This window comes from Hibiscus syriacus, unplaced genomic scaffold (genome assembly GCF_006381635.1).
Source record: "Hibiscus syriacus cultivar Baekdansim isolate YM2019G1 unplaced genomic scaffold, ASM638163v2 tig00110450_pilon, whole genome shotgun sequence".
Classification (NCBI taxonomy): Eukaryota; Viridiplantae; Streptophyta; class Magnoliopsida; order Malvales; family Malvaceae; genus Hibiscus; species Hibiscus syriacus.
Genome location: NW_024062743.1, coordinates 6,297,188 through 6,369,276, shown reverse-complemented (window position 1 = coordinate 6,369,276; position 72,089 = coordinate 6,297,188). Strand labels below are relative to the sequence as shown.

Here is a 72,089-nt window from a genome sequence, read left to right as displayed (position 1 = left end):
GTTACCGGATATATTAAAAGTGTCGATACTTTATATAAGGATCGACACTTTGTGAATTTAAAAGAGAAACAGTTTTAGCGCCTATAATGTGTCGATACTTTAAAAAAATATATCGATCCACAACGATATAACAGGTAAAAATATGATAAAACCAGTATCAAAATGATAAAACCGGTAAAATGATACCGGATATATTGAAAGTGTCGATACTTTCGTAAGTACGTGTAATAAATTATCGACACTTTCAAAGAAATAGGTAATTATCCTTTCGAAAGTATCGACACCTGACATAAAAGTATTGACACTTTTGTATATGTATCGATTAAAATATAAATAACATATCCGATGAAAATATAAGCTAAATATCCTCTGAAAATAGATAGAATGGACGAGTTTTTGAAATCGAAGCGTAATTGTTGCTGCATTTCAGAAGGCGTTTCTAAAGCGAAGTTTGTTTGTTTGTTGTTGCAGTCGAATCGAAAAGTATGTTGTCGAAACCCTAATTTTTTATTATTACAGTAATCGCGATAGGGTTTTTATGTGTGTTGTTTGGGGTATTGGAGTAAAGAAGCATTTGAGACCGATTGCAGGTAGAAAGTGTTATTCAAGGAAAAATATAAATGTCGATACTTTTATTAAATATTATAGGTAGAAAATGATATTATATGTTGTATAAATGTGCCGACACATTTTGGTGTGGCCATTCAAATTCTTTTGAAGAAAACCGTTTTACCACAAGAGTAGTTATCTATATTTGTATATTGAATAAAGTGTATGTAACAAAATAATTTGATTTGCGTAAACTGATATATGAAGGAAAAATGGAGTCAATGGGTTGGAAAATTGTTGGTGGAGCAGATGACTTTGAAATTGAGGCCGAGACTCGAAAGCAACCAAAGGGTGGATATATGTACTTCTAGTAAGTATCAATGTCTTTTTGTTATTATTGTTGAAATGGTAATTGGATTAAAGTATCGATAAACTTTAAATTGATTACAAATTTTAAATGTTGACAGTATGGCCGAATGCAAAAGGATGAAGGAAGATGGCACACAGAGCGGTTCGGTATGTAAAAATGAAATTGACATTGAGTAGTATTTAGTGTTAATGTATTGATTAAGAAACGTTTATGTTTTATATTAGGTGACAAAAGATGTGAGGTCCAAATGGAATTCAATAAGTGATGCTGAAAAGGAACCTTACATCACACAGTCAAGGAATGATAGTAAAGAATACAAAGAACGGAGGAAAGCACATGAAAATAAGGTATTCATTAAACTTGTAAATACGTTGATACAAAATATATAAGAACTATAACATTATATATTGTTAAAAAAATGTAGGAAGTGTCGACAAGATGCAGCATTAAAAGAGTGAATTTATTAATTAAACACCTTAAGGAGAAGGGTCAGTTGAATGTGCTGGGAGAAATAGGTTTTGGATCGTTGGTAGGAGTAAGGGATCGACCTATTCGGAGGGAATTGTGTCGATCCTTGATGGCGCAATTTGATGTCAGACAATGTATTGCTAAATATGGTGATTTTTCATTTCCTCTTAGGATCCCATGTGCTGCAGCCGTATTGGGGGTAGAAAATGAAGGCAAAAGTGTTGTAGAAGTCTGTAAGAGTAAGGAATGGAAAGCACTTGCCTCCAAATATGGTTTGAAGTATAAGGTGACATATGCTGAAATTGAAGAGGAAATAAAAAGTGGATCTTACGTTGGGGATGAGCTGAAGGCCAGAGTTCTATTATACCTTGTCGGTATCTTTCTTTGTCCAACGGGTAATACGTCAACGAACAAAGAACATATGAAGCTCATTTGTGATGAAGGCTTGAAGGGTGAATTCAATTGGGCTGAATATAACCATTCGAGATTGATTGAATCAATAATCACCTTTAAAAAGGGCAGCCAGAGATACCTCAAAGGGTGCATAGCAATCTTAGAGGTAAATGAGTTGAAGAACTTTTTTGTGTTTTTATATAAAAATATAAATTTTATTATAAATGCAGGTTGCACTGTTCAATTTTTGGTCGGGCTATGAGGCAGTGCCGGCTTATGAAAGAACTGGAGTGGCACGCATCCGTGCATGGGGGAAGGAAGAGGTGGTTAGAGTGATGGTGAAGCTGAAGTTGGATAGAGCGAAGAAGCAAGAAAGGGTAATAAATGTAATTAAATAATATTAAGAATATAATCAATGTCTTAGTATTGTAATTTAATTTTGAAGGTTATTGGCAAGGATGTAGAGGAGGCAGTGGAGGCAGAGGAGAAGAAAGGAGGGATGGTTGTATTGGGGGATGACGGTGAGTGGGACGACGGTGAGGGAAAACAGAGTAACTTCGACATTTTGATGTCTGAATTGGCTGATATCAAAAAAATCCAATTTGAAATCATGCAAAGACAATCAAGAGTCGAAGAGAAACTTGAGAGTCGAAGATACACTTGAGAGGCATAAGGGGGTAGTGGAAGGAAAAATAGATGGAGTGGTGAAAGAAGTAGAGGTGTTGAGGGGTGAAGTGGTGAAAGAAATTGGGGTGTTAAGGGGTGATATTAAGATGGTGATGGGTGAAAAATTTGAGGGAGTGGTGAAGGAGGTTGTGGAATTGAGGAGTGAACTTACGGGGGTGAAGGGGGTGGTTGATAAATACTTGGATGAAGGAGATCAATTGAAGGGTGAAATAAAAGAGATGAAGAGCTATGTAGAAAAAAAAATACGATGAACTGAAAAAATATGAAGAAGAAAAGAGGGAGGAGGAAGAAGAAGAGATGGAAGAAATGAGGAGGAAGGAAGTCGATGTCATTTATACACCGGAGAGTGTTATAGCAGCAGATTTGGATTCGGAATGTCCTGCACCCCAGAAGAAGAAGTAGAAGGTAAGTTGAATAAAAGAAAACTTAATTTGATTTTTATTATGTTGTTGTGACAAAAATTTGTATGCAAAATTGTAGGTTGAAAAAGCGGATATTCCAAGCGGAATTGATGACATCGAAGCTGTAATTTGTGATTATTTATGGAATAGCGAGTTAGAATCGGAGTAAGTGAAATATATTGCTTTGTGAGTTATATTTAAATATTTCATGACAACATATTAATCCTAATGATTCATACAGATATTCTGTAATATCAATTCGCTAGTGTATACGACGTTGCAACGTTGAAGCCTACGGAATGGGTTGGCGGTGTGGTAAGTAGAAAGTAGAAAATGTTAAAACTTATTGAATATATTATGATTGTGTAATTAATTTTGTTAGGTTATTGATTTGCTCGCATGGACAGTATGCTACGATTCTCAGAAGTCACTCCGGAGGATTGGCTACCTTCCATACCACTTAGCGGTGAGTTAAATTAATAAATGGAGATAAGTAGTGTTATAGACGGTAAATTAATAATGTTTATTGCGTAATTGCAGCAGCAGGCGTTGGATGCCAACAGCAAAGAAAGTGTTGAGGGTATTGCTAGCTTCTGGGGTCCCATACTGAATAACTATGTGAAATTCACCGACTGTGAGAAGGTAAGACACCATACCAATTGCAAATGATGTTTTCGGATATAGAATGTTGAATTTTGTCAAATTGGGTGTGAAATTTGTTGCAGATCATATGTCTAAATAATGTGTCGACACTTTTTAGCTTGTGTCGATACTAATTTAAATATCAAGTGTTTTTCCACCGTTCACTATATATAGTACTCTTAATCGAGAAACCCTAAACATAAAGGCAAGCAGGCAGAAAATAACTCTTCATCTTTCTTCTAGCGTTATCATAAGTGACGATCAGATATTCAGGTAAATTTATCGATATTTTATGGGTTTGATTGATTTCTATATTGGAGTTTTTTTCCTGAATGTGTTTGTGTTCCATTGTAATAGCATCCAACCAAAATGGCTCCAAAACGTCAGCGTCAGAAGCGAGGTCTTTCTCAAAGCTCTTCTCAACCCAATTCTTCTCAACCACAACCTCCTTCTGTAACAAACGATTCTTCTGAGGAAATCAGGTCCTTCGAAACTCTGAACTTTAGATCCGATATGGAGAAACAAAGATGGCAGACGAGTTTTAAAGTAAGGAAGATTTGTCCCGAACGTGTCATTGACCTGGGTTTCTTGTTTGATGATAAATATGCATTTAGTTTTAAATCCACATTTACATCTTGGGGTTGGCTTGAATTCCTTGGTGTAGAACCAAGATATTATCCCAACTTAGTTAGAGTCTTCTACAACAATGCTTCCTTACAGCACGAGCCTAATAAGACTAATATAATAGGAATTAATACACATGTCATGGGGAAGGATATATATATATCTCCAGAAACTATTGCGGAGGGTTTAGGTGTAGCGAATGCAGGGGATTCAGATGAAAATGGTGTAGATTGGTCTACAATTAAACGGGTTGCAAGAAATAGCCCAATTCACCTCGATGTAGAGTCGAGAGTGTTTCACAAAATGCTCACATGGTATATCCGGCCTAGTGGGGGGAAACATTCAACGCTTCGAGACAGCGATTATTGGTGGATAGCAAAGTATAAATCCAAAACGGCTCCAAACATTGCAAAACTCATATTTAATACAATTGTATATATGGTCACAAAGGGAGCAACAATTTCAACTACACTACCATATGGATGTGTCATCACCCATCTGTTGAAGAAGAAGGAAGTTGATTTTTCGCATGACGCCCCTGTTCGATTAACCCGCAAGATTGACATGGTATTTATTAAAAAAGCAGGATATGATTTTGTTGAAAACTCGGTTGGAAGCGTGTCAAGGAGGTCGGATTAGATCAAGAGAGGGAGGAAATGGACCCCGTTGGCCATGAAGAAGAGCAACCAAGTGGAGACGCAATGATGGAAGAAGCTCCAGTTGCAGAGGATGTCACAATTAAGACCGTGATGGAATACATGGTCAATTTTCGGGAGCATATTGATTCCCTTGTGAGTGGAATACGATCCGATATTTTCATCATTGCAACATGAAGTCTCCATGTTGCGTAACGAATTACGTCAACGACATCAAACGAGTTAGGTAATTCATTATCTATGTTTCTTAACATTTACACGTTCTGAACTTTATTTTATTTTCTTTTAACAGATGTGGACAACCAAGCGGTCAATGAAGATGAAGCTGACGATGAAGATGACGATGATGATGACGATGAAGCTGACGATGAAGATGATGACGATGATGATGATGATGATGATCCAAACAAGTATATCGTGTCTGCAACGCCGCCTTCAAGAAAACTTTTAATTTTTGATCTCAATGGTGTCCTTGCCTACATCCCAAGACTGCCTGCAGGTTTTAATTCTATTCTTTTGTATCCATTATTTTAACATATAAGCGTAGAACTTTAATCTCATTTTCTTCATGTTGTAGATGTTGTCCTCAGAAGAGGATTATTTGAATTTATGCAATTTTGTGTCGACAATTTTGTTGTTGCCATTTGGTCTTCAAAGATGAGGTTAGAACATGTTTGAAGCAATTGAATTACTGTAGTCAAAATTGTTAATATACATTTGAATGTTAACATTCAAACTTGATTACAATCTCAGGCATAACGTCGACCGTGTACTTGAGAAACTACCTATATTTTCCGAGCATTTTCTATTCGTGTGGGTAAGATGAATGTCATTACAGTTTGCTGACTTTTCGTTGTCTATGATTCCTACATATTTATGTTCGACTGTTTGTGAACAGGATCAAAAAAATACAAAACATACGATTCTGTTACCTACTATAAAGATCTCAATGATGTTTGGAACGCGTGTCCAGATTTTAACGAGCTAAATACACTTTTGGTCGATGATTCAGCGGAAAAAATGATTTATAATCCGGTAAGTTGCATTTATGCAATATGTTTTTCCAGTTGAACAGGTGTTCAGACATTGATTATTTTAACAACTTATGTGTTTATATAGAAATACAATTACATATGTCCACATACCTTTGACGCTGCTTCCCATTCGAACGACAATGCTCTAGGTATGACACAAATTTATTCATGCTTATGCGAATTTAGTTTATTGTTAGTAAAATTGCACATCATTAGTTTGATAATTGAAATTATTTATGTATGTCCTCAGAAAAAGGCGGAAACATACGAGAGTATTTGGAAAATTTGTTGAAGGCCTCTAATGTTCCGGACTTTGTTAGAAATAACCCTTTTTCATCGGATTAATTTTGTTTGTCGGTACATTATTTGAACATACTTGTGTATTTATATTTTGGTGTGATTATATTGTGTGTATATTTTCATTAATTATTCCATATTTGCTTCTATGTGTACATATACATTTGAGGATTGTTGAAATATCAATACTAATGTATATTACATCTACTTGCAAATGTATCGAAACACATGACTATAGCATTGTTTTCGATGATATCCACAACAAAGTGTCCATTTAAAAAAGTGTCGATTGAAAAATGTAATAGATAATTTTGTAATATAACCGGTATAAATATACCGGTTTACTTATAAAATAGGTAAATATAAGCGCTACCTATTACATAACTTACATATTATTAAATTAAAAACAATAAACATATATATTACATATTTATTATTATCTTTGGTTAATGTTGTTAAATTTAAATTCTAAATATTATTTTATAAAATATCAAAACAATCAAATAATTTTTTGTGTAAATGAAATTATTAAATTAATATTGTAGGTGGAAAACATGAAACACTATTAAAAAAATTGAAACATAAATTACATAACTTTAAACAAAGTATCAATCCTTTTTATAAAAAGTATGGACACTTTCAATATAATAGGTAAAAATATGATGTAATAGGTAGCGCTTATATAATGTAATAGGTATCGTTTATATAATGTAATAGGTAGTGGTTATATTGTAAAGTATCTATCCTTTTTATAAAAGTGTCTATACTTTTTTCACTGTGGAAAACATTAATTTAAGGTTATCTTTTGAGTGAGTTTTAAGATATTAATTTAGTAATTATAGGCGTCTAATGATTTCTTTTTTACGTTACGATATATATTATTATTAAATTAAAAATTATAAATATTATTTTATAAAATATCAAAACAATCAAATAATTTTTTGTGCAAATGAAATTATTAAATTAATATTGTAGGTGGAAAACATGAAACATACTTAAAAAAAATTGAAACATAAATTACATAACTTTAAAAGAAGTATCGATCCTTTTTATAAAAAGTATGGACACTTTCAACATATTATAATGTAATAGATAATTTTGTAATATAACCGGTATAAATATACCGGTTTTATGAGCGAATAGGTCTACAACCTATATCGACACTTTCTAATATTGTGTCGGTACTTTATGTCCAGATTGGAAGAAAAATGTGTCGATACCATTTAAAAAAGTATCGGTAATTTTAAGTAACACGGTTTTTCTTCCTTCATTCAAAATATTTATATGTACATACAATAGGAGTCATGTTGATACTTACGATATATGGAGATCGTTGTCATTCCATTCCGTCTTCGAAAAAATCAGTTGATGTAGGCTGTGTGCTTGTACTCAAACTGAGCTTGACTTGAGGACATGTTAGTTTGTTATGTCCCTCACCGTTGCAGTACCCACATCGCCTAATTTTCTTCTCGACCTTGTTCTTCGTCACTTCTTTTCGCTTGCGTTGTTTTCGTTGAGGGTCACGAACATTGTTTACTACAATGCTCTGGTTGACTGAATGATTCAAACCAAACGAGTTTTCTAATTCTTCTATTAGTTTTTTCATCTCATCTCTTGCGGTTTTGAAAGACTCGTCTGTCTTTGATGCAATGTAGCATAACCTACTTGACGTTGAACGTAGAGCAGCGAACCTTGCCATTTGCATCATTTCTGGAGACACATTCAAATCAACATAGCTGGGTGCAGAAGCCTTCACATAATTAGTCCACCTACTTTGAATCAAAGTTCCGGGAAAATATGTGTAGTCCAATTGCTTCAAAATGTGAAGTTGATGGTGACACGGAAGTCCAACGGTCTCGAATTTTTTGCAGGAGCAAATTAGAGTTTTCGTACGAGAATCAAAACTAATTTCAAATTTCCTATTTTTTCTGCGTACTTTGACAAAATATAATGTTGACATTCATCTGAAAAGGACTTAATCTCTGCCTCAATCCGGTACAATGTCTCCCGTATAAGTTCATCTTGGAACACACGAAAAGATTCGCGGGTAAAAATCGCAGCGGCATGGCTTTCAAGGTCGACCAGTTTTGTGATCTGGAAGGGCTTCGTATGGGAACTTAAGTAATCCGCTTTCAACTCGTTCATACGCATTCTACTAATTCCATCTTCAATTGCACGAACAACATCTAAATATGTCTTCTTGTGTTTCAGTGCAATAGCTAGTGAAGCATTCATAGACTCGCACCTTTGTGTTGAGCGAATATTGGCAAAGAAATGACCGGTTAGATATCTTGTGCCCATAAGTGTCGTGTATTTCCCTTCTCAATCACCCATGGATGCTTTTGGACGTTGAATTCTGAAACAACCGAACGCCATTGAATATCAAATTCCTTGGTTGTCCACCAGGATGCCATGCATTTTGAGAATGCTGCTGTAAACTTTGGGTCACCAATGTTAGCTTGTGCATTGCGAGAAAAATGCCAAGAACATAATCTGTGCTTAGCATAAGGGATAACAGATTTGATAGCCCTCTGCATTGCCCTATCCCCATCAGTTACAACGGAAATAGGTGATTTATTCATCATGGCTTCTAAAAATTTCTGTAGCACCCACTCGAAAGATTGAGACGTCTCGTCAGTGATTATGGCAGTGGCAAACACAATTGTGTTATGGTGATGATTGACACCAACAATAGGCATAATTGGTCGACCATACAAATTATCTTTGTACGTTTTGTCGAACGCAATTACATCACCGAAGCATGTGTAATCCGATCTCGATGTAGAATCCGACCAAATAAGATTATACAATGCCCCCGATTCGTCTACCGAGTATGTCATAAAAAACCCGGGATCATCATGTTTCTTATAATCAAAGTAGGCAATAAGCGCATTCACATCCCCATCGACGATTTCCTTTGCTTTACCTCTTTGAAGTGCATTGTAGAGGTCTTTATGTGTAAATCCAACATTATGATAGCCCCCTGCCTGCTGCGTTAAATAGTTCATTACTTGTGACGTGCCAATACCGACCTCTTTCAATGTTGTTGCCTCATCGATATCAGCCTTACTTACAGCTCTATTAGAACGCATAAATGGTGTCATAGCAGGTGTGCACAATGCATGATTATGTTTCTGATCAGACTTACTTATAACCCACTGATCGTTTGTATTTGTTGCTGTAACTACGACTCTAGCCTTACATCCTGTTCTTGTGACTGGCGTATGAGCACGTTGACGATCAACAGTATTGACTTTTGATACTCGAAACCCTTCTTTGGAACAACAAAATTCTTGTGTCTTCACATTCCCTTCCACGTCAAGCCATGTTGTTCCCTTATGTGCACTAAACCCATGTTCCCGTGCGAATCCCTTGTAAAAGTACCAAACTTGATCACGTGAACAGAAGAGCTGACCAACCAATCTGTCAGATTCATCAACATTATGTACTTCATGGCATTCCTCGGTTGGCTTAACATTGTCTACATCAGTATTATCCATGGCAAAAATTTTGTTGTGCAAGTTCAGTGCTCCAGGAGTTGATGGAGATGTAAGCAAAGGTTCATTTTGAACATGTTTCAGTCGTACTGCTTTCAATAGGATGTGGCATTGGTAGTGGTAGTTAAAGGGTGGGTACAACATTAAATTCGCAGTACATATTTAGGTATGTACAATAACTACAAGTATATATTATCATTAAATTTAGGTATGTACAATAACTACATATTTAGGTATATACATCTTTTGAGTGAGTTTTAAGATATTAATTTAGTAATTATAGGCGTCTAATGATTTATTTTTACGTTACGGTATATATTATTATTAAAAAAAAATAAACATATATTACATATTATTATTATCTTTGGTTAATGTTGTTAAATTTAAATTCTAAATATTATTTTATAAAATATCAAAACAATCAAATAATTTTTTGTGTAAATGAAATTATTAAATTAATATTGTAGGTGGAAAACATGAAACACTATTAAAAAAAATTGAAACATAAATTACATAACTTTAAACAAAGTATCGATCCTTTTTATAAAAAGTATGGACACTTTCAATATAATAGGTAAAAATATGATGTAATAGGTAGCGCTTATATAATGTAATAGGTATCGTTTATATAATGTAATAGGTAGTGGTTATATTGTAAAGTATCTATCCTTTTTATAAAAGTGTCTATACTTTTTTCACTGTGGAAAACATTAATTTAAGGTTATCTTTTGAGTGAGTTTTAAGATATTAATTTAGTAATTATAGGCGTCTAATGATTTCTTTTTTACGTTATGATATATATTATTATTAAATTAAAAATTCTAAATATTATTTTATCAAATATCAAAACAATCAAATAATTTTTTGTGTAAATGAAATTATTAAATTAATATTGTAGGTGGAAAACATGAAACACTATTAAAAAAATTGAAACATAAATTACATAACTTTAAAAGAAGTATCGATCCTTTTTATAAAAAGTATGGACACTTTCAATATAATAGGTAAAAATATGATGTAATAGGTAGCGTTTATATAATGTAATAGGTATCATTTATATAATGTAATAGGTAGTGGTTATATTGTAAAGTATCTATCCTTTTTATAAAAGTGTCTATATTTTTTTCACTGTGGAAAATATTAATTTAAGGTTATCTTTTGAGTGAGTTTTAAGATATTAATTTAGTAATTATAGGCGTCTAATGATTTATTTTTTACGTTACGATATATATTATTAAATTAAAAATTCTAAATATTTTATAAAATATCAAAACAATCAAATAAGTTTTTGTGCAAATGAAATTATTAAATTAATATTGTAGGTGGAAAACATGAAACACTATTAAAAAAAATTGAAACATAAATTACATAACTTTAAACAAAGTATCGATCATTTTTATAAAAAGTATGGACACTTTCAATATAATAGGTAAAAATATGATGTAATAGGTAGCGCTTATATAATGTAATATGTATCATTTATATAATGTAATAGGTAGTGCTTATATTGTAAAGTATCTATCCTCTTTATAAAAGTGTCTATACTTTTTTCACTGTGGAAAACATTAATTTAAGGTTATCTTTTGAGTGAGTTTTAAGATATTAATTTAGTAATTATAGGCGTCTAATGATTTATTTTTTACGTTACGATATATATTATTATTAAATTAAAAATTCTAAATATTATTTTATAAAATATCAAAACAATCAAATAATTTTTTGTGCAAATGAAATTATTAAATTAATATTGTAGGTGGAAAACATGAAACACTATTAAAAAAATTGAAACATAAATTACATAATTTTAAAAGAAGTATCGATCCTTTTTATAAAAAGTATGGACACTTTCAATATAATAGGTAAAAATATGATGTAATAGATAGCGCTTATATAATGTAATAAGTAGCGTTTATATAATGTAATAGGTAGTGCTTATATTGTAAAGTATCTATCCTTTTTATAAAAGTGTCCATACTTTTTTCACTGTGGAAAACATTAATTTAAGGTTATCTTTTGAGTGAGTTTTAAGATATTAATTTAGTAATTATAGGAGTCTAATGATTTATTTTTTACGTTACGATATATATTATTATTAAATTAAAAACAATAAACATATATATTGCATATTTATTATTATCTTTGATTAATATTGTTAAATTTAAATTCTAAATAATATTTTATAAAATATCAAAACAATCAAATAATTTTTTGTACAAATGAAATTATTAAATTAATATTGTAGGTGGAAAACATGAAACAATATTAAAAAAAATTGAAACATAAATTACATAACTTTAATAAAAGTATCGATCCTTTTTATAAAAAGTATGGACACTTTCAACATATTATAATGTAATAGGTAAATTTACAATGCTATCGGTATAAATATACCGGTTTACTTATAAAATAAGTAAATATAAGCGCTACCTATTACATTATATAAGCGCTACCTAGTATGTTATTGTACTTTATAATATTTCCGGTTAAATAATATAACATAACCGGTGTAAATTTTAACCGGTCACTTGTTTAACCAATCACGCCGTATATTAACTGTTTTTTAGGCGCCGCACCGCATAACTACCCTGGCTTATCAGTATGGAATTGTAACAGCTATTGTGGGTGCTCAGCTTGGCTTGCAGGCTGTTATTCTCATGGGTTCTAAACTGCAATATTCCCTTTCCGGCTCACATGCTTCATCGATCACGTGACACTATTATTAGATTTGGTTGAAGCGAACAATAGTCATAATGCAATCGCTTTCGTTTCATATAATAGTCTAAACTAAGGTGGTGTTTGTTTTTGCAGAGATAAAAAGTTTGCAATCTGCGGATTACATCTGTAGGCATCTGCAGCAGAAGAGGTGAACCAAAAGTCTGCAGTCTGCAAGAAGAAGACTGTTTGTTTTTTAACGTCTGCAGACTGCTAAAATAAACTGAAATATAAATAAACTGATTTTTTAAACTTAAAAGAGTTTTGCAATACTGAGATTTAAATAATTTTAGTTTTACAATACTAAAATTTAAATAATTCATACAACTACAATAATAATTTTTTAAAAAAAAACAAACACCACCTTATTAATTCTATTATAAGTCTCACATAATCACATGTATTATTAGTTTTATAAGTTTTATAGAATAAAATTTATAAATGATCATTAAATTATATGATTTTTTTAAATATACAATTATGTAATATTTTTAATTTTTTAAATATATATTCATAGTTTATTTTTATAATTATATGATATTTTTAGAAAATATTTTTTAATTTATAAAATTATTTTATAATTATTTTTTATTTAATTGTGATTATATTTTAAAATTTTAAAAACATAATTTATAATTTTTTATATTTTAAAATCTTAATTATCAAACAATGAAATCATTTTTTATTAAGCAGTGTGGTTTAAATACTTACATTTTGTATAAAAAGTTTAAATATAATTTAAAAATAACAAATCAAAAAAAATATTATATTTAAACTTAAATCAAAATAATTAAAATAAATATAAAATTTTAATAATATATAAAATAATTTATATGCTATAAAATTAAATATCTATAATATAATATTAAAATTAATATCTATAATATAATATTAAAAAATTAATATTTAATTTATTTAAAAAAATTAATATTAAAATCAAAATCAAATATAATATAAAATTAAATATAAAACATCTTTGTAGAGATTAAAAGATGTTTGCAGACATAAGGTCACGTCTGCGCCGCGCAGACGTTAGAAGAGCTTCTGTCTTCTAAAAAACAAACGGTCTGCAAAGCCCAATGTCTGCGCGTGGTCTGCGCGGCGCAGACATAAGAACTTTGTAGATCTTACACAGTAAAAACAAACACCACCTAAGACACTAGAATTATTTTTCTAACATATTAAAATTCATGGAGCAAAAGATTAAATCAACAAAATGTTCAATGTTTATACCAGGTAGAGATGTCCTTTATAAAGTATCCATGTAATTTTTAGATTCTAGTATTGGTTGATTGTATTGTTATTGGATATGGCTTTTTTGTTTCTATACTTTCTCTTCGTAGTTGTCTATTGTGTTGCACTCCCACAATATTTCGATAAATTCAATTTTTTCCTAACAAGTTTTGCCTTCTTAGATGTTGGAATTATTTTTAGAAGTAGGGAAGGTAACGAATCCGGTTAGATCAATTTTTTTACTCACTCGAACTTGACTTGAAAATTGAAGTTGTCCATCTACACCCAATCTGACCCATGTTTAGGACAGTTCTCACTCAATCCAAAATTTAACACAATATTTTAGGTTTAAACCTCTGCCCGACCCAAATATATATATATATATATATATATATATATATATATATATATATATATATATATATTCAATTTTGTTAGGTAAAATAATGATCTAATTGAAAAAGAAAATAGAAAGCGTATTATTAAAATTATCCCTAAATATACAAGGCATAATTATAATATTATGTCGGGGTGGTCAAAATATTTTCACCCTAAACTTAACTCTAACCCAAATATGAACTAAATACTCCAACCCAACTCTACCCAAATCAACCTCATATTTTCTCCCATTTTCTAATTGATTCCTCTCATTTCTCATCGATTCCTTCATTTTCTCGCTAACCAAACCTAAGCAAAAGCTTAGGCTAAACCATGAAAAAAATTGAGATTTTTTTCAAAAAACAATCCCCAAAATTAAAAAAAAAAAAACAAACAAAAACTTCAAGATCCATAAAAGTTACACGCAATACTTGAATCTTCATTCGGATTTTGAAACCCTCACAAAATCCACAGAAAAATTGCTGTGAAAGAGGGATGGATAAAGAGAGAAAAATGGATAACAAAGGGGAAAAAAGAGAAAATGGATAACAAGAGAAATTGGAATAAAGCATGCAATACGGTTGAAAGATCAACTTCGGAAAAAAGAGGGGCAGACGAGCGCTGTGATCAAATACATGGTAGATATCGGAAAGCTGTCACAGAGAAAATTATGCACGTTGACATACCTTGCCAAGAACCTATCTTCATCACCAACGCCAGTGAAGAAAGGTAAGAACTCACTATATATCCTAGGGGCCAATGGACTTCAGTGTAGTGCTGTATGCTTTTCTTATAACCAACAAAAAAGGAGAATGAAAGCTTTGTTCTTCATCATATTTTGGCATTTTGAGAAGGTCCTCCTATCTGGTTCTCCCCCTTTTGATCCTTCCGGGGAGCATCAGAAACTGGTGACACTTTTTGCTTTGCCTGAATCGGCATTTGGTATTTGTTCGATAGGGTTTTGTTTAGTACCCTTATCTTGCATCACAGAACTGCTGGACTCTGGTTTACTTCTTTCTTCACCCGGTTCACTAGCATTCTGCTGAGCTTTAGTTATGTTGACTGCTGATTGTTTCTTTGATTCAACGGCGATTTCCTTTATTGCCTCCTCTAGTTTACCTAGTCTCACTTTTACCTCAGAAAGCTCTGGATCCGTCACGATTTTTCCCCCCTCTTTATCCCTCTCCTCTTCTTCTTGCATTCTTTTCGCTTCTTCCTGCTTCTTTTTCTCCTCTAGTTCCTGAGGTGAATGAAACAATCATCGGCGAAAGGAAATGAGTTCACAGGTAGAAAGACCCACAGCAAAATGTACAAGAGAAACAAGGAAAATTTTGTTACCGCTTCCATTTTCCTCACTTCATAGCGAGCATATTGAGCAACTAAGTACACAGCTGTTACAGAACAGATATAAGTTTCGATACCAGCAGTAAACCAAGAGATGTATTCCGATATAAAATTGGCAGATGTTAAGCTTGTTAGTTGAGATACCCAGTGAAGGCATGCAGGCAAAGAAGAGCTGCACCAAATGGAAATCTATCCTGAAATAAAATTAAGATATGGAAGAATAAGCCCACAACAACTGCCGAAAGATGCAGAGAAGTCATCTAGTAATGATGAGATAAGACAATACTTTCACTTTAAAGAAATCTTTTTATATATTTGCGCCTCTCACATTAAAGATATGCTTAGTTTGAGAACCTCATGAATAATGATGCAAGGATTGCAACTTGTTCAGAGTATTGAACTAAACATGAACATGAACAAGAACACGAACAGCTTCCACTTTCCAATAAATGAAACATCTAGTAAATTATAATAAAAGAAATCAAATGAAATCTCATTTGATTTTTACTAAGTGATTTTTTTGCATTAAATGTGGAATCGAGGAGAACTAAAAGGTAAAAATGCAAATTATATCACGTATATCTCATCCATAGTATTGAACAAGAACAAGAATGTCAGATATAGAAAGAGGCCAACAGATTAAAATTACAGGGGTGCTATATCACAGACCAAAGTTTGCACAAAGCGGAAGATACAATAATTTATGAAGCATACCAAATGAAACCCATCTAATTTTTTAATGATAAAAAGAAGAATATCTTATTTTAAATGTCATCTATATCTATCAACTTCTCATTGCATTCAATTGTATAATGAAATGATTCATGAAGAACTTAAAAACTATTCTACTTTAGCAGCATTCTGAATTTTTTTGTGTACCACTAAACTACTGAAGGAAATGCTAATACAGAAAGCAACCATTTAAGCATCAAAAACAGTAAAGAAGGAAACATGTTTGAAGAAATGCCGCAAACAATCAAACCAAGAAAAACCCAAGAAGAAAGGGAAAAAAACTCTCAAAACCAATTCCTAAAAGAAGTCAAACACGTAAAAAAATTAAAGAATAAAAAGTCAGAGAAAATAAAAGTAATACCCAAATTTCTTTTTCTTTGGAGGTTGAGTGAAAAGGATCTTAGCAGCAGTCATGAAGTTGAGATTGTCAAGCTGACGATATGACTCATTGAAAGTGCTCAAATTTGATTCAATCTTGCTATCAACAATGTCACTGTTGTTGTTCTTGTTGTTTCTGTTCTTGCTGTCTTTGATAGTGCTGCAAAAGGGTCTTGTCTTGAAATGGATTGAGAATCGAGCACAAGCACTTCTGGTTCGAAACATTGTCTTTTCTTTCTCTTTTTTCTGTTCTATTGTGGTTCCTACCGTATCATACTCATTTTTAACTTTAACAGCTAATAGCAAGTTTTCTAAAATTTTCGAGATTCACAGTCCATTATCTATAAAAGTGACTCTAAAAGGTAACTTCAAGACCTAAGGAAATATTCAAATGAAATGGAAAAACAAATCATCCTCATCTGATCATGGATTTTTACTAAGATGTAGAACTTTTTTTTTTTTTTGACAAAGACTAAGATATAGAACTTAGAAGTTAGAACAAGAAATAAGCAGCAGGAACAATGTTTGTTGCATAATCAGACTGTAAGAATTTTGTTGCATAACCAGACAAGTTTGTCGTGTCACAAGCATTGATCTCAAAGGGATAAATAAATAAATAAAATGAGTTATAAGCTTAATGAAAAATGCCGTGTAGAATACCGCATATTCAACTCTTAACACTCTGTCCACGCTACACAAACAATGCCGCCTATCTAAAGGCCAAACTCAAACCACCAAGCAATCAAAGAAGACACTTAGCAACTAGCCAACCCAAGGTGAAAAAGAAGGGAAAATATGAAAGGTAATTGAGAACAAAGATTCTAAATGTCCATCGCAAGTGATTCTTGTCAGAAAACTTATGAATAAATATATGAATGTGATCCAACAGCCATGAGCTGAAACTCAAGTAATGTTTTACACTGAAATTCCTTTCACAACTTCCGATCTCTTATGAATATAAAATAAGAGCATGGAGAGGGGGGAAAACAACTCTAAGACTCCTAAAACCATTTAATCTTGAAGCGGAGAGAAACAGGCCTCGTTCAAGCATTACATCAAACAGATGATTTGCAAACTCCCACTAAACTAACTAGAAACAACATGTGGTCTAAAGATGTACAAAAACAAGATCAACTGCAAATCATTATAAATATTTTAGACTATAAGGATATGGGTTATTACCAATGTTCAAGAAACACCTGTTTCAATGTCTTCAGATGAATAATAGTCGCGTATAGACGAGAAAGTTGGAGGGTGGTGACAAGATCGGGGAAAAGAACAAGTGAATGATGCCTTAGAACTTTAAGGTAAAATTGCACAAATCGTTATACCTTTGTTAATATTTTGTGTAGTATTTAATAATATAAAATAGTATCAAATTACATCCATTATTAGAAATTTGATAATATTTTATTATATTTGAATATTTGTATAATTAAATAAGAAAATATTTTATATAATTATACTGATTTTCAATTATATAAAATGTTATCAAAATTGTATAAAATCATATTGATAAAATTATAACAATTTGTGTAAATACCATTTCATGATTTTTCCTAAATTTACATTTTTAAGGTTCTTACCGTAGAACTACTCTTAATTTTATTACAAAACTTGAAACATTTTAGACTTAAATGTGTACTTTTACCCTTATTTATTCTTTGTTTTAACTTGATATTTATGATTTTTTTGTTAACTGAGTATTCCAACTTTTATACTATATTGATTTTTAATCGTATTATTTTTTATAATTTAATAATATAATATTATGATACAAAACAAATAGAATATAAATGTTATTGTACCTCCTGATTTCATCTACAAATAATTCCTCTAATGACAAACATCTAAGGAATAAAATACTTTCGAAAGATCCTTTCTTTGACTATAGTCTGCAGGGTTTCACATCCTTCAACCAGTTGTCTTCTCTTAACATAACTAATAACTAACTCATTGATTTGTCGAAGTCAAATCTACTGTCAGACAATCATATTCATTCAACCTGTCAACCTATGACTATCAATCATGACCCTAGGTCTAACACTAGTACTAAGTATAGTAAATATTAATTTAGGATTGTAGTAAAGATAATCTAATAATAGCAAGAATAATATCGTAGTAATAATAAAATTCTAGTTGTAACGTAATAAAACACACTGAAATAAATTAAAAAAGTAAAATTAGAATGAAATTGGTAATTAGATAGAATTAAATAAACATAATAAGACTTTTGTTGAGGTATGTATGAACAGTCTCCTTAAGATAAATTCGTCATCTCCTTGGTGCTTTGAGTAAAGTTGGACGTCAGTCTACCATAATATAACAACAATGATCACAACAATAAGTACAACTGTAATGGACAATAGAACATGTCTTTGTCCTTTTTTATCACCAAAATATTGAATTTTGAAAGAATTGTATGAATTGAAAGGAAATGAGTTAAAATGAAATTAGAAAAAATTCAAAGTTGTGTGGAAAATGTGTCACAACCTAGCCTTTATATACAGAGAGGAATTGTATTGAAAGGTTAAGACCTTTCAATGAATGGACTTAACCTTTTGATGAAGCTTAAACTTTTCATGAAAGGACATAATCATTTTTTTAAAGAGAACTGTTGAATATATATGATTGAATGATTGCAACTTTAAACAAAAATTAAGTCTATTAATGACAAGGATCGTAACTGTCAAATAAATAATCCTTAATCTCAAAAATAAATAAGTAAATATGCATAGTAAAGAGAAGAAGGGATCATATACATGGACTAATGAGTTTCTGATGTTGAGAGGTTTTGATTCTGACTTTGATGAAAAAGTAAAGAGAATGGGGGGTTTCAATTGAGATGGCGAAGTAGAAAATAAATGTAAATAGTAAAAGTAAATGATAATTTTTTTTTTGAAAAATTGTCGGTAGTAAATCTTGAGAAGAAAATCAATTAAATAAAATAGTCTCTAGCCTCGGTTTGTCTCAATTCATTTCAATCATTGAAAGTGATTTTACTTTGGGATTCATGCTGGTTATTGTCTACAAGGCCCAACTCTTGTAACTTACTTTTTCTTTCAGGTAAACCGATATTCTCAAGTCAATCTTTGAAATTCATTCCTTGTTTAGACTAACTACAATTATCGTCGTTAGCACCAAATTAACTTTAACTGGTGGAAAAGCCTGACTCAGATTATGTTGTCTCAATGATAATCGAATATGATCTCAATTTCCCTGAGCGAACCACCGCTAAGTTGTTCATAGGAAGTTAAACTTGCTACCAACCGATTCTTCCTCCCAACTTTAAATTAGAACAACATCCAGACCATCATCGACTTTTTGAAATGAAAGTGTTAAGATTTTTAAAGGAAACGTCGATTGCTAATCCAAGTTTGTAGAAAATTGAGAATGATATCCGAAGATATTAAGTGCTTTCCAATTCTCAGTAAATGAATTGAGTCATCGCTAAGCCATCGACTAATTGATAAAATTAGCTAAGAATGATAGAAGTCATACTTAGCATGTTTTTAAAGAAAAAAAAAGTAAAGACTTAAAGTAAAAAGGAAAGAGAAAATGAGAATTTTTTTTTATAAAATTAAAATAAAGAAAATGAATCGAAATCAAGTCTCTTTCAAGGTTTACCTTGAGGGGTATTTATAGCTTTCAAATAACCTAAGGATAATAACTAAGGATAATTCTAAAAACATTCAAATAAAATGATAATTACTAAAATTTTGAATTCAAATGCAAACTTAAATCCTAAGTAATTTTCGTACATCTCCCATCTAGATAATGCTGACTGGATCGCCTTCTCAAAATTGTTGCTGACTATATCTTCTAGAAACTATCACGTCAGACTGTATCATGCCCCAGGTCGTGCCCATGTCTCCATCCACGATCAGATAATAAAAAATGAAAAATGCACCCTTCTTACTGTTGGTTCTGAAAAATAGACTCATGCACATAAATAAGCAAAACATAACCAAATCAACAACAATAAATTGATAACACATAAGAATTAACAAGTAAATATATTTAATTTAAAACACTCATTAAATTCCCCATCACTTATTCATTGCTTGTCCTTAAGAATGCCTCAATCAAATATATCAAAATCTCAAGTTAACATCCTTCATCTCACAATATATCCAAGAAAAAACAAATGAGCTAATACTACAATAATTATCGAGTGATAATCAAGTTAAAGGCATACTAAGGAATAAGTTAAGCAAAACCATGATATCCCAATAATCTATATATTTCAATGTAACAAGAATAAATACCTCACAATGCTTCATTCATTGTCGCTCAAAGTGTTTCAGGCATAAGAAAATACTCAAGCCAGAACCAAAAATGTAATTACCATAAGCATGTAAGTAAATCAAGTCTCTACCCTAAAGTGAACAAGATGCATTAATCAAATGGTCTTTAAAAAGCGTGTTGTAACAACCCGGATATTTTCAAAATAATATTTAATTGAAATTAGAGGTTTTAATTATGAAAATCGGTAAATTGTGGGGACTAAATTGAAAGATTTTAAAACTTGGAGCTTGTTTTAGAGTTAAAGAAAATTCAGGGACCAAGCCCTGAATTTACCCAAGAAAGTTAGGTATGTTATGATATAAATGTAGTTTTCTATTTCAAAACAGAAAACCACACCTCAATTGCTCCCAAATTTCCTTCCCCTATGCCAGTTTCCGACTTAGATCACGACGCCGTCCGAATTCTGATCGTCATTTTGAAACCACTGTTGTGTTCATCATCGAGCGAGGAACAAACCCTTCAAATTAATTGAAGCGAAACGCTGCCAAACGTCGGGAATTTCCAGTCAAAGTCTCGACGTTTTTGTTAGCTCTATCGCCAGGAAAATCTTAAATTCACCGCCGATCGTTGCTCTGTTTACGACACCTCCTGCACCATCGTGTTCCTTGTGTCGTTTCGAGTCCGTTGATGTCAACCTTGTTTGCCGTTGACGGCGGCGCGTGAGGAGGTGGAGCAATCAAAGATTCGGCCGAGTTGAAATCGAGCTCTCTGCCGTTCAAAAATTTGAACCGATCTTTGTAAGTATCTCGAAATCGCTTAAAATAATTTTTAGAAATTTTTCCGAAATTTTTAGACCCCCAGAGGAGGCCTCACGCACCACACGCGCCGCCGCAGGGAGAGTGGAGGGCTGGAAACCTGTTCTGACCGGTTTGACCGGTCAGAACCGGTTTGACTGGTCTGAACCGGTTTGACCGGTCTGACCCGACCCGACCCGACTGACCCGACCCGACCGTTGACCCGACCCGACCCGACCGTTGACCGCGACCGTTGATCGTTGACTTCCTTTGACCAAAACTTAAAATGGCTTTGACCGACCCTTAAACGACCGTAAATCTTTTCCGAGTATACATATTCTGATAGTTTTTGACGTCCCGAATCCATTTACGAAGTCCGTTTCGTCAAATTCGAACCCGAAGTCCTCCAAATTGACGATCAAAATGGTTGACTTTGACTTTGACCAAGAATCTGAATTTTCAAAAAGTCATACTTTATGTTTTTCGACGTCCTGATTCCGATTCCACAATCTGTTTGGCCAAATTCAGACTCGAAATACCCCAAAATGATAGTCAAAACTGCAAAATACTTATATACTTAAGAATTCTAGCTTTGAACAATTAAGTAAGATTTGGGGCTGATTAATTATTATTGTTTGAAGGTACAAGAGACTCTCCGGATCGTTCGACAGCTCGACCCAACTCTTCTAGATCAGTTAAACCACGTATACCAGTATTCACCCGTTCAAAAAATGTAACAGAGCGTGGTGAAACCAGCAATCAGTAGATCTACTATCTGAACCCATTATCGAGGTGTGTTCTTATTTACTACATAATGGTTTTATATGTTTTGAAATATGGTACATTGAAATCTATGGTTTATTATTGTTGGTACACTGATTTATTGTTGATGATTTATGGACTTTGATGACTGGTATATGGATATTGATTTTGGGATGGATTGAACTACAATTGTATAGCTCTGATCAAGCTAAAAAACGGGCCTAATGTGACTCTTGAGGGCTCCAAGATGTTTCATTAGGTCGGTTTTCCTTTGCTGTGTGCTTAGGGTAAGCTATATGGACTTATTGACTTAGGCTTAAGGATACAAGCTTCATAGCCTATCCTTAAGTCGGCTTTCTTTTTGCTATGTGCATAAAATAAGCTATATGGAAAATAATTTTGGGAACTACTGATGGTGTACCAGAAAAGGGTTTAAATTATGATTTTCAAAAGTTAAACTCTTTTACGAATTTGTGAGATTTACTGGACTATGATTTGTTTAAGGTACCTATGGTGCTTTTATGGTAATGTTTGGACACACTAGCCTAGCTTACCTTTCGAAAATGTTTTTCCCCCTTTCAGATACTGTTGGTTAGATACATCGGTTTGAGCACTTGGAGGATCAACATATCTCTTGAAGTATATCTGATTGTAATGTTTTATCTTGCTAGTTGACATTATATTGGTGACATGGACCTTATTTTAAAGTATCTTATTTTAGGATGATGACACTTTTACTATTACTGTTCGGTTTATTGTGATTTTGATTTTGAAGACCTGTTTTAAATTAATTTATTACTTATTGGTATTATATTTACAAGTTGGGTTTTGATAGTATAATATCATGTCATTTATAATGTGATTTTACAATGATTGAATATCGGTTTCAGAAAATGTCTTTAAGAATCATGTATGTGATCCACTAGACTTAGTCGAAACACATAGGCCGGGTCTAGGGGGTTACATTTATTGGTATCAGAGCTTTTGGTTCTTAACCCTCGGACTGTGTATGAGTCCACATTGAAAATACGGTTTTGAAATATTTTACAAAACAAGTTACTAAGGCCATGTCACAAAATTATTAAGATTTTTAACTGTGTTCGAGACTCCAAGTGCTTATCTAACCCTAAGTTTCATCTTCTAGAGTAAACTTGAGATCCATCAAAATTAGTGCTAGACGTGGTCGTTAAACTAGCCGTGGACGAGGTCGAGTAGCTAGATTTACAGACCCGATCGATGGGATACGAGTAGATCCCCCACCTCCGTTAGGTGATCCTACTGCTACAACCCCAACGAATATGCCTTCTGCTGCAGGTATTGGCATGACTACATCGATCATAGGAGTGACTAATGTTGAGTCATCAGCACAGTCCGGGAAGAGGACTCATATTTTGGCCCCTCAGAGAAGCAATACACGTTTTAGGCCTGCAACATCCTCACCTTTAGTTGGCAGTCGAGACGGTTCCTCGTCGTATTATCATGGACTCCTTTGTGAGTATTGTGGTAAACATAACACAGGAGAGTGTCATAAGAAGATGAGTCTTTGCTATCAGTGTGGATCTAGTGGTCATTATCAAAGGGATTGTCCTCAGCTAGCTTCGTTTGAGTAGACCGCTACTCAGACTATTATGAGTTCTCAGATTACAGTACAGACCACAATTAGAGATCGTAGCCAAGTAAAGGCTCGTGGTTCAGTGTCCAGGACTGACAGTAGAGCCCGACCTCAGCAAAATAGAGGGACAACAGTTTCTGAGGCTAGACAGCCAGTTTTGGTTTATGCCACTAGACGTCGGGATGACAGAGATGAGCCTGAGGTTATTGCAGGTACATTTACTATTTATTCTATCCCATACTTTGCATTACTGGACAATGGCTCCACTCACTCCTATGTATCGAGCTCGGTATCTCGAAACCTTCAGATTCCGATCGAGAACACTGAAAATAATGTTATGGTTACGAGTCCAGTAGGACAAGCGGTATTAGTGAATAAAGTATTTCGGCGTTGTCCTCTTGAGGTTCAGGGAGAAATTTTTTCTCGCTGATCTTATGGAGCTTTCTTTAGAGGAGTTCGATCTAATTCTTGGGATGGATTGGTTGAATAAACACAAGGTAAATCAGGATTGCGAATACAAGCGGGCTACTCTAAAGACTTCAGATGGTCGGACTGTTATGTTAATTGGTGAACGGCGTGGCTATCTCTCCAATATAGTTTCAGCGATGGAAATTCATCGTATGATCCGAAAGGGATATGAGACTTTCATTGCTTGTATTTTGAACACTAAAAGTTCATTGTCCACGATCGAAGAGATCCGTACAGTTAGCGAGTTTCCTGATGTCTTTCCAGAGGAGTTGCCTGGTTTACCTCCTGATACAGAGGTAGAGTTCGAGATAGAGACTTATCCGGGATCTACACCTATTTTTATGGCACCTTATCGCATGGCTCCAAAAGAACTTAAGGAGTTGAAGGTCCAATTGCAAGTATTATTCTATCGAGGATTTATTCGGCATAGTACTTCACCATGGGGAGCTCCAGTTCTATTCGTGAAAAAGAAAGATGGGTTGCTAAGATTATGTATTGACTATCGGAAGTTGAACCAGATGACAGTCAAGAATAAATATCCACTACCCATGATTGATGACTTATTTGATCAGTTACGAGGAGCTATTGTATTCTCTAAGATTGATCTTCGTTCGGGGTATTATCAATTGAAAGTTAAAGGATCTGATGTTGCAAAGACGGCCATTCGCACTAGATATGGTCATTATGAATTCTTAGTGATGCCTTTTGGTTTGACGAATACTCCTGCAGCTTTAATGGATTTGATGAATCGGGTGTTCCGACCATATTTGGATCAATTTGTGGTGGTCTTTATTGATGATATTCTGATATATTCTCGTACTGAGGCAGAGCATGACGAGCATTTGAAGATCGTTCTGCAGACTTTGAGAGAGCATCGTCTATATGCCAATCTAAGCAAGTGTGAGTTTTGGCTTCAAGAAGTGTCGTTTTTGGGGCATATTATTTCTGCGCGAGGTATTTAGGTCGATCCAAGCAAGATCGAGGCTATTGTGAATTGGAAATGACCCAAGAATATCTCTGAGATTTGCAGTTTCTTGGGCTTGGCTGGTTATTATCGACGTTTTGTTGAGGGCTTCTCGATCATTGCTTCTCCTTTGACAAAGTTGTTAAGGAAGAATGTGCCGTTTGACTGGGGTGAGGCACAACAGGAGAACTTTGAGAAATTAAAGGCGGTATTGACTCAAGCACCAGTGTTGATTCAACCAGAGTCCGGGAGGATTTTATAGTGTATAGTGATGTGTCACACTCAGGACTCGGCTGTGTTCTAATGCAGGAAAGTAAGGTGGTGGCTTATGCATCCCGTCAGCTGCGACCGTATGAGTGTAACTATCCTACTCACGATTTGGAGTTGGCAGCAGTAATGTTTTCCTTGAAGATTTGGAGACACTATCTTTATGGAGAGAAGTGTTACATTTTCACAGATCATAAGAGCTTAAAGTATCTTCTGATCTAGAAGGAGTTTAATTTGAGACAACGTCGTTGGTTAGAGCTTCTAAAGGATTATGATTGCGTGATTGATTATCACCCTGGTAAAGCTAACATTGCAGCGGATGCTTTGAGTCGAAAGACGGTATCGGAGTTGAGGTCTTTAATGGCCAAGATTAATTTATATGATGATGGCACTTTGTTAGCAGAATTGCAAGTTAAGTCGACCTTGGTTGATGAGATCAAGGCTAAGCAGCCCCTTGATAGCTCTTTGCTTTCCATCTTTGAGCAAGTAGAGCAGGGCACAAACTCATATTACGTAATTGATCAGGATGAAGTTTTATGCTTTAAAGGTCGATATTATGTGCCTGATGATGCTGAGTTGAGGCATACTATCCTTACTGAGGCTCATAGTAGTCCATATGCTATGCACCTCGGAGGAGATAAGATGTACCGGAATTTGAGAGAGAGGTATCATTGGATTGGGATGAAGAAAGACATATCTGATTTTGTGGCTAGGTATTTGACTTGTCAGCAAGTTAAGGCAGAACATCAACATCCATCAGGTTTGTTACAGCCTATCAAGATTTCTGAGTGGAAATGGGAGCATATTACTATGGATTTTGTTACTGGCTTACCTATGACTCATTCGAAAAAAAATTCAGTTTGGGTGATTGTAGACAGACTTACAAAGTCAACTCACTTTATTCCTGTGCGGGTAAATTATACTTTGGACAAGTTAGCGCGATTGTATATTTCAGAGATTGTCAGGTTGCATGGTGTTCCATTATCTATTATTTCTGATCGAGATCCGAGATTTACTTCGAGATTCTGGAATGCGCTACATACGGCTTTGGGTACGAGATTGGATTATAGTACCTCCTTCCACCCACAAACTGATGGTCAATCTGAGAGAGTAATTCAGATTCTGGAGGATATGTTACGGGGTTGTGTAATTGATTTTCATGGTAGATGGGAGAACTTTTTGCCTTTGGCTGAATTCGCTTATAATAACAGTTACCAGACCAGCATACGTATGGCACCCTATGAAGCACTCTATGGGCGTAGGTGTCGCACCCCGATTTGTTGGACTGAGTTGCGTTATAGGAAGACTTTGGGACCTGAGTTAGTGCGGGAGACGGAAGACACAGTCAGATTGATCCGTGACCGTCTGAAAGAGGCATTTGATAGGCAGAAATCTTATGCAGATCAAAGGAGGAAGGATATACAGTTTGACGTTGAAGATCAGGTTTTTCTCAAGGTATCTCCATGGAAGAAAGTATTGAGATTTGGACGTAAGGGTAAACTGAGTCCGCAATTTATTGGGCCGTATCGTATTCTGAAGAAAGTTGGACCTGTTGCTTATCAGCTTGAGTTGCCTTCCCATCTTAGTCGTATTCATGATGTTTTTCATGTGTCTATGTTAAGGCAATACCGTCCAGATCCAGATCACATCATTCAAGTTGATGAGGTAGAGCTGAGACCTGATTTGTCATATGAGGAGGAGCCCATCCAGATCTTAGAAAGAGATGAGCGAGTTCTTCGGAATAGGCGTATTCCAATGGTCAAAGTTCAATGGAGTAATCGAGGCCCCTCAGAAGCTACTTGGGAGCATTGGAGTCAATGGAGGCTCAGTTTCCTCAACTATTCTCATAAGGTAAATTTCGAGGACGAAATTTCTTGTAGAGGGGGGGGAATTGTAACAACCCGGATATTTTCAAAATAATATTTATTTGAAATTGGAGGTTTTAATTGTGAAAATCGATAACTTGTGGGGACTAAATTGAAAGATTTTAAAACTTGGAGCTTGTTTTAGAGTTAAAGAAAATTCAGGGACCAAGCCCTGAATTTATCCAAGAAAGTTAGGTATGTTATGATATAAACGTAATTTTCTGTTTCAAAACAGAAAACCACACCTCAATTGCTCCCAAATTTCCTTCCCCCTACGCCGGTTTCCGACTTAGATCCCGACGCCGTCCGAATTCCGATCGTCATTTTGAAACCACCGTTGTGTTCATCATCGAGCGAGGAACAAACCCTTCAAATTAATTGAAGCGAAACGCTGCCAAACGTCGGGAATTTCCAGTCAAAGTCTCGATGTTTTTGTTAGCTCTATCACCGGGAAAATCTTAAATTCACCGTCGATCGTTGCTCCGTTTACGACACCTCCTGCACCATCGTGTTCCTTGTGTTGTTTCGAGTCCGTTGGTGTCAGCCTTGTTCGCCGTCGACGGCGGCGCGTGAGGAGGTGGAGCAGTCAAAGATTCGGCCGAGTTGAAATTAAGCTCTCCGCCGTTCAAAAATTTGAACCAATCTTTGTAAGTATCTCGAAATCGCTTAAAATAATTTTTAGAAATTTTTTCGGAATTTTTAAAACCCCGGAGGAGGCCTCACGGGCCACACGCGCCGCCGTAGGGAGAGTGAAGGGCTGGAAACCGGTTTGACCGGTTTCAACCGATTTTTACCGGTTTGACCGGTCTGACCCGACCCGACCCGACCGTTGACCTGACCCGACCGTTGTCCGTTGACCATTGACCGTTGACCGCGACCATTAACCGTTGACTTTCTTTTACCAAAACTTAAAATGGCTTTGACCGACCCTTAAACGACCGTAAATCTTTTCCGAGTATACCTATTCTGATAGTTTTCGGCGTCCCGAATCCTTTTACAAAGTTCGTTTTGTGAAATTCGAACCTGAAGGCCTCCAAATTGACGGTCAAAGTAGTTGACTTTGACTTTGACCAAGAATCTGAATTTTCAAAAAGTCATACTTTATGTTTTTCGACGTCCTGATACCGATTCCATAATCCGTTTGGCCAAATTCAGACTCGAAATACCCCAAAATGATAGTCAAACCCAAAAAATGCTTATATACTTAAGAATTCTAGCTTTGAATAATTAAGTAAGATTTGGGGCTGATTAATTATTATTGTTTGAAGGTACAAGAGACTCTCTGGATCGTTCAACAGCTAGACCCAGCTCTTCTAGATTAGTTAAACCACGTATACCAGTATTCACCCATTCAAAAAATGTAACAAAGCGTAGTTAAACCAGCAATCAGTAGATCTACTATCTGAACCCATTATCGAGGTGTGTTCCTGTTTACTACATAATGGTTTTATATTTTTTGAAATATGGTACATTGAAATCTATGGTTTATTATTGTTGGTACACCGATTTATTGTTGATGATTTATGGACTTTGATGATTGGTATATGGATATTGATTTTGAGATGGATTGAACTACAATTGTATAGCTCTGATCAAGCTAATAAACGTGCCTAATGTGACTCTTGAGGGCCCCAAGATGTTTCATTAGGTCGGCTTTCCTTTGTTGTGTGCTTAGTGTAAGCTATATGGACTTATTGACTTGGGCTTAAGGATACAAGCTTCATAGCTTATCCTTAAGTCGGCTTTCTTTTTGCTATGTGCATAAAGTAAGCTATATGGAAAATAATTTTGGGAACTACTGATGGTGTACCAGAAAAGGGTTTAAACTATGATTTTCAAAAGTTAAACTCTTTTACGAATTTGTGAGATTTACTGGACTATGATTTGTGTAAGGTACCTATGGTGATTTTATGGTAATGTTGGGACACACTGAGCCTAGCTCACCTTTCGAAAATGTTTTTCCCCCTTTCAGATACTGTTGGTTAGATACATCGGTTCGAGCACTTGGAGGATCAACATATCTCTTGAAGTATATCTGATTGTAATGTTTTATCTTGCTAGTTGACATTATTTTGGTGACATGGACCTTATTTTAAAGTATCGTATTTTAGGATGATGACACTTTTACTATTACTGTTCGGTTTATTGTGATTTTGATTTTGAAGACCTCTTTTAAATTAATTTATTACTTATTGGTATTTTATTTACAAGTTGGGTTTTGATAGTATAATATCATGTCATTTATAATGTGATTTTACAATGATTGAATATCGGTTTCAGAAAATGTCTTTAAGAATCATGTATGTGATCCACTAGACTTAGTCGAAACGCATAGGTCGGGTCTAGGGGGTTACACGTGTAACGAGGCTTAGGTTAAGGTATGGAAAAAGGTAAAAAATATGGTGAAATATCAAGACAATATATGCAAAACATACTAGTTCAAACCATAAATTAAGTAAAATAAAATGAAATAAGTAAAATGTAACAAAACTAAAACAACCGATTCTACTTATTCTTCTTTTTTCAAACCTTTATTGTTTTTCCGTTTTTTTAACCATGCTCAAAATTTTTCTATTTTTTTTATTCGTGGAACAATTCAATCTTTGTCTTGACAACGGTAACAAAGAGACCGTAAAACAAAATAAAAGGTTTCAGGTTATAAAATATTGTAAAAGAAAAAAGGCAAAGACACAAAAATGGTTCATAAATGGTTATAAATGGGTAGACAATTTGGGTAGAGATGTAACATCCGCAATACCGGGTTAGTGACCAAATTGTAAAATTTTAGAATTTGGTGACTAAAGTAGAAGAATGAAATAGTTCAATGATTATTGGATATATATGATGAAGGTTATTTAGTAATTATTAAAGGAAATAAAGGGCAAAAGGGTCAATTGACCAAGAAATGAATTAAAAATGGGATTGGTAAGGATAAATACACGTGGAAAGGGAGAGAATTCTTCAGAGTTTTCTTCTCTTTTCTTCTTCTTCTTTACGTGGAAGCCAAGAGCAAAGGTAAGTTTGATTTAGCTTTTGATTTCTTGAAAGTTTTAAGTTGGATTTGAGTCTTTCGGGGTTATATAAGCTTAAGGAAAGCTTATATAAGTTTAAAACACCAAAGAAAGAGAATTAGAAATGAATTTCTATTAAGGGTTTATAAATGAACTTTTGTTATAGAAAGGTTTTTAAAGTTCTAAAGTTGGATTTGACTTGTCAAGGGTCTAATTAAGAAGTTAGAAGCAATTGAATGGAATTTGGAACATGTTAGAAATTGAGTATGATTCTTGAATTTCATAAGGAAGATAGGATTTTGAGGTTAAAGATGATTAACATGGATATAAGTTGGTTTAAGTAATGGTAGTTGAGTTTAATGACATATTAGAGGCTTAAAATAGAAGAATTAAGGGAAGAGTTGATGATTTTCGTGCTAAAATACAAATTCTGGGCAAGGTGTATCGATGTATATTCAATGTGCATCGATGCACTCTTTAAAGAAGAAACATCACATGCAATTGATGCATCGATGCATAAGGAGTGCATCGATGCATCCCCTTAAAATGAAAACATCGAAGGTAATTTGTGTATCGATGCATGGATAGTGCATCGATGCACATGTTAAAGAATGCATCGATGCACTGTAGAATGCATCGATGCACTTTAAGAGGAAATTGAAATAGACATTTCTTTTAGTCTAAGAAATGATAGATTAGAGTATATCAATTGGATACTGATATGTATCAATATGTGATTATGTAGATATCGAACACGAACAAGTTTCGAAATGATCATCAAGTTAAGATTCGATCGAAAGAAAGGAAAAGAAATCACAAAAGTGGATTGGAACTTAGTGAGGCTCAGGTGAGTGCATATGCATTAGTATATGATGTGTGTGGAAAAGACTTGTGATGAGTCTACTTCCAATATTTGATTACATGATTTTATGAATATTAATATGGGTGATATGATTATTATTTATGCATGAATATAGTCATAGGTGTTATATGTGAAAATGTGAATTATATGAAAAGTGATATGAATTATATGAAAAGAAGCTATATGTCTACATGTATATGTGAAAGAAGCTATGAGCTTATATGAACAGATGATATGAAAATGTATATGTGAAATGATATAAGTGAAAATGCCCATGTTATGTGTAAAGAGAGCTAGAGGTATAGTTGGCATGCCAAGAGTCGAGGGTTCTACGTGGTCTTTCGGGACATATATGTATTCTTTGGAACATTTATAGGGTCTTGTAAGACACATATATGATCCATTGAAATATGTATATGGTTTTTAAGGAGTGGTCCTTTGGGACAAATACAGTACATAGGTCATTCGGGACAAAATCTCATAGCCCCTAGTGGGACCCCATACGAGCTGTGGTGACAGCATAGTGCACAACCTCAATAGACTCACATATCTACAGTTCTCACAAATGTACATGGGCTAACAAAGAGATAATAATAAATATATATTACATGTAAAGTATATGCTTTTGTGATATGAATTGTATTTTATGCTTGATATGATGATGTGTATATGTGTACATTTGATTACATGAAATGCTATATTGTTTTGTATGATAGCATGATATGATATGTTCATGCATGATTAAGTAGTTAAAGTTACTTTAATGTGTTTAATGCCTCAATAAGTCATAGACTTAGCGTGTGAGTGTTTCACACATAGGTTCTGGAAAGCAAGAAGATAAGTTTAGAGGAGCAAGACAGGTCAGCATTTTTCCTTACAACGTTTCAGATCAGAAAATAAATGATTAAAATGTGTTTGGTTAATCTGAACATAGTTGGCATGTACTAATTGATTGAGCTGAATATGCTCTGATCGATTTTAATTATTTTGGTCAATTTATGTAAATAAACAATTTTTATTTTAAATGAAATTTTTTAAATTTTCTTTGAATTTTGTCAAGAGTCAAAGTTTGAAAAGTTAATGTGACACCCCAGACTCGTATTCGGGTTGGATACGGGTTGAGGATGTTACATTTAATGGTATCAGAGCTACGGTTTAGCCGATTCTCGACATAAACTAAAGTCCAAAATGTCATAAAATGTGTACATGCCAACACAGAGTGAAAAAAAATATCTGATCTGATAGTGTAAGGAGTATGTTGTCTTGCTAATAGAATAAGATTAGTTTAATATAGTAGAAATCTGATTATGAGAATTTCAAAGAAAGCGAGGGGGTGAATCTGATGGTTGTAGCAATTCACCTGCCTTGGCCAGGCAGGAGGAAGAGCGGACATCTCAGGAAGTGCCTCATAAGATCAAAGGTTGATTTCAGAAAGTTGAAATCATATTAGAATAGTGAAAGAAGATCATTATTGTTTTGAATAGGAAAAGCGATAAGGATTAGTTTTGTTATTATGTGGATAAGATAGAATATGGTGAACAAGTGTCACCATAAAAACGTTAAAAGATCGAATGACGTGGTGAGTACTTATAGAAGAACTCCAGGATAAGTGCATTAGTGACAAGTGTATAAGATGTATAAAATCAGAGCTTATGAGTTGAAACGAAGTGATAGTATTGAGCATAAACAAGAGTATATTTATGATAAGAGTTTGCAGTTAAGATGGAAAGAGTTAGCGTTGGCTAACCAGAGTACGTGATAAAAATGTACTGGAATTATAAGATTATAAGATATTGTCAGGATATGATAACCAAATATGAAATGGATTTGGATACAGTTATATATTTGGAACATGGTAATGTGGTATAGTAAAGGAAATAAGGATTTGGATATTTGAGTAAAGCTGAGGATTGATAAGAAGAGTTTGAGAATGTGTATATCAATGATCAGATTATAAGACACATGAAGTCGAATGTGGAGTTTGAGCAAAAGAAATTTCAGGATGTATGAGAATAGAGGTGAAATTGATAAGTTGAGTAAGCAAATTTTGAGATAATTTCGATTGGAAAGGATGTATATGATTGGTAGAATAGGGCTTGTGCCCTAGATTGAACATAAGTTATTATCTAGCTGTCAGAGTAAAGGTTCTACAGTTATAAGATTGGAGGAAAGATAAAGTTGAGTTAATCAAATATGATATGAATCTGGATGTGGTTATGTATTTTGATCATACAGATATGATGTAAGCAAAGAGATAAGCATTGGTATGTTTTAAAAAGTGGCTTCAAAGAAGAAAATACAAATACAAGAGATGATAAAGAATAAAGTTCTGTATAAGAAATAGGGATATCAAAGTTATGAGGATGCAATGAAGATTGTTACACAGAGATGAGTATAGGTGAAAAGACAAGAGTATGTGAACATGAAAGGAAAGATATGATTTGTGTATAAGGAATAAATAAAGGAAGAATGGAATAAAGAAGTGAAATGGATTGAGTTAAAGGATCAGATACGATAAAGGTTATATGGAATGTAGATGATAATTTTGATATAGAAGTAAGAAAAGTGAGCAAGGTGATGTGAATAGATTCTTTAAAAGTGTATGTTGAATCATATTTAAAGAAGATTTAAGGTCGTGTTTTTGGTTAAATGATGATGGAAAACGAATTTGCTTATTATTATAAGGTAGTTAGAGATTGATTTAGGTTGTTGATTGATGAAAATGGATTGAAGTTACTGGTTGCTGTTTAAATGATAAGTGACATGATATGATATATATATATATATATATATATATATATATATATATATAAAGGAAAAAGTTAATTGAAAAGCTAAAGGATTGAAAAGTAAGTTTCTGATGATGATAAGAAAGATTAATTAAATGAAGCAACATGAGAACTTTAGAAGATATGTTTCTATCAAGATGTCCAGTGAAAATTCGAGGACGAATTTTCTTAAAAAGGAGGGGAGATTTGTAACATCCGCAATACCGGGTTAGTGACCAAATTGTAAAATTTCAGAATTTTGTGACTAAAGTAGAAGAATGAAATAGTTCAATGATTATTGGATATATATGATGAAGGTTATTTAGTAATTATTAAAAGAAATAAAGGGCAAAAGGGTCAATTGACCAAGAAATGAATTAAAAATGGGATTGGTAAGGATAAATACACGTGGAAAGGGAGAGAATTCTCTAGAGTTCTCTTCTCCTTTCTTCTTCTTCTTTACGTGGAAGCCAAGAGCAAAGGTAAGTTTGATTTAGCTTTTGATTTCTTGAAAGTTTTAAGTTGGATTTGAGTCTTTCGGGGTTATATAAGCTTAAGGAAAGCTTATATAAGTTTAAAACACCAAATAGAGAGAATTAAAAAGGAATTTCTATTAAGGGTTTATAAATTAACTTTTGTTATAGAAAGGTTTTTGAAGTTCTAAAGTTGGTTTTGACTTGTCAAGGATTTTGAGGTTAAAGATGATTTACATGGATATAAGTTGGTTTAAGTAATGGTAGTTGAGTTTAATGACATATTAGAGGATTAAAATAGAAGAATTAAGGGAAGAGTTGATGATTTTCGTGCTAAAATATAAATTCTGGGCAAGATGTATCGATGCATATTCAATGTGCATCGATGCACTCTTTAAAGAAGAAACATCGAATGCAATTGGTGCATCGATGCATAAGGAGTGCATCGATGCATCCCCTTAAAATGAAAACATCGAAGGTAATTTGTGTATCGATGCATGGGTAGTGCATCGATGCACATGTTAAAGAATGCATCGATGCACTGTAGAATGCATCAATGCACTTCAAGGGGAAATTGAAATAGACATTTCTTTTAGTCTAAGAAATGATAGATTAGAGTATACCAATTGGATACTGATATGTATCAATATGTGATTATGTAGATATTGAACACGAACAAGTTCCGGAACGATCATCAAGTTAAGATTCGATCGAAAGAAAGGAAAAAAAATCACAAAAGTGGATTGGAACTTAGTGAGGCTCAGGTGAGTGCATATGCATTAGTATATGGTGTGTGTGGAAAAGACTCGCGATGAGTCTACTTCCAACATTTGATTACATGATTTTATGAATATTAATATGGGTGATATGATTATTATTTATGCATGAATATAGTCATAGGTGTTATATGTGAACATGTGAATTATATGAAAAGTGATATGAATTATATGAAAAGAAGCTATATGTCTACATGTATATGTGAAAGAAGCTATGAGCTTATATGAACAGGTGATATGAAAATGTATATGTGAAATGATATAAGTGAAAATGCCCATGTTATGTGTAAAGAGAGCTAGAGGTATAGTTGGCATGCCAAGAGTCGAGGGTTCTACGTGGTCCTTCGGGACATATATGTATTCTTTGGAACATTTACAGGGTCTTGTGAGACACATATGTGATTCATTGAAATATGTATATGGTTCTTAAGGAGTGGTCTTTCGGGACAAATACAGTGCATAGGTCCTTCGGGACAAAATCTCATAGCCCCTAGTGGGACCCCAAACGAGCTGTGGTTACAGTATAGTGCACAACCTCAATAGACTGACATATCTACAGTTCTCACAGATGTACATGGGCTAACAAAGAGATAATAATAATATATATATATATATATATATATATATATATATATATATATATATATATATATATATATATATATATATATATATTACATGTAAAGTATATGCTTTTGTGATATGAATTATATTATATGATTGATATGATGATGTGTATATGTGTACATTTGATTACATGAAATGCTATATTGTTTTGTATGATAGCATGATATGATATGTTCATGCATGATTGAGTAGTTAAAGTTACTTTAATGTGTTTAATGCCTCACTAAGTCATAGACTTAGCGTGTGAGTGTTTCACACGTAGGTTCTGGAAAGCAAGAAGAGAAGTTTAGAGGAGCAAGATAGGTCAGCATTTTTCCTTACAACGTTTCAGATCAAAAAATAAATGATTTAAATGTGTTTGGTTAATCTGAACATAGTTGGCATGTACTAATTGATTGAGCTGAATATGCTCTGATCGATTTTGGTTATTTTGGTCAATTTATGTAAATAAACAGTTTTTATTTTAAATGAAAGTTTTTAAATTTTCTTTGAATTTTGTCAAGAGTCAAAGTTTGAAAAGTCAATGTGACACCCCAGACTCGTATTCGGGTCGGATATGGGTTGAGGGTGTTACAAGAGAAGTGGTTAAATCATAGATGCCCTTATCATATTAAACATCAAGTTCAACATGCAGTCTCGATATGTATTTAATCACAAGTTCTAAAACATCAATATTAGTCTGTCACACTCAATCAAACAAATGAGCAAGAAAGTCAAGAAATTTCTCATTTAAGCTCAATTCTCATGTAAAGTTTAATTGTACCGAGTCAAGAACATGACAACCAATAAACACATGGGATATCAATAAAGATTTGAAGAAAACACTAATCATGCTACTTTACTATCATGAATCCTAATTCAAATAAGAGTGTGATCAAGAACTTATATGACATTTAAGGAAACAAAGCAAGAATCATAATAGGCAATAGAAAATCTCAACATATCAACCAAGGCAACTCGAATCCAAACACATAAACAACTGAGAGAAAAGTGATACAACTATTATCTACCCCCTCACTTAAAGCATATTGTCCCAATAAGTAAAATTAAAGTACAAGAGAAGGAATAGAGATACTCTCTGTGTTTAGTGTCAATTGCGGCCACAGCCACAGTGAGAGGCGCTATGGTGGAGATAGGATATGATCTCAGCTATGTTGGTCTTGAGGGTGTGGAGGCGATCGTGTAATTCATCTATTTGTGTTTTCATATTCGGGCGAGGTGCTTTCGATGTCGGTGGTTGTACATTCCGATGGATGAAGACTTGTTCTCCTTAAGGAGTCATCACACCTAGGGGAACAAAAATTGTATAACATCAAAATTGGCTATATGAGAAGCTAGATGAATTATGTAAGGTATGAGGATAAGGGGGAAACTAGATAGAATAACGATCTTGAAAGCTTGGACAAACCAAAAGCACAAATTTACCTTCATATCGGTTAACATACACCATAGGAAGAAAAGTTCAACTTTACTTAGGGAAGAAGAAGAATCGTTTCTTCTCGAGTAGTTATAAGCCAATAAATGGTGTATGTAACGCAATGTTGGATCATGAATATAAAGGGCTTTAGTTGTGCAGACATTGAAGGGTTGATCGACCAAAGCGATAAGTTTCGCATAAGTAGAATCTGCATCAAAGTCCTGCGACATCTCAAGCAAAGCAGTCAGATAATCATGATTCATGACATCTATTAAGAGTCCATAGTAAGATTGAATTCAGAAATAGATGTTCAAAAATAATTTCCACATAATCAGAAGAAAACAACTTCGGGAGACTGAACATTTATAAGACGAAGATGTGAAAAAGTAAATGTAGCATAAAATTCAAAATCAAGTTCATAAAACGTGCCACATTTAATTTTATAGTATAGTGTCCAACTAACTGCTTCAAAATAAGCATGTACATCATCTCTCAAGTGTGAAGTTTCTAAAGTCTGACTCGGGATATAAGTATAAACGCGAAAGGTCGATGTGGGACCGACTAGAAGCGGATAAGTTCATCATTTTTGAACTGTAAAAAGCCCTACAAATTTTCTTCAGCTGGAACCACATATGATCATCCTCGACGATTCCTTTCGGGGTTTCTTGAAGTCAGCGGTGGTCTATTAAGGGTGCTAGAATTTCACTCGAACTTGATGCATGGGATAGAGAAGAGGGCTGCCCAACATGATAATGAGATGTTGAAGCATTGTCAGCCTGCCCCATTGGTGGAAATCTGACAATGAAGTCCTTTGTAAATCCAAAAATATGATGGTACATTAATAACGGTTGAATTGAAACATATTTGAAATTTACCTCGGGGTACTGTTTCGATGCTGCCGAGTGCATCGAATAGAAAGGCATGGTTGAATGCCTCAGATGGTAAGAGGAGAAATCGACCGTAGGCATCAAATGGAATAAGGGAGAAGGTGAGCGTGAATGAGGAGAATACCGCAGATTGCTTGACCCGGTAACATCATATCAACGTGAGCAATGATCGTTTGATGCAGAAGAGACGAACGATGTATAGGATGGTTTTGGTTTGACCGACGGATAACTCAAGGTGCGACCTCCACCACGTCCTCGACAGGGAGCAGGCGACGGTGCACTGGGTTCAAAATCATTAGGTACTTCAATGAACATCCGTGCAACAAACAAACGACAACCCCTAAGGATGACCAGTGGTAAAGGGGGATTATTTCCTTGGTTTCAGGTCCTAACCATGGTGAACGAAAGGTGAAAAGTAATACAGAGCAATCGACGTAAGATAGAATGAAGGTCAACGATGAGCAGTGCGTGGCGAGGTGATGGTGGAAGGGTGCGGCCTTGATGAGTGAAAAACAAAAGAAAAAGGGTGGAGAATGGTAACATCGAGTGACTGGAATAAAACAAAATAGGGTTTTGTTTAAAATTGATCATGTGGGGTAAAGATAAAAAGGGAAAAGTTGTATTGGTATTGGATTTGTGGGAAAAGAATAAAGTGATAAAGTGGGGCTCAAGGATTTTTAAGTGGCTAGTCAAATAGGTGTTGAAATGTGGGGGTGAATGTTTGAATTGGGGAAAAACTTGTCGGATTATGGATGATAAATCGCATGAAAAAGTAGGGCATTAGGGTTTGCTATCTTGCGCCAGGCTTTAAGGGGACTTGCTAACGCACACTATTTAATGAAAAGGCGTGCATGGGATTAGGGGGAATGTTTCCCTTAGCTGTTCGTGCGACTCCACTATTTTAGGGGTCCAAAAATTATTCGATCGATAATGCTGCACTTGACTTTGTTTAAGTTCGACTAAAAGCATCGGATACTTGAAAATTCAAAAATAAAAAATTAAAATATAATAAAATGCTTAATAAAAAAATATAACAAAGAAAAGAAAAAAAAATGAAATTAAAAATGGGTTGCCTCCCATTAAATTGTTTCGTTTAACTCGCTAGTTCAACGACATGATTCAGACTACAAGTTCTTCCAAAATAAGTTCTTCAATTACGCAAGCTCTATGATTCTCATAATACGAATTCAACCATTGACCATTCACTTTGAAACAAATCGTCTTGAACTTCGACTGCGCTATGGGGAAACATTTGGTCACCGTAAAAGATCCAAGCCACTTCGATCGAAGTTTTCCTGCAAAGAGTTTAAACTTTAAGTTAAAAAGTAGAACCTTTTGTTCTATAGAAAAAAATTAAAAGAAATTCTACGATCGTGGAATTCTTTTGTTTTATCCTGATATATCCGGGCACTATCGTAAGCATTTTTACGAATTTTCTCAAGTTCCTAAATGTGTAGTTTCCACTCTTCGTCGACTGCTTCAATCTCTATTCTATATTGTTTAACCACACAATAAGACTTATGCTCCAACTCAACCGACATATGGGACAGTTTACTAAAGACCAGACGATATGGAGACATGCCAATAGGGCCTTCATATGTGGTTTGATATGCCCATAAGGCATCGAACAACTTTAAACTCAAATTTTTGCGATACAGCTTGACTATTTTTTTTTTCAAGAATCGTCTTGATCTCTCAGTTTGATACTTCCACTTGCCCATTCATCTAAGGATGGTAAGTTGTGGCAATTCTTTGTGTCACCCTATATTTCTTCATAAGCGTTTCAATGATCCGACTGACAAAGTGTATCCTCTATAACTTATAATCACTCGTTGCGTGCAAAACCTGGAAAAAATAAATTTTTTTAGAAACTTAACGACAATTTTGGCATCATTGTTTCGGTAGCTTTAGCTTCTATCCATTTTGATACAAAATTCACAATAAGAATGATATAATAATTTCCAAAGGAAGAAACGAATGGCCCCATGTAATCGATTTCTCACACATTAAAGATTTCACAAATATGAACTGGATTAAGAGGAATTTCATTTCTACAACTTAAATTACTTACGCTCTGACATTTTCACACGATGTACAAAACATATATGTATCATGGAAAATGTTAGGCCAAAAGAATTCACGCTCAAGAATTTTATGTATAGTTTCCTTTGGTCCGAAGTGACCTCCATATTAATAAGAATGAAAAAAAAATTGAGTATAGATTTTAACTCGCTTTCAGCAAATCTGATGGTAACTTACCGGTGGCTAAATAATTAACCTTATCTACAAACCATGGGGTAGTTCCCTACGCCACATATACATGTTCCTCATGGAATTTTTCTTGAATTGGCGCATCAAGTTGAGAGATGAGGAGGTGACTTAAATGGTCAGTGAATAGATTTTCACATATTTTTTTATCTTTGATCTCAAGATTAAAATTTTGTAAAAGTAAAATCCATCAAACCAAGCGCGGCTTCCTTCTTGCTCAGTAAATATTTCAAGGCCGCATGATCAGAATAAGCAATTATATTAATACTGAGAATTAAGAACGAAATTTATCTAAGGCAATAATAGCAAAAAGCTCATTTTCAGTAGTAAAATAATGTCGTTGAGTCGTATTTAATATCTTAGACGTATAGGCTATAATGTAAGGCTCCTTGAAGATTTTTTGCCCAAGTACAACTTTCACAATTAAATCACATGCATCACACATGATCTTAAAGAGATAATCCCAATTAAGTGGCTGTATTATAGGTGCCAAAATGATTTCTTTCTTTAAGATATCGAGAGTGATTTTACACTCATCATCAAATTTGAAGGCTTTATCTTTTCAAAATAGATTACAAAGCAGTTGTGGCACCTTAGAAAAATTCTTTATAAACCTGCAGTAAAAAATTGCATGATCAAGAAATGAGCAAACTTTCCTCACAGATGTTGGGTATGGTAGTGAGTGTATCACGTCAGTTTTGGCCTTATCGACCTCTATTCCATAAAAAGAAACAATGTGATCCAAAGTCAATCGTTTGTAAACCATAAAATGACACTTTTTATAGTTGAGGACAAGATTAAGCACAAGGAAAATTTTCAAAACCACAGTCAAATTATATAAGCATTCACCAAAAGAGTTACAGTAAATCGTGAAGTTATCCATGTACACTTTAATTCCTTTCTTGATATAATTGGAGCAGATACTTATCATGCATCTCTAGAATGTGGCAGATTCTTTGCAAAGTCCAAAAACATTCGATGATAAGAAAAAATCCCTAAGGGAAAAGTAAAAGTTGTATTCTCCTGGTCTTTTTATGCCACTGGATCTGAAAGAAACCTGAAAAGCCATCAAGACAACAACAATGAGATTTACCAGCTTATTGTTCTATCATCTAATCAATAAAAGGAAAGGGAAAATGATCTTTTTGAGTTAAAGAGTTCAACTTCCTGTAGTCATTACATACTTTTCATTCGTTTTGAACTCTTTTAGGGATTAATTCACCTTCAAAATTTTCAATAACCATAACTATAACACCCTAAACTCGATTGAGCCTAAAGTGCCACATTGGGCTATTGAGGCAACTCCTGATTTTCATAACCTATTCATTTTCTTTTCAAATATGTTGAATGGTATTATAATTCAAAACATAAACAAATTTTATAAAACAAGTTATAAAACCAGAGCTCCATGACACATAATTTAAAATCAAAATAATACAAACTATGAGTTTAATAAACGAATACACAAGTAAGGTTTAATGAATACATATGCCTACTAGGCTATGGTACAACACTTTGAAGGAGAGCTCCGTGACACATAATTTAAAATCAAAATAATACAAACTTTGAGTTTAATAAACTTAATACACAAGTAAGGTTCCATGAACTGCTCATACTACTAACCTACCAAAGAAAAACTTCTGAAGGCCGAACTTACAAAGCCCAACAGTATAATCGCTAATCTAGAACAGCATGAGAATTTCATAAATGCAAGCATGCTGAAGATATGATACTAAGCAGTAGGTACATGCATGATCTAGATAAAGTGATATCTACTTAAGGCTTAGCTGTCATGTCTCTGAAGTAGAAGTCTCATGCTTCCCCTAAATTCTCTACTAAGTGCTTAGTCATGAGTACACCGCTAAAGGGTCTCCAACCTTAATGTCTATATCTGATGTGCATTATCTAAATGTGATACTGATGCTCATGTGTATTATCTGAATACAACATTAACTCTACTATGCATTATGTGAATGTAATGTTACTCGACTATGTATTATCTAAATGTTATACTGACTCTGTTGTGCCTTATCTGAATGCAAAATTGAAACTACTATGCAACACACAAGTTGTGGTTGGCATCATAGTGCGACTGAGGGTTCTGCATCTCAGAGCTCATACACCCCTCTATCTTATCAAAGTACCATTGGGTACCTATGTGAGATCCAGAACTGCTTGGACATGTACACTCGACCCATTAGGTATATAGGGTGAGATTTGGAGCTGCATTGAAAACGTACACCCCGCCAGCTTAGTCTGTCGAGTCTTGGGGCATATGCGCCCAGCTGGTAAAAGACGTGTCATGGCATTGACTGGTATATACCTATACATACTAACAAACAAGACAAACATCATACTACTAAAGTAACTCGGGTGTCTGGGTTGTCTACCGAGTGTCACACAAAGGCTAGTTTTATGACATCATAGCTATTATTGTATCTAGCTATTACTGTTTCTATTTCTAGTTGTTGTCTCGCTCGTTCTCTCATCTAGAACGTCATGAGAGGTTTAGTAAATCTATTACTATTAATAATATCTATTGATATGGTTATATGCTACTTAAGGGTATTTTAGTCATTCTCTAACTCTAGAAAATCTCTATGTGATTCAAGGCTTTAAGACGATTATTGTGTATACTATTTACCGGTCGAGGTTCTGGTTAGCCCGATATATGACTAGAGTTCAATTTTGGGTGGCGATACTTTATTCCCTATTACTACGTTTTCCCTCAATTCTCCATTGAATAAGAGAAGTATTTATACATCCAACACTCTTGGTCGTTCTTACGGTTTAAGACACTTTTGTTTCATAATTTGATTATTGTGTCATACCTCTTGTCGGTACACCTTGTGGACTAATCCTCCATTTATAAATATATGTTACATGCTCACTAAAAATTCTTGGACGTATTATGCCTGCTATGGTTACACTGGTTGTAACCCACTCCTACGAGTGCCATTGGACCCCTTTAGCCATTCTCGTCCTTCACAGACTAAGTCTTACCCTTACAGACCATCTTTAGCTCTTACAGACCTTAATCGGGTGTAGTATCGATACTCTAGTTGTAGTATCAATACCCTAGGGTCAAGTATCGATGCTCCTCTAAGTATCGGTACCAAAAGTATATTCTATTGTGAAAATGAGGCCTTAGTATCGATATTACTTCCCTGAGTATCGGTATTGCAAGGACAACATTGATACTCCCCTGGCAATATCGAACTCCCCTCTAAAACCCCTAATTTTAGCCCAAATTTAACCAATATCGATATTGTTCATCCCAATATTAATATTTGAACCCTAAAACTAATATTTTATGAAAAAAATACCTAAAAACATCCTAAATTACTTGGGTTAGTTCCTAAACTTATTATGAAGTTTTAATAAGTTACTTAGGCTCTTTAAGTGTCATAAAAACACTTCCTTAATACCTAAAACATGATTTAATCTTCAAATCAAGTTTAAACCCTAACATTCTCAACTATACAAATCTTAGCAATTTCTTGAAATTTAAGAAAGCTTAATACCCCAAATGATTAGAAATATAATGCCTTACTGATTGAATCCCGAAATGAGGCTCCTTACTTAGCCACACACATTTCCTCTAAGATTTGGATGGAAACCCGTCACTTTTTCTTGCTAAGAAACTTTGAGAGGAAGATGGATGGAGGAAAATGAGAATGAAGAAAGTGAAGAGAAGAAAATGGAAGAAGATACAAAAAGTCTTAACCTTTTAAAAATGGGCTAATTACACTGTTGTTCCCTCTTCATCTTCCTACTATGTAAAAATCCTCTTTTTATGGTTTATTGGGCTCAATTCCAACCCAATTAAGCCCAACGACTTAAATTATAAATTTTACGAGGTCTATTTACCTCTCGGGTAAAAACTGAAACTACTAACCCAAAATTTAGGGTGTTACAATAAATCCGATTTTCTTAGGACCACATGGACCAGACTTACCCATTCACTATCAAAAATTGGATATATCATGTAGACATCTAGTAGTTACTGAATTTCCTTTTTGACTACCTTCATTATTAGAGGATTTAAGCATCTTTGTCCCTCTCTAGAATGTTTAGTGTCATCCTCTACCTTGATCTTATGCATGCACGTTGATGGACTAAGTTCTTTGATGTTATCTATAGTCCATTCAATCCTCTTTCTGTAAGTTTTGAGGACACCTACCAAATCGTCCTCCTCTTTCTTAGAGAACTTATTCAAAATTATCACAGGTAACGTAGAGTCGCTTCCCAAAAAATGTATACTTAAGATGATGCGACAACTGTTTCAACTCGATCTTCGGATAGGTATGATTGAAGCAACTTATGCGTTGGGTATACGATTACTTCACATTAAAGAGAGGTTGCAACAAGAATATCAAGTGTTATATACTCTTCATCCAATGAAGCAAAAAGAGCTTATGCATTATAGAACCATGACTATGCATAACATTACCAATATTATATTAGTTTCGTAAATCGCAAAGATTCTGCAAACAAATTGCTCATGTGATAAAATTTTGAAGGGTTGTTTTTTATTGATTTTGGAAATATAAAAGTAATATTGTAATAGATTTTGTTATTAATCCTACTAATTAAATTAAAGTTTTCTTTTATCTTTTATTTTGGAAATATGTATATGAGATAAGACTTAAAGATAAGAAATATTTCATTTAAAAAAAATTGAAAACATGAAAGTAGTATTGTAATAGATTTTTTATTACTGAGATTGAAGTAAGTAATTATTCTTAATTTGTACATCATATTATATATGAACATGTTCAATTATTTGAACCTAAAACTTTTATCTCTTTATATGTATATGAGATAAGAGTAAGAAATATTTCATTTTGAAAACCCTAAATCTTAAACTAGAAAAATCCAAACTCTAAAACCCCTAAACCTTAAAACCATTAACCCATATAACCCTAAAACCCATAAAATTAAACTACAAACCACTAATCTTAACCTTAAAATTGGGTGGTATAAATAGGGCAAGGGTGCGTTCTGTAGAACGTGCCTTTCACGTGTACTTTCAAATTAACATAAGGTGAGTTATGTAAAATTTGCCTTTTCCATGTATGCCTAAGGCGCGTATATGAAGGGGAGATATTTTGATAAATATTGGAAAAAAGGCTTACATTTGGTAAATATATATTTTAAGGGTGACTTTTGGATAAAATTACCAACGAATGGAGTAGATATTATCATATTTACGAAAATATTAATCTATACTTGACATAATATTGAGAATGTTGTAGTATATTATTTGGTAAGAATGTAAGATTATAATGTTTGGTTAAGGTAATTTAAGATCATTTGGATTTTTATTTTATCAAATTATCATTGTGATATATGTTCTTTTAAACATGCTAAACTTTTAATAAAATTAAAATTAAGAAGAAAAAAAATTCTCTAGTAAGATGGTGACATGTGTAAGCATATGATTTGAGGATTAAATTTATTGAATTAAATTAAAATCAATACTAACTATATAAAATGTATAAGTAATATGAACTAAATATGTAATTATACTAATAGTATTAACTAACACATCGAAACCGTTTAAATAGTAATTTGGTTCAGTGACCTTAGCGGTTAAGCGATTTGTTGTTATTCCTCGAGATCCTAGGTTTGAGCACCACATATGTTAGGGGTATCAAGTTTTATTGTTAAATGGTTGAGAGCCTTTGACTAAATACTACCTTTTATTTACTTCAGATTTATTAAAAAAATAGTACATTGATTTTTTTTAAAATTTTAAAATGAGGCTATTTTCCTCCATCTAGGTCTAGGGAGATTTTTAACGAGGCTTTTAACTGAGGTCTTATTTAGAAAATTATATCTTTCCGAGTAGAAAAACAATAATTTAAATGTCTATTATACAAGTATATTTTATTTTATTTCATTTTTAATAACTTAGACGGATTGTACTTCTTGCCTATATGTTTTAATATGCTCCACCATAGGCCATAGAAACAAGCATTCTGAAAAATAATAATAAAATTTAACCCTTTTAGCAACACTTATTTAAAAGTTTATTTTGTCTTGGAACAAAATACATAAACATAACTTGTATTTTATTTATTTATTTATTCATTTTATTAATATTAAAAGATTTATACAAAAGATTTACACTTATATCATAAATTATAAAAAAGGTATTTTTAACATAATCAACTTGATGTTTGATATCTTTATTTTCGTACATTTTTAACGAAGTCATGATACCATTTAGCTAGGCCTGTAAACGAACCGAACGCACACGAACGGAGGTATGTTCATGTTCGTTCATTTAATAAATAGACGAACATAAACGAACAAAATTTTTTTTGTTCATGTTCGTTTATTAAGGAATATAATTTGTTCATGTTCGTTCATTTAATAATTAAACGAACATAAACGAACACGAACATAAACGAACACGAACATAAATGAACACGAACATAAACGAACATAAACGTTGGAGACCCTACCTTCCATTGTTCTTTCATGAAAAATAGTCGACAATGCAAATCAACCAAATCTACAGTGATAAATAGCGTAAGAGTTGATTAGCAGTGATGAAATGTTTGATGATATCAAATATTTCGATCGATCTTTTAAAGATATTAAATGATTCACACAACTTTAATTTAACGCTATAACATTTATCTTAGTGGTCCATGATTATATATGAACAATCATTTTCTCCTATTACACTCTTTTTCAGAAATTGCATAGAAACCTTTGTTTTGTTTTCTGGCAAATTCTATATATTTTTCTCTTTACTGATGCTCGTATACTTCCGATTGTTACCTTTATATTCCCATCTATTTCTAGAAAGAAGTATGATGTTTTCTTGAGTTTTAGATGTGAAGATACCTGCAATAACTTTACATATCAACTATTAAGCCAAATAAAACAGAGAAAGAGATGAAAACAAACATGTAAAACTTCATATTGCACTATAATATAACTTGTTTTGAAGCTTTCAGCGATCGTCTCCACTCTCTAGTGAACACTAGGGTTTGGGAAAAAAAGGGGAAAATTAATATAGGTGCGAGGTGCCTCACAGGTTAACATATTGGATTTAATCTCCAAATAAAATTGGATTAATTATGGAGTTGGTCATCATAATATCATATTAATTAATATTTTTAAGATACTTACAAATTGGTCACCAAAATTGATTTAAGAAGATTGGGTTAAACATAAATGAATGAACATAAACGAACATAATCGAACGAACATAAACGAACATAACCGAACGTTCACGAACGTAAATGAACGAACGAGACCTATGTTCATGTTCGTTCATTTAATTAAACGAACAAAAAATCTTGTTCATGTTCGTTCATTTAATAAATAAACGCACATAAACGAACTTCCCGCCGCACGGTTCATGAACGGTTCGCTGAACGTTCAGTTCATTTACAGACCTACATTTAGCAGATTCTTTAAGTGAACGAGTGAGTTTTTTAAAATCAACACGATAAAGATCATATCTTACGGTGTAGCCTTCTCCCCATTCAAAATTATCAATCAAATATAATAGAAATAACCTTTTATAATCACGTCATTGCTATCATCAACAAAATAAGAGCACGTTAACCATTTTTATAAAAGAAATGCAAAATGATAAGTGTGTATATATAAGAATGAAACTCACTTGATTTCAGTTTGGAGTTGATCCAAATATTTCTGTATAAATTCCATTCTAATTCATCTTTTAATGCTTCAGAAATAGGAATACTATCATTGCTCCTCTCCGTATAACCTATACAAATCATTAAGAAGATGCATTAGTGAAGTGTTAACAATTCAGTAGAATGAAAGCATGGAAGATTCCATTTTTCGAACCATTCTCAGTAATGTAAACGGTAAGGTTTTGACAGTAGTTTTCCTGCATGAACTTCAAAACCTTGTAAAGCCCTTGAGGATAAACGTAGATAAATGCACTCCCTCCTGCATTTGGACCAATAAGAACACCATCTTTCTACACTGTGACATTTACATTTGGATCTACCAAGCAACTAGGTGGTGCAGCATTTGGAGTTGATGAAATGTCTTTATCATATGTGGAGGTGTAATAATTTATACCGATGAAATCGAAAGATCCTTTGACGAGCTGTTGCTCTTGTGTAGTGAAAACAGGTAGCCTTTCCTTCACCAATCTTCTCATGCTTTCTGGGTACCTCGCATCAGCGGTTCCATATACCTACACCCCATTTTATTTTGTTAAATATTATTTCTTAATTTATTAATTCCTATTAATATTGATAAGTTAGTTGAGAAAAATCATGTACTAACCATCCCAACTCAAAATTAGTGGCTCTCCTTGATGCCTTTATATCAAGTGGTGTGTTTGAATATGGCTCAACGTACTGTGCAACAAGACTTATTCCAATTTGTCCCCCTTGTGTTGCCTACCAAACCAAATTTAAACAACCAATGCATACTATGATTGCTCGAGTTTTCATTTCATGCGTCTAATACTCGTATTTCTAAGTAACATAGTGTATGAGTTAGGGTTTACCTGGTACTTTTGTTTGTAGAGATTAGCAGCTGATGCATGGGCGAGAAGAAGGTTATGGGAAACAATGTAGGGTTCAGTTGCTGTATTACCATTGGACAAAAGTTTCTATCTGAGCATCTGCCTGGTGGACCTATACCCAACGCATATCCCATTTTAGCCAAAATCAATGGCTCATTGATTGTGATCCAATGTTTAACCCTATCTCCTTATGTTTTATAACAAATTTCGGCATAGTCCTTGAAATCATTTCTGGAAAAAAAGAATATTAATGAGCTTTAATGATATTTATTACAAGCTGCAAACAATAAACGATGTTAGAGTGGGAACTTACACAATGCTGTGATTTAAGAAACCTCCGTACTTGTTCTCAAGGGCTTCCGGTTGATCAAAGTGCATTAGTGTCACAAAGGGTTTGATGCCTTTATTTGATGATATGTACAAAAGAATTAGCCCCATGACTTGAATAGATTTTGAATATATATATATATATATATATATATATCTAAGGTAAGTTAGCAATTAATCACCATTTTTAATCAACTCGTTGATAAAATTGTTATAATGATCAATGCCCTCTTGATTTATTACAACACTCAGAGTTCCATATGATGTAAAAGTAAAAAAAAATTATTAACATTATATTATATTTGATAGACTTTACTGTTATTGTTATTAACAATTTCAGGATTAAGATTTGATCCGTTATTTTTTTAGTAATTATTTTCTAATATATTAATCATTGTCATACATTTATATAATCTATTTGTAGATTATATAAATAATATTTTTAATAGTGATAAATTATATTTAATAGTAATGGGCAAAAAAGTCATTAGTCATGGACGAGAGTTGGACCTACATTTTCATTATATAAACCAACAAAGGAAGAAGAGTTTGATGAAGAAGATATTACCAGGCAAAATCCTTGTCCAAGGAATGGAAAATCTATAAGAATCCACGCCAAGATCTTTCAAAATCGATATATCCTCCTGTAAATATATTTAATATTTATTGAATAAAATAGTAACCTTAGGCTTAAAATTCGTGTTTCTTTTACATAAAATTTATAATCGAATATGTTTTATTTGGATTTTCGAAGGGGTATATCTCCACTTTGATTTCAATATATGTGTTAGACATGGTCCTAATGGGTATTGAAATCACAACCTATTAGAGTAACTACTCTAGGTTGTTTAGCAGTTAAGGTTGGTTAGGGATGTTAAGGTTGTTAGCAGGCAGTTGCGGTGGTTGTAGCTCAGCTAAGGTTCTTGTAAAACTGCTATAAAGGCAATGTAATCGATATGCTTAGATGAATGAGAAAAACGTTTGTGTTCTTCATTTCTTCAAGATATCTCTAGCTTTCTAACATGGTATCAACCGCTAAATTTCCTGGGGAAATATGCTTCGCTGTCCCTGTGTAAATACTCATCTCTGCAAAGACTGTGTTCTTGTTCGCCATGCTGAGTAGTGGTGGCTCTTCTCCTTTCATGGAGTTTGCTCCAAGAAATGCCAAAGCATTTCCAAATAAAAAGGTAAACATCGTTCTTGATGAAACGAAATTCCTTCTTTGGAAACAACAAGTCTTGCTGACGGTGCGCAACCATCGCCTTGAACGGTTCTTGATGGGAATGATGAGGTCGCCGCCTGAAACTGTGGTCGGTGATGATGGTGAAGTTGTACCGAACGAGCTATATGAAGATTATATTGCTCAAGACAACGCCCTCGCGTCATGGCTGCTCTCCACAATTAGCCCTCAGCTCCTACCTCAATTCGTGGGTGTAGAAACTGCCTCCGTGGTGTGGAGCACGGTGCTCCAGTTCTTTGGAAACAGGTCCACGACTGTAGTTATCAGCCTGCACTACAAGCTGTAATCTCTCTAGAAGGGTGATGACTCCATGAGAGTTTACCTCACACGTGTAAAAGAAGTGTGTGACGCCTTGGAGTCGTGTGGAAGCGTGGTGTCTCAAGCCAAGCAGGTTGCAAGCATATTAAAGGGACTCCCTCGTGAGTACCAACCGTTTGTTGCGGTTATAACAACCACACGTGAGTCGTTGACACTTGATGCAGTGTATACCATGCTGATGGATGCCGAAAACGCAGCTAGCTAGGTTTGGTGATCAGTTTGAGGTACTGCCAATTAGTGCAAATGTTGCTCAAGGAACTGGTGTGAGCAGATCTTCTACCTCCAATTTCTCTTATGATCATAAGCCTTCTTGGCCGCCGGCTAATTCTAGTGGTCGATCTGGTGGACGAGGCCGAGGACATGGCCGACACATGCAGTGTCAACTCTGCAGGAAGAATGGTCACCTTGTTGACAGCTGCTGGCACCGCTTTGATCAAGGTTTTCCTGGGGTTACATCTAGCAGTAAAGCATACTCCAAGGATCAGACTGGAAATGCATATTATTCTATGTGTGAAACTAAAGTGGCTGAGTGTGAGTGTTGCAATGCTCGAAATGGTGGGTCTCAGGTTGATTCGTGCCCTCAAGCTCTTGTCTCCAAAATAGCTCGTGAACGGTGGGTGGTAGATTCGGGTGCCACACATCATGTCACACCCGATGAAGCAGTTTTCAATCATAAAGATGACTATAACAGGCCAGGTAAGTTGGTAGTTGGTAATGGAGTGGCTTTAGACGTTAAGGCTGTTGGCAACACTACCTTGTGCTCTTCCTCTCGAGATTTGTTATTGAGTGATTTGTTACATGTACCAAAAATAACAAAGAATCTTCTGTCTGTCTCAAAGCTTGCTAGGGACAATAATACATTCTTTGAGTTCCATGCTCATGAATGTTGCGTTCGTGATGAAGACACTGGCACAGTGTTTCTTCGTGGGAAAGAAGAAAATGGTTTGTATTCCTTTGCTGTAGATCCTCAAGTGACTGCTCTAGTAGCTAAAGCAAGTCCCTTACCTACATCCCGTGACCTTTATGAGTTGTGGCATCGAAGATTGGGGCATCTCTCACATGATAACTTAGCTAGAATCTGTAAACAGCTGAATGTAAATGTTTCTGGTTCAATAAATAAAATGTGTGTTGCTTGTTACATGGGGAAAAGCCACAAATTACCGTTTTTTGATTCAAACACCGTGTATGACACTCCGTTTCAGCTTGTCTTCACAGACTTATGGGGGCTTGCACCGATTCTCTCAAATGGTTTTAAGTACTATGTTACTTTCGTTGACGCGTGTACTCGACACTCTTGGCTTTACCTCTTGAAGGATAAGGCTGAGGCGATCACTGCATTTGGGTTGTTTCAACAACTAGTTATAAACCAGTTTAATATGCCTATTAAAGCTGTCCAGAGTGAGTGGGGAGGAGAATACAGGTGTTTGTCAACCTGTTTGCTCAAGGAAGGCATTGTGCATCGTGTCACGTGTTCACACACGTCCGAACAAAATGGCGTGGTGGAGCGCAAGCATCGACACATCATCGAGCTTACTCTTGTGCTTCTTGCTCAAGCGTCAATGCCCATTCGATTTTGGTCCTATGCAGTGGTTACTGCCATACACTTGATTAACAGGTTACCAACTAAGATATTGCAAGGAGTGTTGCCCTTTGAGAAGCTATTTGGAAAGAAACCTAAGTATGAGTCTTTGAAGGTATTTGGCTGCCAATGCTTCCCACACTTGCGACCCTTCCTGAAACACAAGTTGCAGTTTCGATCACATTCATGCGTGTTTCTTGGATACAACCCTCATCATAAGGGGTTTCAGTGTCTCGCACCTGATGGCTGCATATATGTATCGAGATATGTAGTATTTAACGAGGTACATTTTCCTTTTGCAGGGAATAATCGTACAGAGCACTCAGTTCACAAGACTGGTCCACAACCTCAGTCGCTGAAGGTGGTCACCGATGTAAGGAAATTCAATGTACATGGTGCTTGCACTTCATTAAATATAGAACGCGAGTCCAGTGCTGGAAAAGGTGCCTCAGCTGAAGTTGACTTGGATACAACACCTAAAGGTGTGCTGAGTACAACACGTGCTGCGTCCTCTACATCAAATGGCAATAGTATATCTCCCACATCGACTGATAGTGGTAGAGGTGATGCCTCCCACCTTGCTAGTCCAGCTCATCCGTTAAGTGCAGGTCATAATGAATCCAATAGTGCTGAGACCAGTACTTCAGTGCCTGCTCAAGAACATCATGTTCATGATGAGGTCACTGGAAATAGACATTATATGCTTACACGCAGCAAATGAGGTGTTTTTAAGCCAAAGGTGTACACCAGTTTTTTTGATGACACAATACCCACTAATGTTCGAACTGCGTTGCAATCACCTAATTGGAAGTCTGCTATTGATGCTGAACTTGGGGCGTTGCACGACAACAAGACTTGGTCTCTTGTTCCTCTGCCCAACGGTCGTGATGTTGTAGGCTGCAAATGGCTTTTTAAAATAAAGAAGAACCCAGACGGGTCTATGCAACGGTATAAAGCACGACTCGTTGCCAAAGGGTACTCACAGGTTCCTAGGTACGATTTCAAGGATACGTTCAGCCCAGTTGTGAAACCTGTCACACTGAATGTGGTGCTTTCTCTTGCTGTCACTAAGAACTGGCCTCTACGCCAAGTTGATGTAAATAACGCGTTCTTGAATGGTGACTTGTCTAAGGAAGTGTACATGCAGCAGCCTCTTGGGTTTGAAGAATTTGATGCGGATGGGTCACCGCTTGTGTGTAAGCTGCACAAAGCGTTATATGGGCTTCGCCAGGCACCCATAAATTGACATGACAAGCTGAAGGTTTGTCTTGAGTAGATGAGGTTTGTGGAGTCTTTAGCCGATGTGTCACTCTTTGTGAGATGCATACATGATGATTATGTTTTTGTCCTGGTCTATGTGGACGACATAATAATTACTGGGTAATGTAAGGATGATATAGAGGGAGTAGTACAGTCTTTGAAAAGAGATTTCTCGCTCAAGGACTTAAGTGAACTAAGTTTCTTTCTTGGGGTTGAGGTCAAACGTAGCAGTGGTAAGTTGGTTCTCTCGCAGAAGAAGTACATTCTTGAGCTCCTAAAAAAGGCGAACATGTTACATGCCAATTCTGCAGCTACGCCTATGGTTGGGACAGCAAAACTGCTGCATAAAGCAGGGCCCTTACTCTCAGATGCTCGTGAGTATAGAAGCTTAGTTGATAAACTTCTCTATGTGTGCCACACTCGCCCTGATATTGCATACAGTGTGAACAAGGCTGCGCAGCATATGCATGCACCCTGTGAGTCTCATATGGCAACAGTGAGGCGCATACTCCGTTACCTGGTTGGCACCTTGGATTATGGCCTCACGTTCCTCGCTGGTGAAGCAGGACTGAAGGTCGTCACATTTGCTGATGCAGATTGGGGAGGTGATGCTGATAATCGAAGGTCAACATCCGGTCATGCTATGTTCCTTGGAAAATGCCCCGTGGTCTAGAGCTCGAAGAATCAAAAGACTGTTTCCAGGTCCACCATGGAAGCGGAGTACCGTAGTGTAGCAGACACAGCCGCAGAAGTCACCTGGATCAATGCACTCCTACTCAGTCTAGGTGTAAAGCAGCGTGAGGAACCAGTTATCTGGTGCGATAACACCAGCGCCATCGCAATGAGCATGAACCCAGTTTATCATGCACATTCGAAGCACGTTGACATGGATGTCCATTTTATTAGGGAGAAGGTTGCAGCAAAAGCACTGCGTGTTAGTTATGTTCCAACCAATTATCAGGTGGCAGATGGCCTTACTAAACCACTAACTAAGGCTGCATTTGAAGTCTTTCGGTCAAAGATGTGTCATACCTTGTTGAAGAAGGAGGAGAAAGTAGAGAGAATATTAGAGTAACTACTCTAGGCTGTTAAGCAGTTAAGGTTGGTTAGGGATGTTAAGGTTGTTAGCAGGTAGTTGAGGTGGTTGTAGCTCAGCTAAGGTTCTTGTAAAACTGCTATAAAGGCAATGTAATCGATATGCTTAGATGAATGAGAAAAATGTTTGTGTTCTTCAGTTCTTCAAGATATCTCTAGCTTTCTAACACAACCTAAGGGAAATGGAGGTTTCAATTGAGAACTTTTAATCATTTGCTAAAAAATTATTGACATACACGGTTATTTAAATAACATAATTAATCTTTATTAAATAGTACTAATTTAGTAATCTGGTGACAGATGTGTTACCTTGTAGCGATTATATGAATCAGCTGCTACATCCAAGTTACTTTTTTCTGTTATCTTGTCTGAAAGAAACAATTCGTGTTATCAAGGTTCCAATAAACTGATCATATAAAAACAATGAATCGTGGTGTCAACCTGGGAATTCCCGAATAAATTGGTCCCAAGCACCGGGTACTTTTCCTCAAGATTTATCTGATCCTTCAATCTGCATAGAGAAACGCCATTTACTCACGTTTCTTAGAATCAAGTGTAGAATTCATAAACATGTCATATGCAACTGTGTTCGATTTTTTTCCCAACATACAAAAAGTCTTCGATCTTTTTACTCGTGCTAATGTGTTGGACATGAATGTCGGAACAACATAACTACGTACACAGATGAAATCATGAAATACTATTGTTTACATTTAAACACACGCATACACATAATTGTATGATATTTATGTAACCTGTGCAGCAGCAGTGGATGCTCCAAAAAGAAAATCATTTGGAAAATCAGATCTCTTTACATTTACATATTCTTGAGTTGCTGCATGGAGATTACGAAGCATGTTAAAAACACAGAACAAAGCAATAAAAACAATCACAAAAAAAAAGACACAAGTATGGAAAATGGACAAATCGTTGTGCATTGACAGACAAGCAAGTGATCAAAACGAAGATAAAATTTCTAACCAGACAGTATAAAGAATTCCGATTGGTTGAAATCGAAAAACATTCTTAATCTTGAATATGTTTAGAGTTAATGGAATGTGTTTGAATAGCGAGGGTGAGCCTCTCCTTATATATGACAATACCCCATACCAATTATCTAACAATATTTTGTTGTTTTAACTAATTTTCAATATCTAACAAGATTGGATGTTGTTTAAACTGCAAATATGGTTGAACGTAGATTTAAATATAGATTTAATTTTAATTACAGTTATATTCTCTAAGAGGCCTTTAATTTGATCTTCAAAACTACTAATATGTTTCAAAGTATATATAAATTTAATTTTGTTTAAATTAATTTAGATTTATTACATTTAAAAGTAGACATCGAAAAAATTAAAAATGAAAGCATTAAAATATTTTGGGACTAAACGTGAATAAAATAAAGTTAGACATCAAGTTTAAGATATTTGTTAAATTTGAAGACTAAATAATGTTCGGAGACTAAAAATTGACATATCCCTTGAAAATAATTTATATTATCAACTATGGATTGAGAAAGAAGTTTGTATCTTAGGGATGTTGAATAATAGAAAGGCATAATTCCAAAAGTAACCCTAATATTTATTAAAATTGTTTTTGGTCCATATTCTTTCTTTTTTAAACATTTTGATCCTAACGTTTCATTTTAAGATAAAAAAACTCTCATGTTTAATCAAGTAATCACTTTGACCCCCTTTTTTTAAGTTCTTTAGTCCTCAATATTTCATTAAAAAATCCCCCTATTTTGAAATATTAATGATTTGTTAACTAACAGTTTTTATCTATAAAAGACCTTTTTACCACAAAATACTCTAAGAAAAAGAATAAGAGTTGAAGTCACTATTTGATTAAAGGTTAGAATTTTTTTGACATTATACCAAATGGAAAAAGCGAAGCATAAATATAAATGAATCATATTTTCTTAATTGATATAATAATAAATTCAGTCGTCAGATTTTACAATTTTTGTCAATTGAATCTTAATTGTTGATAAGTTTAATTTTTAATATTTTGATTTCTTATTTTTTTTATTATGAATTCAAATTTTTCAATAATATATTTTTAATAATCATTTATATTTAATTTAATTGAGTAATATACATATATATTATATGATAATATTTTGAATTAAATATTTTGTCTCAAAATGTTAGATTCAAACTCTAAAGGTTGTTCAAAGATTTAGTACATATTTCACATGCAGCGTGATAAAGATGAAGAGAAAAATTAGACTAATAGTGGGTGTTCCTTCTTAATTTTTTAATCATACTTTCATATAATTATTGATATTTAATTTGAATCATATATTGCGTAAATTAATTATTTTTAAAATTCATATATTGTTCAAAGGATTTAGCACCTCATTCTTAGGAATGTCAAGGTAAGTTCTTTGAGTAATGGGATGGGGATGAAGACAAGAATTACACCACCAAGGCAGTAGGACAAAGATAAGTATAACTTTGTACTTGTCTTATCCTCGCCTGCCCAATATATTTAATAAACATATTTAACAAATAAATATTTACAAAGCATATTTTTTATAACACTTGTGTTGCATGTATTGATTGGTTTATGAAACATTTACACTTCTGTTGCATTAAAAGATCTTTATGATGTATTTATGACAGTGTTTGTATTTGGAAATTTGTACTCTATTCTCTGAATTTTTTGAACTTATGTTAAAGTTATACTTTGTTTATTAATTAAAGGATCACGACGATTTAATATTATTATTTAAATAGTAACAGTTTCAATAATGTCACATATAAGATAACTGTGACAAATATATATTTAAACTCAGACAGTTCAGCATTCCTTCTGCTCTTGTGGCATGTATTCCCGATCTTCTTTTTGGTTTTTTCCTAGTTCCCTTATGATGGATATTGAACAAGAAATGGCGGGGCTTTCTATCGATGGTGAGGAGAATGACGGCGTTCAATGTTGACTAAAGCATCGAAAGGTGATTTGTTTTTTTGTTGAAAAATGGATGGTATATTTACACACTTTAGTCACTAAACTTTAGGGTATTTACAAATTAGTCCTTAAGCTTCAACTATAAATACCCTAGCTCATTTAGCTTCAAAAGCATCCCAAAGCATTCTAGCTTTCTTCCAATACTAGAGAATTTAGAGAGTTTCTTGAGAGTTGTTTTCTCCTTTTTATCAAGAGATAATTATCATTGTTTTCTCCTTGGTAGATCGAGAGAAGTTGTAATTCCTATTTTCTCATAGTGAAATTCTTCTACCGTTGCCCGTGGTTTTTAATCTATATTATTTAGGGGTTTTCCACGTAAATTTTGTGTCTCTTTTATCTTCATTTTTATTTTCTCAAATTATCAGTTGTGATTTTGCTCTATTCGATAGCCGTCTTCCGCAACAATTGGTATCCGAGCCAGATTAGAGTGTGTAATATCTACTTATTGTCTTTGTGGTTGCCACCAAAAGGTGGATCCTCCAGCATAAGAGAGTAATAAGTTATTACCCATTCTTTGAAGGTTCTAGAGAACTATTCACGATAGTGAAATAGTGGGAGCTATCTGTAATAGAAGCTTTGGCAACGAAATTTGATATTGAAAAATTCAATGGGAGAAATTTCTCATTGTGGAAATTGAAGATGAAGGTCATCCTAAGGAAAGAAGGTTGTCTAGCAGCTATAAGTGAAAAGCCGGTAGATTTCACAGATGATAACAAATGGATCGAAATGAATGGGAAATCTATGGAAAACTTTCATCTAGCATTAGCAGATGAAGTATTGTCAAGCATCGAGGAGAAGAAGACATCTAAGGAGATATGGGATCATCTCACCAAACTGTACGAGGCCACATCGTTGCACAATAAAATTTTCCTTAAGAGGAAATTGTACACACTCCGTATGCCAGAATCTACTTAAGTGACGGAGCACTTAAACACACTAAACACTTTATTTTCTCAGCTTACATCCTTAAGCTGTAAAATAGGAGAACAAGAACGTGCTGAACTTCTACTTCAAAGTCTACCGGATTCGTATGATCAACTCATCATCAACTTGACAAATAATAATGTCACCAGTCTAGTCTTTGATGATGTTGCAGCTGCAATTCTACAAGAAGAAAATCGGCACAAGAACAAGGAAGATAGACAAGTAAATATGCAACAAGCAGAAGAGTTGACAACGACGAGAGGGAGATCAACAAAACGTGGCCAAAGCAGCAGTCACAAACATAGTAGATCGAAGTCGAGGAGCAAGAATAATTTAAAGTGCTACAACTGTGGAAAGAAGGGTCACTTGAAGAAGGATTGTTGGAGTCTAAATAAAAACTCAAATCCACAAGGCAATACCGCAAACACTTCAGATGATGAAGATGCTCTATGTTGTGAAGCGTCAACCACCATGGAAGGTAGAAAAATATTTGCAGATATATGGCTCATTGATTTAGGAGTAACATATCACATGACCTCAAGAAGAGAATGGTTCCATCATTATGAATCTGTCTCAAGAGGATCTGTGTATAGTTGCAATGATCATGCCTTAGAGATCATTGGCGTGGAACCATCAAATTGAAGATGTATGATGGAACAATTAAAGTTATTCGAGATGAGCGACACGTGAAAGGCCTAAAGAAAAATTTATTATCCTATGGATTGTTGGATAATAATGCAAGCAAGATTAAAACACGAAAAGGAATCATGAAGGTGTTTCGTGGAGCGCTTGTTGTGCTGAAAGGAGAAAAGATAGCTGCAAACTTGTACATGCTGAAGGGAGAGACTTTACTAGAAGAAGAAGCCTCTGTTACCTCATGCAATTCAGATTCTGCAATGCTATGGCATCAGAAACTTGGACAGATGTCAGAACATGGAATGAAAGTCCTTGTGGAGTAAAAGCTAATTCCAGGCTTAACAAAGGTAACACTTCCTTTGTGTGAGCATTGCATAAAAGTAAGCAGCACCGGTTGAAATTCAACACGTCAAATTCTAGAGGCAAAAGTGTTCTAGAATTGGTTCATTCTTACGTATGGCAAGCACCAGTTACATCCCTAAGTGGAGTAAAATATTTTGTCTCATTTATTGATGACTACTCCAGGATATATTGGGTGTACCCTATTAAGAAGAAGTCAAATGTTTTTTCCACTTTCAAAATCTTCAAAGCGCGGGAGGAACTTGATTATGGAAATAAGATCAAGTGTTTTAGAACAAATAATGGAGGTGAATACACAAGGAAGAATTTGATGACTTTTGCAGGAAAGAACGCATCAAAAGACAGTTCACAGTGGCGAACACTCCTCAACAAAATGAAGTGGTAGAGCGGATGAATAGAACCTTGTTAGAAAGAACAAGAGCAATGTTGAGGGATGCAAGTCTAAAAAAATCATTTTGTGCATAAGCAGTCAATACCGCCTGTTATTTGGTGAATCGAGCTCCATCAACTGCAATAGAGCTGAAGACACCAATGAAGATGTGGACTGGTAAACCAACTGATTATTCAAACCTCCATGTATTTGGAAATATTGTATACGTGATGTATAACTCCCAAGAAATTTCAAAGCTGGATCTAAAATCCAGGAAATGCAAATTCTTGGGGTATGCTGATGGTGTAAAGGGTATCGCTTGTGGGATCCCACTGCCCGCAAAGTGATCATCAGTAGGGATGTTATCTTTGTAGAAGATAAGCTACAAAGAAAAGAAGAAGATGGTAGTGCTAAAAAGTCAGAGACTACACAGATACATGTGGAAAAGGAGTTTGAACAAGGAGATTCTTCTGAAGCAGAACTAACACATGATGAACAAGAATCAGAGAGTTATAAAGCTCCAACAACTCGTCAATCAGATCGTGTGAGAAGACGTTCCAATTGGCACTTAGATTATGTTATAGAAGGTAATATTGCATACTGTCTTTTAACAGATGAAGGTGAGCCATCAACATACAGGAGGAAATAAACAACTTAGATGCTTCACTATGGATGATGGCGATGCAAGAGGAAATTGAAGTCCTTCATAAAAATAATACATGGGACATTGTGCCACTACCACAAGGAATGAAGCTAATTAGTAACAAATGGGTCTTCAAAATCAAGCGAAATGGTGACGATCAAGTTGAGAGGTATCGTGCAAGACTGGTGGTCAAGGGATATGCTTAAAAAGAAGGTATTGATTTTAATTAAATCTTTTCTCCTGTGGTTCGACTAACAACAGTTCGAGTAGTTTTGGAAATGTGTGCTACATTGAACTTATATCTAGAGCAGCTAGATGTTAAAACAACTTTTCTTCATGGAAATCTTGAAGAAGATATTTATATGCTCCAACCTGAAGGTTTTGAAGAAAAAGAAAAGAAGAACTTGGTTTGCAGGTTGAACAAATCTCTGTACGGTCTAAAGCAGGCACCGAGGTGTTGGTATAAGAGATTTGATTCCTTCATTATGTGCCTTGGATACAACAGACTTAATGCAGACCCTTGTGCTTATTTCAAGAGGTCTGGTGATAACGATTTTGTTATATTGTTGTTGTATGTGGATGACATGTTAGTTGTAGGACCCAACAAAGATCATATTGAATAATTGAAGGCACAACTAGCTAGGGAATTTGAAATAAAGGACTTGGGATCAGCAAACAAGATTCTAGGGATGCAAATACACTGAGACAAAAGTAATAGGAAGATTTGGCTTTCACAAAAGAATTACTTGAAGAAGATCTTGTCACGATTCAACATGCAAGATTGTAAGCCAATTTCTACCCCTCTTCCTATTAACTTCAAATTATCCTCCAGTGTGAGTCCTAGTAGTGAAGATGTGAGGATGGAGCTGTCTCGAGTTTCGTACGCATCAGCAGTGGGAAGTTTAATGTTCGCTATGATATGCACAAGACCAGACATTGCACAAGCAATGGTAGTGGTTAGTCGGTATATGGCGAATTCAGACAAAGAGCATTGGAATACAGTAAAGAGGATCCTAAGATATATCAAAGGGACCTTAAATGTTATATTATGTTACGGAAGATCAAACTTACTAATCAATGGTCAGTTGTGGCTACATCAACAACAGAAACAGAATATGTAGCAGCTACATAATCCAGTAAAGAAGCAATTTGTTTGAAGATGTTATTGGAGAAGCTTGGGCACAATCAAGAGTATGTCTTTCTGTTTTGTGACAGTCAAAGCGCCTTGCATCTAGCAAGGAATCCAGTATTTCATTCAAGGACAAAGCACATACGAGTTCAGTACCATTTCATTCGTGGAAAGGTGGAAGAAGGGACGATAAATATGCAGAAGATTCATACCAAAAACAACATAGCATATTTCATGACGAAGGCGATCAATACCGATAAATTTACTCGGTGTCGATCCTCCTGTGGCCTGTCAGAGACGTAAGCAACATGAAGGTACAAGGTAGAAAGAATGGTGTGAAGATATGATTGTTCCAATCAAATCTTCAAGTGGGAGATTGTTAACTAAAGCACCGAAAGGTGCATACAATTAATGCACCGAAAGGTGCATACAATTAATGCACCGAAAGGTGCATACAATTAATGCACCGAAAGGTGATTTGTTTTTTTGTTGAAAAATGATGGTATATTTACACACTTTAGTCACTAAACTTTAGGGTATTTACAAATTAGTCCTTAAGCTTCAACTATAAATATCCTAGCTCATTTAGCTTCAAAAGCATCCCAAAGCATTCTAGCTTTCTTCCAATACTAGATAATTTAGAGAGTTTCTTGAGAGTTGTTTTCTCTTTTTTATCAAGAGAGAATTATCATTGTTTTCTTCTTGGTAGATCAAGAGAAGTTGTAATTCCTATTTTCTCATAGTGAAATTCTTTTACCGTTTCCCGTGGTTTTTACCCTATGTTATTTAGGGGTTTTCCAAGTAAATTTTGTGTCTCTCTTATCTTTATTTTTATTTTCTCAAATTATCAGTTGTGATTTTTCTCTATTCGATAGCCGTCTTCCGCAACATTCAAATCGACTTGGAAGAGACTGACTCTCCATCGTGTTTGGTTTATTGTTTCATCGACTCTTTTTTAACCTCAAGTATTATCAATTTCCCTTCTATGCGATCTGCCCTGGGCAATCTATGGCGACCCTCAGGAAGAGTTTCTATTTCAGAGTTAGGGGATGGTAGATATCTCTTTCGATTCTACCTCAATGTTAATGTTGAAGGAATTGAGAGAGGTGGTACATGGAACTTTAACTCTCACCTTTTGATCCTTTATAGACTAAAAGATGTTGAAGATCCTTTGATGGTTCCTTTACACTATGTGAATTTATGGGTTCATATTACTGATAATCCAGTCGGCATTATGTCAAGTAAAGCGGCTAAGGTTATGGGAGATTTCATTGGTTCTTTTATCCAGTATGTTTCATCGGCAACGTCTCTGGGATATTGATTCTTTCTAATGTCAAACACCACTTTGTCAGATTCGAGTATGATAGATTGACACTTTTTTGTTTCTTATATGGAATATTAGGCCATGGCAAGAATTACTATCCATTACGTTTTATTGAAGGAGGACAAAATCTTCAATTGGGTTGGGATGCTTCTTTCAGGGTTCCACCACGTAGGGCAACTTTGAACTATTGCAGATGGCTACAAGAGGAAGGCAGTGGCGTCCTATCTTTCTCGCCCATCTTCAGCGCGGGTTTTAAGGGATCTGATTTTAATTACCCTTTATCACGCACGTCAATTCAGGGTAACCCATGCATACAAATAACGACAACATGTGTATATACGGAAAGACCAAAGAAAAAAAATTACCCAATAATGTCAGCGTTGACATTGGAAGAAAAGTTGATACTAGCTTCCAAACTAAAGTGCCAGATCAACACCAGCTTTTTCAAACTCTAGTTCCACAGATGGGCCTGCAAATCATCAATCCTAATGATGATTTCGATATTGCAATGGATGGTTCTAAGGAAGAAAGTCCATTTGCCCATTTAGACAGCTCCAAAACGTTCTCGTCACCTTGAAAAATGGTCAATAGTTTCCCCTAAAGTGGATTCGAATAGCACATTTTCGTCTACATCGGCAGGCCCAAATGAGCGGGCTAGCCGCTCACAATGAGGCTGTTATGTTGGAATATTTGGGGTTTAGGGATGCAACACCCTAAACTCAATTGGGCCTAAACTGCCACATTGAGTTATCGAGTAACCCCTGAATTTCAAAGCTAGCTCGTTTTCATTTAAAACATACTTAATGGTATCGTAATTAAATCATACATAATTTTCATAAAAACATTTTATAAAACCAGAGCATTGTAACACATAATCTAAATCAAAATAATACATATTGAGGTTTACAACTCAAATACATAGGTAAGGTTCTATGAATATACATGCCCACTAAAGTTAAGTACAGTACTTTGAAGGATATACTGGAAATCTTGCTATGACGGTGTTCCATGAACTGCTCAATCTACTAACCTGCCAACGGAAACATCCGAAGGCTAATCGCTTATCTAGAGCAGTATTAAAAGTCTCATAAACATAAGCGTGCTAAAGATAAGGTACTAAGAGGTAGGTATATGCATGACCTAGATCAAATGCTACCTACTTAAGGCTTAGTTGTTCTAATACTGACATAAGAGTTTCATGCTCCTTTCATCTCTTGCTAAGGGCCTCTCCATGAGAACACCCTACAGAGTCTCCAAGCATAATAATTGTGACTACTACGCATTATCTAAATACGAGACTAACTCTATTAAGCATCATACATACATATACACATAGTTGAGGTAGGCATCATGGTGCGGCTGAGGGGATACATCTCGGAGCTCACTTACCCCTCTAGCCTACCTATACCCTTGTGTAATTTGGGGTGAGATTCGAAACTACGTCGGAAACGTACACCCTACGAACTTACTCCGTCGAGTCTTGGGGCATCTACGCCCAACTGGCAGAAGAAGTGTCATAGCACTGACCGATATATACTTGGACATACTATCAAACAAGATAATCGTCCTACTACTAAAGTAACTCGGGTGTCCTGGCTATTTCTCAAGTGTCACATAAAGGTTAGTTTTATGATACTTATCTCTTTAGTTATTTAAGCTATTCTTGTTCTCAATTTCTGTTCTTCCTAGCTGTTAACTCACTCGTTCCCTTATCTGGAACGTTATACGAAGGTTTATTAGCATGTTACTTCTGTTATTATTTAGGTTATTCTATTATGATAGTGTAAACACTTAATTTCGTCCGTCATTATATATTATATATTATTATTATTATATAATTCTACATTTATATATACTATACATTTACATTTATTTACATTATATTTTTCAAGCCTAAACAAGTGGCCCAAACCAAGTATAAAATGGTGTGACCCAAGCCCGTAGCCCAGACGCAACCTAACTGTCCAACAGTGGTCCAACACCTGGATCCAGTAGAGCAGCCCGAACCTAGAGCCCCGAACATCCCTGACCAGCATTCGCTGGAGCAGCCTACGTGGAACCCTACTCAAACCAATCTCCAAACAATCCTAATCCCTTCACTCCCCTTCAGCGCCGCATCCACCCCAAGCATCTCAATGCCGCATCCGAGTTTCATGCCCCATGCTTCTCACGCAACAGCCTCCACCGAATACGCTCCACGCCAGCCCTTTCGCTCAACAAACAACAACCAACAAGCCAAGAATGATAGGATTCTATCCCTAAAAATAGAATATATTCTAGGCTATAAATATGTGTTTTTATTCAACACACAAGAAAAAAAAAGATATGGAGAGAATATCATAGAGATTTACACACGATATTACACAGTTTTTACAAAAGAAACACCGAGAGAAATCGAAAGCCATTCTAAGCAAACACAAGGGCATTTCGAAGCATTTTGTAACCTTCTTGGGAAGCAATAAAGGGTAAAATTTTTCACCTTTCGTTGGTCGATATTTGCATGCTGAAGTTGTATACTTTTTCATTATTTTGGATTCGAAAATAGCAAATTTTTTTTTTTTTGAAATTTCTTCTTCAGATCTACACGCCCTCGAGGTGATTTTGAGAAAACCACTTTAATTTTTTTAAGAGGGAATAAAAGCTATTTAAAAATATAAAAAAAATTATGCCGTCGATGATCGGCGTGGCGGCGTGTGGCAGTTTTCTGGATTTTGGGTGGATGCGTTCTTCAAATGAAGAACACAGTTGAGCAGGCGAGAGAAATCGAAAGAGGGGGCTTTTGTGTATCAAATGAGAAATGAAACAAAGTTTTGCCAAAATTTGGCATTTATATAACCCGATTGGACTGACCCGTCGACCCGACCCATGGAGTGTGACCCGCTTGTTTATGAGAAAAATAGGGTTAATCCTTCTAATTTTTTAGAGGTATATTTCACCCCCAAATCAACTTTAATTCCCCCAATTATTTCAAAATTATACCCCTGATTTGTCTTATCTTTCAATTTGGTCCCCTCGTAATTTATTTTTTTCTCTTATTTTTCTAAATATTATATATATATATTTTCCTCATTTTACATTAGTATTATATATATATATATATATATATATATATATATATATATATATATATATATATATATATATATATATATATATATATATATGTATGTATGTATGTATACTTAATTTTTTATCATTATTAATTATTTCTTTATTTTTTTGTTTTTCCTTTTTTTTCTGTTTATCATTTATTTATTATTATTACTTTTAGTATTTTATTTTATTATATGTATACATTTTATATATATATATATATATATATATATATATATTATTTATTTATGCTATTTATTTGTTCTCATTGTTTTTTACTCCTATTATTTTTATCTTTTTAACACTTTACTTTTTATTTTTCTCTTGTATATTTTATATTTCTCTATTTTATTTTATTCTTTCATTTTTATTCTTAGAATTTGTTCTCATTTATTTATTTATTTTATTCTTATTTGTTTCACTTATTTCTTTTGTTTTGGTCTTTAGTTTTATTTCTTTGTTTTCTTTGTTCTTATTATTATTATTCCTATAGATTGGTCATTTATCTTATTTTTTTCCCGTAACACCTTGTTTGATTTTTTAAGGGTATTTCCATAAACTCATTAAAGGTAAGTAATTTGAATCATTATTTTACCTTTTAAGTTAAATTACAATTTTCTTAATTAAAGACAACTGAAAATTACGTAGTACCGAAAGGGCAGCTCAAGGGTATTAACCCTTCCTTGACTGTAACCGACTCCCGAATCCGACACATCTTTGGTAAGACACAGATCATGTAAGAAATAAGGTGGCGACTCCAAATCATTTTTCCTAAGTCGAAGCTCAATTCCGGGCCCACCCGAAAGATGGTTCCGCCAGCTTAGCGACTCCATTGGGGACAAATAAGTAAGTCAGGCTAAGATAATTTCATGTTGTCTTTTTAATGAAAAGGGTAAGTTTAAATTTTAAGGTAATTTACTTACTTTTGATTATTATTATTTTTTTTCAAATAAATATTTGTACCGACGGTTTTCTCAATGATTTTAGCCTTTAAAGCTTTTTTTCATCTAAGGCTCTAAACCCGAACTCCAAACTCATTTTTAAGTGGGGTGAAAGCGACGCTCTCGTGAGAATTTATTCTCTGTATGGGCCTAGCAAGTAACCTTTGGGATTCATATACCTTATGCTTTCGTGTGAATTTATTCTCCATATGGGCATAAGGGAATGTTTCCTCTCGAGTTTAACTTAGTCCACACAAGCTTGTAATGGGCTTAGGACTAAGGGCCTGGCAAGCCCAAGGGGGGCACCAGCAAGGAGAACTCGGGTACCATTTTTAGAACCTAAACTGGGGGACTATAGAGGATTAGAGCCTACCCCAAAACCCCATTTCAAACCCTAAGATGTTTTTACCCTAACCATGTTGTTTGCCATTTTCCTTTTACTTTTTTTACTTTCATTACTATTTTTCTTATTTTACTAACTTTTTTGCTTTCATGTTTATTTTATTTTATCATTCACATCATTCAAAAGTGGTGCTGATCCGCCAAAAATGTGTTCGTTAAACATAAATAATTTGAATTAATGGACAGAGGGGTTATAATACAATAGATGAAAAGCTCGAGAGTCGGTTATGGTCAGAAAGGATTTAGAACAGATCGGGGATACACTGAGCACACTAAAAGTCATCTTTTTGAACTGGCAAGGGTTGCAGGGGCAAGATGAGAAAAGGTTACTGACCTGAGGAGTCCCTTCGAAGATAACAAGAACAAGATGACAGAACCCTAGCTGAACCGGAGGCCATTGTTGACAAATCCAAGAAGCAAACAAGTGAGTTTCAGATAGTTCCCTTCAATAGAGGCTTCTAAAGGCACTTTCGTTGAGGACAGACTCAGCAGAGAGTCAAAACCAGAGATGTATCATTCGAGACTTCTTGGGGCAAGTACAAAATACAACTCGTCACTTGCACGGTTTAGGAAGAGGAGCCGGAACGATTTGACAGGATATTCAACTGATGACAGAAAAAAGACGGAAGACGAATCAACTTGTAAGAGGCTGTTCGGGATCTATACCATCAAAATCTTTTTTGTCTCTTCAGACGTAACACTTTTGTCCCCCAATAAGGATTATTTATAGTAATAGACACATTTTTAGATCAATGCCTCGAACATTGCATACATATGCATTTAAACATATTTTGTATTTTGTTATTTTCATTTCTTTACATTCGCATTAACTAACCGACGCATGTCTCATCATAAGGAACAAATAATGGATACACCACCTCAAGCCTTGGACACACCTCATCCACATAACACCTGTTTGAAAAAAAAAGAAGATGAAAGCAAGAAACACATAAATCGAGGAGAATATGCTGAAGTTACAGAGAGAGCTAGAAGATAAGATAAACCAGAGTAGTATGTGTACTCTGGATACAATCATGAAGAAACAAGAGTCCTTGGTCGATCAAATTGTGGCCAAGTTATCTGGTCTACATCAAGAGAGTGAACCTGGGGCAGGTTCATCGGAAGGGATAGGTAATCCATCTACCCCACAAGTGGTTATCATACCTGGAATCTTACCCGAACTTCAAGGGGACCTATCCACTGCAAAAGTGAAAACACCATCTGCTACAAAAATACAAACGATTGCTTCTAACCCTGAGAACAATCCGAGTTATTACCATATATCGAATTTGTACGAAGAGAACAAAGCAGAGAAGATGGAGAAGAAAATCAAGAAATTGGAGGACCAAATGAAGGTAGTTAAAGGAGACCATGACTACAATGGAGTCGATGCCGCGAAACTCAGTCTAGTCCCGGACTTGGTTCTTCCTCCAAAATTTAAGTCCCCCGAATTTGAGAAGTTCGATGGAAACAGTTGCCCATCCACTCACATCACAATGTTCTACCGAAAGATGATAGGATATAGAGGAAACAACCAACTTCTGATCCACTGCTTCCAGTAGAGTATGTCGGGCTCAGCCATCCGGTGGTACAACCAACTAAGTCGATCCCATATCAAGACTTGGAAGGACTTGGCTAAGTCATTTCTAGAACAGTACAAGCACATCAATGACATGAGGCCAGATCGAGTTATGCTGCAAAGCATGGAAAAGAATCATAACGAGACTTTCAGACAATATGTACAAAATTGAGGGATTTGGTTGTACAAGTTCATCCGCCCTTGGATGAGAAAGAAACCCGGAAGCTTTTTGTACAAACCCTGAAGGCTCCATACTTCAGACACTTTGTTGCCATCACATAAGGAAGCTTCTAAGACTTAGTTATAGCCGGAGAAATGATCGAGTCGGCCATAAAACAAGGCAAGATTAAGGATATGGAAGCTAGTAAGAAACCTCCTATGAGGGAGAGGGATGGAGAAATTAACAAAATCCACCACGTTAATAAAGATGTTACAATCTCCAACCCAAAATCAACTGCAGCTGTACCGTCAGGTACTTCTAAACAAGATTTCAGATAACCCCGGAAGGAAAGGGAATATTTCGACCCTATTCCCATGACCTACAAAGAGCTTTACCGATAACTTCTTGACACCCACGTAGTGTCACCATATCCGGTGGAACCCATGAAGCCCCCATACCCCAAGTGTTATGATGAGAATGCTCATTGTGAATATCACGACGGTGTCCCAGGGTACACCATTGAGAACTGTTACGCATTCAAGAGAATCGTGTAGAAGATGCATAACCAAAACTGGATCAACTTCAACAACTTGGGGGTATCCAAGTGAGAAAGATCATTTCATCATTCGAGATATTTTGTTTGAATTGGTTTTTTCATCTTTTCTCAAGTTTTTAAAGAATAAATAAATTTATGTTACTTTAAAGACGACAATCAATCAATCAAATTTGCAGACTTACAATTCTTTGAATATCAACTGCATCAAAAAACTCTGTAAATGATCAGAGTTACATATCTTTGACATTTTGACATGATTAAGAAAACAAGGACTTTAACCTTACCCAAAGAAGATACGCTCAAACACCGTACCCTTCTCTTACAAATAACCAATATAGCCTTCTCCTTTAATAAGGCTTGGTATTTAGATGTGCATAGGTACGGACAACATGGGCCATCTTCTGCATATGACATTACTATACTTTTTGTTTAAGACGTTCAATGATGATAATGATCTTCACAGATGGAATAGTTGGGTAAGCAAATCTAGTTTAGGTCAGTTGCATGAAAATTGAATTCTAAGGATAAGATTTCTTGACTTTTAACAACACCTAGACTATAATAGGTTCTCTTTGACAAGCTTAAGAAATTGGATCCGTAAATCCATATTATAATATTATATATACAATAAACTTGGCCTCTGATAGGAAAGTATGGAGACTTAAGACCAGGGTAGCAGAGTAGTGCGGGTCACAGCCATAGGGTGTAACATCTCTGTCTTCTTTTTAATGCCTTCATAGTAATTTCCATGACTTCTACTTTTTATACGTTTCTGTCATTGGAATTTATTAAGGCTAAGAAACTAGGGTCACGGAGTACTGTTGCCTTAGCTTAGCTTTTAACCATTTGACTTTATTCATTCTCTTAACTTGATATCGTTGATTTCTGTGTATCATTCTCTTCATGTTTCATCTCTTTAAATTTAGTCGGGTCTTACTTTTCTGTCTATATGCAGAGATTTTTTTGCAGGGATTTATTTATTTATTTATACATGCATTGCATTTTATCTTTACTTTTAATTTTCTGACTGCCGGAGGTCTTCCACGGAAGTTGTTCTCAACCTGGCGTTGGGGGTAGCCTACTACCCTACCTCCCCTTTACCCCATTGCATATGAGAATAGGATTTTGTTGTTGTTGTCGTTATTGCTTGAGCTGTCCCTGTAAAGCAATTGGTTAAACGCCCTGGCTTTATAGATAAGATTCAGCTAGCCTGATAAAGGTGATTATAATATACAATAAAGCTTGAGTTGTCCCTCTAGAGTAATTGGTTAAAACGCCCCGACTTTATGGATAATATTCAGCTAGCCTGATAAAGGTGATTATAACATCTATATAATGATATTGAGTTGTCCCTCTAGAGTAATTGGTTAATACCCCGGCTTTATGGATACATCTAGCCAGACAATGGCAATTAAATAAAGGAGTTTCGGTAAAAGATAGACTAAGGGAGTTAAGGAACGCATGTTATAGTCAATTTCACACGAGCACTCAAGAATTTCATTTTTAGACCGATATTTCTGCACTACCTTTGTTAGAGGAGCTTACAAAACTTGAACAAATGGAAGATTTCAGAGAACCAAAATAGAAGGTCTAGTAATTGATAATGCTACTTGCGTCATTTTGTCCGCATCAAATTAAAATGCCAAGTCAAAGAATAAGCATGTTGTAATAAAAAATGACATTTTTATGGCTAAAACCTTAGGTCAACCTAAAGCCAACTCATCCATTTGAACATTTGTCAAAGAGCTATAACTCTGAAAGCATTAAAAGAGCTATTGATTTCTTAAATATTCTTTAAACTCAAGTTTATGATTGATTCGATTGCAAGCCTGAATTAAAGGGCAATGCTTTATAGAATTCTTCTATTTTCATATCTTTCTTTTTACCTCCTAAAATAAAAGAAAGGAGAAAAACACTTTCAAACAAGACAGTCTCAAATGTGAAAGGCTGTAACCCGAGAAGAAAATGGGGCATGATTGATTCCAAGGATCAAGATCGGCAGACAAAGCACGAAACTCCATCCAAGGCTAATTCATATTGCATGCATCTTACACATACTTGAGAGCATTACATTTATCGTTTTTCACATGCATAATTTTTTGCAACTTTCAGAGTCAAGTTTCGACTTCATGACGAAGGATACTCGATTCAAAAGTTACTTTAAAAGATCAATGGTGGTT

At 34.7% G+C, this 72,089-nt stretch overlaps 1 protein-coding gene and 1 pseudogene across 1 annotated transcript; both read right to left on the bottom strand.

Moving 5' to 3' along the window:
• Positions 1-14,422: 14,422 nt before the first annotated feature.
• LOC120125967 lies at positions 14,423-16,720 on the bottom strand. The gene is made up of 4 exons (XM_039144278.1): positions 16,379-16,720; positions 15,430-15,479; positions 15,280-15,332; positions 14,423-15,181 (listed from the first exon to the last, which is right to left on the bottom strand). Exons 1-4 carry the CDS (start codon positions 16,618-16,620, stop codon positions 14,840-14,842), a joined length of 687 nt encoding a protein of 228 aa, XP_039000209.1. The 5' UTR covers positions 16,621-16,720; the 3' UTR covers positions 14,423-14,839.
• A 20,453-nt stretch (positions 16,721-37,173) lies between these two features.
• LOC120126184 lies at positions 37,174-68,012 on the bottom strand (annotated as a pseudogene).
• Positions 68,013-72,089: the final 4,077 nt, after the last annotated feature.

Coding starts and splice junctions, on each gene's coding strand:
- LOC120125967 (XM_039144278.1), bottom strand. CDS start 16,620: ATGTTTCGAACCAGAAGTGCTTGTGCTCGATTCTCAATCCATTTCAAG. Junction 15,480..16,378: donor CCAAAGAAAAAGAAATTTGG/GTATTACTTTTA, acceptor ATTTTATTTCAG/GATAGATTTCCATTTGGTGC. Junction 15,182..15,279: donor AAGTGAGGAAAATGGAAGCG/GTAACAAAATTT, acceptor CATTCACCTCAG/GAACTAGAGGAGAAAAAGAA.